The sequence below is a fragment of the Anabrus simplex genome, chromosome 3, assembly GCF_040414725.1.
Source record: "Anabrus simplex isolate iqAnaSimp1 chromosome 3, ASM4041472v1, whole genome shotgun sequence".
NCBI classification, from domain to species: domain Eukaryota; kingdom Metazoa; phylum Arthropoda; class Insecta; order Orthoptera; family Tettigoniidae; genus Anabrus; species Anabrus simplex.
In genome coordinates this window covers 10,489,612-10,561,700 of record NC_090267.1, presented here as the reverse complement: position 1 = coordinate 10,561,700, position 72,089 = coordinate 10,489,612, and the positions used below count along the sequence as shown (strand labels likewise).

General features: G+C 39.3%; 1 protein-coding gene across 1 annotated transcript; it reads right to left on the bottom strand.

Moving 5' to 3' along the window:
• Positions 1-13,672: 13,672 nt before the first annotated feature.
• LOC137496913 (gastrula zinc finger protein XlCGF57.1-like) lies at positions 13,673-70,393 on the bottom strand. The gene is made up of 5 exons (XM_068226774.1): positions 69,756-70,393; positions 68,314-68,404; positions 40,637-40,717; positions 20,713-20,795; positions 13,673-14,771 (listed from the first exon to the last, which is right to left on the bottom strand). Exons 2-5 carry the CDS (start codon positions 68,365-68,367, stop codon positions 13,673-13,675), a joined length of 1,317 nt encoding a protein of 438 aa, XP_068082875.1. The 5' UTR covers positions 68,368-68,404; positions 69,756-70,393.
• Between the last annotated feature and the right edge of the window lie 1,696 nt (positions 70,394-72,089).

The window sequence follows — 72,089 nt, the reverse complement described above, 5'->3', positions numbered from 1 at the left end:
TAATACATAATATTCATATCGTGTGAGTGCGACCGGTCTGTGTGTGGTACTCCGAGATCAAACTAATTGTGGAGAACTAGTGTATGAAAAAATGAAGGTATCGATATCGAGCTGCAGGACAAATTAACGATATAGGGCTAGGATACTTGAATCTATGAGTACCCTTAGTCATGACAACGTTATAATGCATGACATAATTAGTGCATTTATAAAAAATTAGTTCTTCCTCATTTGCATATTTGACCTCCGAGAACTTCAGGTTTGAAGAGGCCTGGTGAGCGGTCCACTGTACAGTCACTCCAACGCATCAGGGATACTCTGGAGCTCCTGGCGCCGGACGAGGATCCAACCAACATGCAGGTGAAGCGACATAGGACGTATTTGGGGGCCATCACAAATGTGGACGCCCTTATGACAGCGTGAAAACCCTTGTTGTGCCCCCTGAGGAATGCTGATTGCAGACAACTGATTGTTGAGTACATTTTAATTTTTTTCCATGATAGCTAGTCACATGTAGGGAAGTAAATCATTAGCATGTAAATACTTTGAATACTATTTGATGATAACACAAGTTTCAGAGGATTATAGTTAGTAAGATTTTTCTGTGAGATTTTCTTTGTGGCTTGAACCACTCACTTCATTAATTAGGGGATATAGTGCATGGTAGTTAATAAGGCCCTAGTAGAATTTACAGGTGACGTGACGTAAATGAAAGGGAATAAAATTTCGTAATATGATCTGATCGTCCAAGGCTAAGTTTAAATGCTATGAGTCATCACAAGAATTCCCGATTAGTTATTCTGGATGGCACGTCACAAAAATGGTAGAAATTCCTCCTGTATATATATAAGACTGGGTACTCCAAGGCGACAAAGAGCCAATTGTGGGGTGTAACTCAATGACATAGATCGCGATTAACTGTGAATTTTCTTTATCCTGAAGGTTAGAGTCCTCTCTTTAAATATGCATGTCCTCAAGATATGAGGATTGAGAAGACAGTATTTGATTGGTAGGCTGGCAAATTTGAATATACAGTGGTGATTAAATATGTAAACTCCCCTGTTGAATGTATATGTATGGCGATGTATAATGCCGCCTCGTGAGTAAAATAATTGAAGCCAAAAGTAGGCTAATATTTGATGTTACGCTGAGGCGTTAGTGTGTTGAAGAGAAAGAATGTCTTTGAGATGATATGAATATTTAAGAAACGGCAGTTAAAGGCTGGAGCTTCGCTCTGCCAGAAAAAAGGGAACGAGCGAATGTCCGTGGTCGACTCGCTTGACAGTTTTATGAGGGGGATGGGGGAAGCTAGACCCCGAACGAGGTACGTTCACCACTTTGAGAAGGGAGGCACATTTAGTTCGTTCTCGTATAACGGAGACATGCATAAATTAAGAAAATAACACCGTCGATAACTTCCAGATAGTAGAGATGAATGAAATCCTCCCATCTTTCTATTATTTGAGTATAATTAAAGTTAAAATCGTTATAGGGTTTTCAGATTATTACACCCCACATGTGGAAGTCCTGGGTTCAAGACACCAGGTTCCGACGGAGACTGTTGCCCATCTGTGGCAACTGATATGGTCCGTGCCAAGATCCTGTCTTTTTTGTCATGGAGATGCAATGCAGTGCGTTGTGTTATTTCTTCCAGTGAGTGTATCATATGTTATATGATGTAATCTATTGGTTGTCGATTGGTAGGTCTGTTATTTTAAGGACACCGTTGAATTCGAAAGGTCGTGTGTCATATTAGTGTATTAGTAATCCCTATGAAGCAGGTGTTATGAGGAGTTAACCCGTTGGGTGGGCGATGCGGCGAGATACGCGGCTACAAGTCGCTTGCTCGGTGGGGAACGCGGATATATATCCGCCGATTCAAATTATATTCTTTTCTCAGTTGCCTGCCTGCATTGGTTTATTTTCTTTTCAGCAGCGTATTCCCGATGAGTCTGCCCTCCGATGTTTATTTTTTCAACTATGTTCTCCCAATACCAATGTGTCATCCATGAGTTGCAACTTAAAGAACGCAACTGAAGTCCGGGCAAGAACGACCTACCGGGAGAGTTGGCCGTGCGCGTAGAGGAGCGCGGCTGTGAGCTTGCATCCGGAAGATAGTAGGTCCGAATCCCACTATCGGCATCCCTGAAGATGGTTTTCCGTGGTTTCCCATTTTCACACCAGGCAAATGATGGGGCTGTACCTTAATTAAGGCCACGGTCGCTTCCTTCCAACTTCTAGCCCATTCTATCCCATCGTCGCCATAAGACCTATCTGTGTCGGTGCGACGTAAAACCCCCAGCAAAAAAAAAGAACGACCTAAGGCCTAATAGCTCCGCGCTGAAGCTTTAGTTCATCGCCTAATCGTCCCTTGGACGTAATAATATTGCTGTTGAAGGGATTTCTAGTGATTATGACACTGAAAAGACCTCTCTGATGACATTTTACAACTGTGATCTCATTTATTATCCCCTTCCTTCACGACTGGAGTGTGTGTTTATCGCGAGTTGTACGACATTTTATTATCGTACGCATCCGTAATATTTTATGATTTCCGTCCAAACTGCTGAGACTAGTGTTCTATTCCATCTTTTTTCTTACATTTTCCCGCTAAAATACATATAACGAATTACCGGCCCCCACTGTTAGAGGAAGATGACTTACGGGTCTTGATAAACTAAATGTTGGAATTTAGTGGGGAGAATTTTGATATTAGTGAAGTAAGTTCTGCCGAAGGGGAATTCGTAAGTGAGAGGAAATTACCTGGATTACGTACTGCAGGCTCGAATATACAGAGTTTGGGCGTAGCTGATGCAAATGTTCAGCAGACGCAAAGGAGACAACACGTGTTCGATTCCAGTTCAAGTAGCTATCATGACAGTGACAGTTGTGACGATAATACTAATTACCATCCAACCATTGCAAGTTCTTTATCAACTTATACTGAAAATAGACTGTCGTATTCTATGAACAGGACAGGCTGAGGACTTGGGATCGAATATCAGATTGACCTTTATATAAGACACTTTCTGACACCATTAAATTCTTAGTCTAATTTATTTAAACAAACTATCAAATATACCCTTCCAATAATATTACATCACACTTGTAATTATTCTCTTCTCAATATTACTTTTAAATAACCAGTTTATAAGTATCTGACTTCCTTGGAAAATACACACACTTCTATGATTCACTTTACAACATTTATAAATTCCCTTCAGTCTTTAAAGTTTCTTAACTAGTTGATACTTTTCTCGGGTTTTGAAGCTTCTTTCTTCTTGCTTCTCTCGTGAATCCTCGTTGTGGTGCTCCTCTGAATCTTCCCTGACGGTTTCAGGACACGAACACAGAACTCTAAGGTGAAAACTAACTGAAGGAACAGTCTCCTTCGAACACTCAGTGAGTTCTCTATGCACTGTCTCTGTACTTTACCCTGTGGAACACTGCTAACCAGTTCTACTGCTTGACAGTCTTAATTGCTGCCAAATTTGAGTAACTTCTTATACTGACGGCAGGCTCAACTACTGCCTAATCTGACTAACCTCATATACTGCTATCTTCACTGACTTTATTCTACAGAGTCTCTTCTCTGCCAAGTAATCTAGTGTCCGTCCCTTCCCAAGAGAACGTTCCTTTCCAATGTTAATAGAATAACTCCCTGAATGACACCAGAATTACTACTGACAGAATGACACAGAATGACCGAATGACCAAGAATCACCGAAATCCTACAGGCTCACTTGTCACTCCCCTTTATCATTTCTCTGAGCTTCTGGAACATGTCATCCCCTACTACTATGTTCCCTCACATCCCTGATCTGTTAGTTTCCTATTGGTTACTTCAAGTGTGGTCCCACCCGCCTCATGGATGTACATGTGACTGGTGACCTTCCAGAGATTCTTTCTAGAAAGTATCATTGCACCACAGCATGCGTTCTTATTTTTACAGGGCACCTTGCTACGTGACCAACAACAGGTTTGCTTTTCCTGGTCCACCCTCTAAAAGCTTCTAACTATGACCTCGTAGTCTGTTTACTTGTTTCTCTGACCAATATTCTGATTGCACAAGTTTGCCTCATTGTCAGCTCACTGAAATGTTCCAAGTTGAGACTAACTTTAAGAAATGCTTTTAATCATAATTGCAATTCTGCACTTATTCACTGCACTGATATTCTATTACACTTACTCATTCACATCCACTGTTTCTTGCTGTATCTTCCTTTTATATATTACACTTAAATTACTCATGAGTATTAGGGATTTCTGACTGGGAGGTCACGGATCGAATCCCGTTCGATGCGCTCGGCCCATAATTTCCCACGGAAGGACGTGTTGCGAATCGGTGCTCGCGACAAGACAAGGAAATTCCCGGTTTGATCCAAATTTCCATCGTGATGAAAAGAGAGTATTTTTATGGAAAACTAAAGTGAGCGGAATATTTTAATTATTACTTTATGACGAGATATTCCAGAACATAGCTGAACAAACAAAAGATGCCGAGCAGGAAATCGCACATAAAATCCAGTTTTGTAAGACGAATAGAAAAGAATCGAGATCAAGACCGTTTCCGAACAAATAAGGACGATATAAAGCTTCTTATGGACATACTGTTGCAGCAGGGGATTGTATAGAAAGCTAAATTAGGACACTATTTCTCGCAATCGCTTGTTCACTTCGCCTATTTTCTATGAGCTGATGACACAGCAGAGATTTTTCTCGCCAGATTGAGTGGCCTGGCCAGCCTCCCGACTCCAACTTGGCAGGTTCGATTCTGGCTCAGAACGGTGGTAGTGCTCAAATACGTCGGTTTCTTGTAAGCAGATTTACTGGCATGCAAAAGAACTCCTGCGGGACTAAATTCCGGCACCTGTGTCTCCGAAAATGGTAAAAATCGGATTTGGAGCCAATAAAATTATTGTATTTTCCTCCACAGCTTTATACATATCTCTGACAATGATGTGAATAATGCACAACTTCCTCCAAAAATATACGACATAAATCCAGTATTTGACCACCTGTTAGCAAAATTTTCGGAAGCTTATAACCGTGATGGTATAATGTCAATTGATGAGAAACCTTTGCTATGGAAAGGGTGGCTAGGGTGGAAAGTTTACATAACAAGAAAACGATCGCGTTTCGGAATGGAATTATATAAATTATGCGAAGGCGAGACAGGTTATATAACATGACCTGCTTCCGTGTGTATCATAATGAACAGCTGTAAAAGACATAACACTGTGAATACTGTAAATATTACCTGTATTGTAGTGTAATGTAGTCCGTTTATGTCACTTGGTAATTGTAGGGAGGTTATATAAACTTGATCCCTCGAAAGCGCTAACCAACATAACAGAAAATTTCGTGAGTATTATAATTTATTCCATTGCACATCTTGTAAGTATATGTAAACTTTGTAAATCTACGATTTACATTTAAAGAAACATTTATTTCCAGACAGAGATTGATAGTAAACTGCCTAAAATATTCAGGTGAAAGTCACTGCATAAACAAATACCAGAGCTTTGCTGTCAGGAAGAAGCAATCTCGATATCACAGTGTTAAAGCACTTAGTACGTTTTTGCACAAAGAATTGAAGAATTAAAATAATAGAATTTGTCAAGAATTAAATACATTATATTCAAGTAAATATTTCTCTTTGGCCCTTCCATAGTTCATTTAGTCTAAGACTGTTTTTAATCAAGTAAATAAATATTTTCTTCAATCAGGGAAATCGCTCCCCACCTGAGAGCGAGCTGGTGTGTACCGAGCTCCCCGCTTAAGGGGTTAAGACTCCGTATGATAAATCAGATGCCTTTGTGGGAGATGTGTATAAAGTGTTTTAATATATGATTAGATCTTCCGTGTGCTAAGTAGTTCTGGAAGGGGACGCCCTTTCGATGTATTTTCAATTATATGAAGGTTATGAAGCAGTAAATGCTAATCTGATAAGAAACAGAAAAGGACATTCAAAGCTCAAACCTAATTTATGAATTAATGTTATTGAATATGTAAATATCCTGACATTTCTGTGTGAAGCATGTTTCCTTAGCTAATTAAAGGTGTTTGTGCAAAAATAAATGAATTCTCCCCTCGTTAATGGTATATTAGTAGTCCTCTGATGCACGAGACTCTTTCCCCCTACTTAGAATTAAATAGTTTAAGCCCCTTTCCGGACATACCACGTACTCAAGCTCTTGAGCAAGCCGAGGAAAGACTCAAGTAGGGGCGATGGACTTCGACTCCAGGGACTGGTAAACGGTCTCGTCAAATAAATCCTTACAGCCACTTCGTAAGCCAGTCAAGATAAATTGCTATGCACTGGAACCCGGGACAGGTGCAATACAGGTACCAGAAAAAGAAAGAAAAACAACCTTCGGTTACTGCCAAGATTTAGTGGCTTATGTTGTAAAGTTAGGAATTTATACTAGTTTCACCAGAGAAAGGTGAACTCTAAATATCCTCTCCGTGGCTGGGTTGCTGACCAATAGAGTGACAGGGGTTAAGAAATCAAAAAATAATACACGGCCCATGAAATCTGGGGCAAGCTTGCCCGCAGGTACGAAATTTTTAACCGTTACTTGATCTCCAACTTTTAAATTGGTGGGCCCCCGTCAACGACCATATCTTTCTATAACATTTCATGAGAAGCTTTAAGGTAACTCATTGCCTTCTTCCAGAGATATCCAATAATATCGGGATCTATTGCCTCTGGCAATATTTCATTAAGTGACCAATGATTAGAGAGCGGCGTGTTGGGAACAAACCTGAACACGAGAGATGCCGGAGTAAACTTGTGAGATTCATGAACAGCCGAATTTAAGTCAAAAGATAAGCAATCCAAGGAAGTATCCCACCTGGAATGATCTTCATTATGAAAAGCGATCAACGCCGATCGAAGATTACGACTGACCCGCTCCTCCAGAGATGGTTGAGGGTAATAAGTAGAAGCTATTTATCACATAAAAATTGGAACTAGTACAAGAAGTTGGGACGTTGATCAAAAGACGTCATTACTGAAATGGACAGGTCGAAACAGAATTTCCGGAATAAGTTAGATGTGAAAGCCTTAGCATTATCAGAAACAATACATTGACAGGGGGCAAAAGAAGCAAAGATACTATTAAGACAAGAAATAGCTGACTGAAGGGTTGCCAGCTTAGTCGGAAACAACCATGAAAAGCTAGTGAAGCCATCTACACATACATGAATGAATATATTTCCGTTCACCTTTGATTGGGGGAAAGGTCCTACGTAGTCTATACATAGACGCCACATGGGGCGAGATGCTTGATTCGATGACAATAGCCCTAGCTTAGTAGACAAGGTGGGCTTACTAAGTAAGCAAGATTTACAAGTTTTAACCATTTATCTAATTTCACCGTCCATACTTTTTTAAATAAACATCTCTCTGATCTTTTCCCGAGTTTTAAATATGCCTAAATGCCCTCCTAATGGGGCCTCGTGATAGTATTTGAATATACTGGGTACAAGCAGTGCTGTAACCACTACTTTCATTTTCTGATCGTGTCTCGAAGGGCAACATACGACGCTGTTCATCAATACATAAGGGGAAATATGTTCCCCAGAAGAGAATGGGAGCCATCACGTTGATATTTCTAAATATCCCGAAATGACATAGGGGTATCAGTCAGAATATCATTATACACAAAGGGGCGTGGGAAGAGATGAACTATCCTCCTCTTCACTGGTCTCAACCTCATTGGAAAACATGCGGCTTAGTCCAACAGCAACTACATTTTTTGATCCTCTAATGTGGCTTACATCAAATTGAAATGCAGAGATCCTGATAGCCCAACGGGCAATGCGTCCAGTACGACGAGGCCTAGCTTATACCCAATTTAAGGCTTGGTTGTCCGTCTCTAATTTAAATTTGACATGTTCGAGATAAAGGCAAACAATACTGCCATTCTCTCAAGTTCATAGATAGAATATTTGGCTTCTTGAGCAAATAAGGTCCTAGGTGTTGGGCCGCCTTCCGAGTTCGGTGTCCTGAAGGACAGTGGCAACAGCATCCGTTTGGACTATGAATTTCTTAGAGAAATCTGGCATAGCTAATATAGGGGCGTTAAAAAGAGCTAATTTCAGGTCTTCAAAAACGGCTTGCTGCGACAGCCCCATTGGAATTTGACGCCTTTCCTACGCACTATGTTCAGAGGCGACGCCCTGTTAGCGAAGTTGGGAATAAATATCCTGAAGAAATTCACCACGCCTATGAACCTGGCAATGCCTTTGATGTCCTTAGGAGGCTTGAAGTAACGAACAGCCTGAGTTCTGGAATGGTCTATGGAAACACAATCGGGCGACACAATGTGCCCTAAGAACGACATAGAAGGCTTAGCAAAAGTTACCTTAGATAGTTTAACAGTCAACCCAGCCTTCCGAAGGCGATTGAGGACTTCCTTCAGATGATCTAAATGTTCTTCAGTGGTCTCAGAAAACACGACATCATCGAGGTAGTGATAAAAATATTCGAATTTGTTATCAGAGAAGATCCTACCTAGCAGTCTGGTAAGGACAGCTGCTCCCGTGGGGAGCCCAAAACGCACGCGGTTGTAATCATACAAGTTCCAGTCCGTGCCAAAAGCCGTTAGATGTTTCGATTCTTCTGCTAGAGATATCTGGTTAATATGCCTGATTAAGATCAAGGATGGTAAAGAACTTGGCCTTTCGAAACCATGAAAAACAAGAGTGAAGATCAGGAAGGGACGCAGATTGTAACACCACCTTACGGTTTAAAATCCTGTAATCAATGACAGGCATAAAACCGCCTTGGGGGTTCGACACAAAAAAATAGGCGATGAATTCGCCGGCTTTGAAGGTCGAAACATCTGATCAATAATTTCCTTAAGAACCTCAGGTAGATGCCTAAGATCTAACAATATCTCACTCTGGTTAGGCAAAGCAGATGAACATGACACAGAATCACTTTTCAAAAGGGGAATATTACAGTAACTAGCAAACCTGAAGTCGCAAGACTTACTCTGAATGTCGAGTTCAAGACCAGTATTAGACATGAAATCGGCCCCCAATATTACAGGACAAGACAACTGTTTAGCAAAAAACAACTTCACTCTCCAAGTAAACTTTGAAATGCGAACTTTAGCCAAAATGAAACCTAAAATTTCTAATGGAGTGGAAGTAGCCGAAACACATTTAACAGAAGAGGAACAATAGTCTGGAAATTCACAAGAAGTTTAAAATTTAGAATACCACTCCTCAGAAATAATGGAACTCACACTCCTGAGTCTAGTAGAGGCGAGACTGGTTCGTTAATACAATTTTCACAAATGGCACGAATCCTGGGGTCCCAGCCACAATTCTGAGGCATTCTCACCCTTAACACAATTTTGCTTGGTTTAATGGGGGCTGAGCCTCGGAAGGTGAACATGCTGACTCAGCCGATGACACTAGTCATTTCCTATTATCAGGGTTAGCAGAGGACGCACCAGAAGTTGAACAAGATTTTGTGTAGTTGTGACTAGTGCAATTCTTGGCAATATGAGCAAATGTGCCGCATTTAAAGCAAACTTTAGATGAACCTTCTCCGTTCCTAGTCTCACTAGATTTTATCAAGGGGCATTTGTTTCAAAGATGTTCAGTTGATCCACATGCATAACACTTACGAGTGGAATATGTTCAGCGAGGTGGTGGCCGAGAACTCTTAAAAGATGGAGGGGGATCTTTGGCGACTCGTAACGTATCACCGTATCTTAATCCTTCGGCTGACACAGACTTTGTCTCTAATTCAGCGAAGGTTTGAGGTCGAGATGCGAAACATAGATACGACCTATAGGGCGGAGAGATACCTTCAACAATCGTCTGCACAATTTGGTCTTCAGGGAAATGCTAGTTGCTTTACGTCGCACCGAAGCAGATAGGTCTTATGGCGACTATGGGACAGGGAAGGGCTAGGAGTGAGAAGGAAGCGGCCGTGACCTTAATTAAGGTACAGCCCCAGCATTTGCCTGATGTGAAAATAGAAAACCACGGAAAACCATTTTCAGGGCTGCCGAAAGTGGAGTTCGAAACTACTATCTCCCGAAATACTGTATATTGGCCGCACTTAAGCGAGTGCAGCTATCGAGCTTTGTTTCAGGGACTTGAAGAGCGAGTACCCTGTTGTAAAACTTAATATCCTGAATGAAGTCTGTCAGGTTCTCATCCAACCTCTGCACACTTAAGTCGTACTTTTGGATTAACGATGACACGCCTCCAGCCGGAATGAAATTAGACAGTTGGTGGGTATGAAAGTTTTCTATAGATGATCGATAAGCTATTGCTTTAACTATTTTGTCACAGAGGACGCCTACAGAATAAGGGTAAACAATTTGAAGTATTTGGGAGTGAGACAGAGCAAAAGCTAGCACATCTTCTTGAAATTCTGCTAAGAACCTTAGGAAGGAAATGACTTCATTAGTTGAATTTACTGAAAACTTGGAAATGCCCTTAAGCAACATAGCCAATGTGCGAGGCAAACTACTAAAACCGGGTGACATAATAGGTGTCTGCATAGGCAGTTGCGTAGGCTCAAATACTACATTAGTCAAAAAGAAAGGTAGAAGTTGTCTTGGATGACCAGACTCAGTACCCAAAGGGGCAGATTTTTGTTGCATAGCAACAGATTTCTTACTCTCAATAGATTTACTAGGATCCTCTTCCGTAGATAAATTTACCATAGGAACTAGATCGGCTTTCTGAGTAGCGGCCCCGGCCAACAATTGACTAACTCTATTCGACATATCAGGGAGGTGTTTCAATAGGTCACTGGCTTCCTTAGCATGATCCTCCTCCAATTTTAGAGACAAAAGGTCCCTAGCCCTTTTGTAGAAATGAAACAGCCTAGCCTGCACAACCTTTAAGTTGGCTGGCAGTTGGAACACTCACTTCAAAGAAACTAACTATACAAGCAAGCTCAGTGGTATTGTCTGTGATAATGGATAGAGCCTCATCAATTTATTTCTCCCGAAATACCATGATACAAATAGGAAATTCTAACGACTCCTAAAGTTTGGCAATATCTGAAATAACACTGCCCCCAGATTGGACCTTTCTAATTAGCTCATAAATCAATTCCCCCTTGCCCAAGTGCCTGGGAGCGAGGACTTCGCACGGCCCACAAATACCGACAACAAAATGGAACAAATTTCCAGCAGCCAGGAAAATGTTAAGAGTTTGGAGCAAATTCTATGTTTAGCTATCAAAAGGGGGCATTATCTAGACCCATTCAACCACGCTCTGCTACCACTTGTTCCGGGGTATTCTGTGGAACGCAGGGCTGAAAGGTGTGGGTTTGAATGGGTCTATCTAAGATAGTCAAGGATTAATTTAAAATAAAGGTTATATTATTTTTCAGATATTACATTTTTACAAACAACAAGATTTCAGGTACAGAGGTAGCTTGTACAAAATAGAAAATCAGAAAAACCAGAATAGCTAAGTTACAATTTGAGCTTCAAGCTCATAATTTAGAAAGGTCCCAACATCACTAATGTTGCGTTTAGTTAGATAGGCAAGGAGACGAATCTCCCAATTTGTTTCACAGGAAATACTAAATCACAATACTGAAGAGCACGTTGCTCCAGCGGTTGTAAGATACGGCCTTCAAAATGCATCACGCATTATTACACAAATATCCATTACATTACAAGAACGGAGCCTCAATGCTCCACAATTCTACGCAGGAGACTATGCTCCCAAACCCTTACAGCCTGCTCAAGGCAATCATTAACTTTTACAAGTGAGATAAGAGCATCATTACTCAATAACTTTTACACTTTCTGGCCTCTCTAGGTACAACCCACAATTTAAAAGTCCATATCAGTGACCTTTTGAGTTTATACAGAAGTATCTAGTCCCCATTTTTTGGGCCTTGATAGAAATCAAAAAGTTCAATCACTGGCCCCAAAAACAAAATGTATGGACACATGCGCTCCTTGAAATTAGGACATTAAAACACTAGCTGGGCTTGTGGTCTGACAATGCAGAGGCTAATCCCACACTATTGAGGTGACTAGATGGACAAGTGAAGTTACAATTTACAAGCGAAAACAGTTACATAGTCACCTCTAGCTTAATTGAAGGGGAATTCGAGAGGTAACGCAATCTCTATCTCCGGTTTTCAGTTTAAATACTTATGACTTGAACTTTTACATGAAAAGGAAGAAAAGTTTACATTTTACAAAATTCACTGTTACATAGTTAATGATTGCAAACCTTCACCCCAAGTCAGCTTTTGGAGCTAACCACCGAGTTAAGAACCGGTGGCCATTACCATTTCCAATGTTCTGTCTGCCGATGAATGAGGCCCGCGCCTCCTCTCTTAATACACACAGTCTGAAACGCTACGATTAATACAAGTTAGCTCGAAAAGGCGTCAGCCTTTATTCCCGAGAGAAAGGTTCAAGATGGCTTTGGACGAAAAGCAGACATATCCTCTCAATTTATTGGCAGATATACCAGGTACGAGAAGCGTTTGAATGGCTGAAAAATAAATAAACAAAATTTCTAATTTGTCAGACTCCAGAACTGGCAGGATAAGTAAGAAGTGTTGCAAACCTTGAGGTATCAGAAAGAAAGAAAGAAAAAAAGTTAATTCAGTTCAGAAAACCAATAAACCCAAAATTTCTAGTTGATCCACCTTGCACCAGAGTGCCTGACCTCAGTTCTTTAATAGAGACATCTTTGGAGAAAAGTAGAAAAATTCTTGAAGTAGTTGTTGCAAACTGTTATACACACACAAAAAAAGAAATTCAGTCAGTTTATGAAACCTTAAAATAACACATTACCCTATAACTTTAGTAGTGACATCTATTGACCAACGTCCATCTTCTTGTACTAGTTGTTTTAATTTTTATGTGATAGATAGCGTTCTTGAAGGTGCTTAATTTACTGTATGTGCAAGGGGTTGAGGTGTACCTCCCGGTTTTATTATTATTATTATTATTATTATTATTATTATTATTATAGGTGTGTTGTCAGCACACGCGTGTGCATAAGTCTCTAAATATTTGCTTCTCTGTGGTGGCTTCATGTTTCCTAATTACCTGGCATATGATTGGGTTAATGAATGCCCTTCAATGTTTAGCTGACTGATTAATATTGTATTAGCTAGTTAATGCGGTGTAAATATTAGTAATAATGTGTGTCTGGATGTCGTTGCATAAAGATCCGCCTGCAATTTATTCTAGAAAATATTATCACCAATGTAGAAAAACCTAATTCCTTATATGATGTTCAGGACAATTCATTGCATGATCATATACGTCTATGTGTTCAACTATCAAGGAAAAACTAGCAGGAAGGTAACAATAAACAAATCAAACATTCCATAATGATCAGGAGAAAATATACCATTTTAAAATATCTCAGTGGAGCAATGAAATTAAAAACACACGACTATTTTCAAGCCTGAAATACTTAGTCCCATCCATAAATGAAAGGTGCCCAGACATTACAAGCCAACAACGAGGACAGTTTCATTACACAGCTAACAAGGGTATTTTTTACAACGAACCAAAGTAGAAATCAAATTAAATATTACCCGATAACGACATTCCGTATTGCTTGCACCATGTTCATAACAACAGCGGCATTGCTGGTTGAGTGAGGAGGGAGTCACCATTATTGTAAGCACGCCACTTTTTTCACATTAATGTGGACGTTCCCTGGCGTGTATCCGCAGGTGGTGTTGCTGCAGATAAGATTTCCGAGAAAATGTTCCACCACATTCACTACAACAGTAAGGGCGTTCACCGCTATGAATGGCCATATGACTAGTAAGGGTGCCCTTTACACTAAAGCATTTACCACAAATAAAACAGCAATGCGGGCGTAATCCAGTGTGCGTTCGCAGGTGACTGCGAAGACACTTCTTATCGCTGTACCTCTTGCCACATACATCACAACCATACGGGCGTTCTGCAGCAGTAGCTTTCAGATGACAGGAATGAGAAAGAACGTGCATTTTAAGACTATCTTTCAGAGAAAAAACTTTGCCACATTCCTTACACGAGTGCACTCGTACTTTGGTGTGCGTAACCATATGCCTCCTGAGATTGCCGGTATCTATAAACCCTTTACCACATTCAGTACACCTATGAGGGTACTCCGCTGTATGTGTGAAAAGGTGTTTTTTAAGGCTAGACGTCTGAGAAAAGGAAGCACCACATTCGGTACATTGGAAAGGGCGTTTTCCAGTGTGAATATTTTTGTGTATAATAAGATGACTTCTCCGAAGGAAGCTTCTACCGCATTCAGTACATTTGTATGGACGTTTATCAGTATGATTCAACAGATGTATATTTAGAGCAGATTTATATGAAAATTGCCTACCACACTCCTCACACAAGTATGGACGTTCCCCTGTGTGAGAGAGAATGTGTTGATCAAGGAGAAACTTCTTATTGTAACTTTTACTACATGTACTACATTGGTTTTTCGAAACATCTGAGTGACTTTGCACTTCTGAATGAAGAGACATGGACAGTGTAGCTTTACCACTTGCAGTACGATGTTGGGGCCTTTCCCTGCAGGTTGATACTTGTCTCTCGACGGAAGATTTAAGAAAAACCACATTACTGCATTCTAAAGGATGGATTGGCCTTTCTCCAGAGTGAGACAACACTTGTTGGTGGCATACAATATGAGGTGGCATATTGCATATGAGATCACTTGCTGTTTCCAATATCTTGCTGTTATTATCACATGTATCCATTGGACTTCTGAAGAATACTACAACATTCTCTACACTAGAATACAGAAAACAAAAGTATGTTATTACTGTTTACGAGTAACAGAACAAAATGAAACCTAGAATCCACAAGCAAACGCAACGTACGTAGCTACCAAAATGGTTCTTATTTTTTAACAACATAACTGATCCAAACAACATTACATCATGGACATGAAAAAAACATAATCTTGCATACTAAACAAGGCTATGGTATACCTGCACAGTGAGAGTAGATAATAACAAAACCTAATGGAGAAACTATCACTGCACACATAAATACAATCTGTGAAAATTACAAATGCTTGTAAATAAATGTTCAAGTTCAATTACAACAGAGAACAAGGGTGCAGATGTCAGTACAGAGCATCATATCTCCCATAACCTTTGATGGTGTATTCAAGCCTTCAAATTCTGGGGAGCCACAAGTCATTGTGCACAGACAGTCGGAGATAAGGAACGCCATAAGCACATTATTTAATCCAAAAATCATCACAAACGTTTGGACAGTTAAGAACGATAAGATGCAAAATTTCGATTAAGCAGTTCGAGAAATTAGATTAACTAAGTGACTTTTGTCTGGTTATGAAACATTTAATGGGGAAGCAGTGTCCATGAACAAACATGAATCAAGAATTCTGGAATGGCCGTGATTCAAACGAAAGTCCCTCAGTGCTACCCAGTTGTGAAAACAACAGCTGCTAAACCATGAATAGACATACCATGAATAATAACAGTAGAAGAACACTGTAAAACCCCCAATCTTGTGGTAGAAGCTCGAAGATGGGAACCAATCGCTCAACTGCGAAGTCTGGGGAAAGGCAACCAACAAAAGATTCATCAGAGATCCACGTACCTATGAACTACCAATTATGTAGCAGGTCATTACCGCCCTCAAGAAGCACAAAGCGCCCTGAAAGGATTGCATCATTGTGAGAGCTGTGAAAGCTGGTGGAGATGAAAACATCGAGATTTTAACCGGATCCTAGTCGACTACCGGAAGTTCGGCACGATGCCTGATGACTTGAAAACTTCTCTTATACATTCATTATGCAAGAAAGGCGATCGAAGTGATTGTAACACCTACACAGTTATATCAGTGCTGCCAGCAGCCTGTTAAGTACCCTCTAGCATTCTACCAATGTAGAGAGCCAATTCTACCAGATGATTGGTGAGTATCGGGGATGATGCACCTCTGGTGGCGGCTGTGATAAATAACACAGGACGGTGCGGTGATTGCAGCACGAAACTTATGCATGAAGCTGAAGCACGGTTTGCGAAAATGATAAAAAATAATAAAGGCCCTAAACAGCGTAAGGGTAACGCGAAATATTTCGTTGTTAGATGAAAGAGGAACGGCAGAAACCATGGACTTAAGCAATGCACAGTTAAACGTAAGTAAATTATGTAACAATAATGTTAATATTTCACGTACTACTAACTAAATTTGAAGGCCTCCGGAAACGCCGAGATGCCGTAATTTTGTTCCGCATGTGTTCCTTTCCATGTGACGCGTGTCTGACGTATTTAACCACCTTGAAGTATCATGATTTCCGGGTGTCAAAGCTGGAAACGGGCGAAAGATTCTGGGAGCTCGAAGAACGGCAAAGCGAGGTAGTTTGGGTATGGCAAGATGTATGAGAAAGATACGAAGCCAGGGAAAAGGGCAGAACAACTCGCATGCTGTCTGGGGATTCACAGATACCACACTTACACTACCGGTCAAAAGTATTCAATCACCTATGCAGAAAACGAGATACCTTATTTCAATGTACAAACACATCGTAAAAACTAAATAGACCAAAAAAATATATATCTTCTCTCTCTATCATTAAGTAGAATACAATATGGTTTATATTTTAGCCTCTTCAAAGTATCCACCCTTTGCCCTCCGAACAGCCGCACAAACTCTTGGCATTCTGGAATTGTCATGTTTGTGTAGGTACTGCAGTCCAACAGCTCTGTAAATTATTCCATAGCTCTTCAACATTAGTTGATCTCAGTTTTTGGACCCTCCTGTCAAGTTCATCCCATAACAGTTCAATGGGATTTAAGTATGGTGACTGACTTGGCTAAATCATATTTTTCAGTTTCCCACATTTCTCTTTTCTATTTACATACCCTGTACACAATTTAGCAGAATGTTTAGGGTCATTGTCCTGCTGCAGAACAAACCGATAAGCCCCTAGCCAGATGGAACTACATTGTTGATCAGTATCCTGTGATATCCATCTTTAATATTCCATTAATTCGCACTAGATAACTGACTTTATCACCCGCGAAACATCCCCACACCATAACCGACCCTCCACCATACTTCACCGTAGGTGTCACACACTGTCTCTTCATACGTTCTCCACGAAGTCGACGAACAAACATTCGACGATGGCTCCCAAATACTTCAAACTTTGATTCATTCGTGAATAACACCTTGGACCATTGCTGCACGCTCCAGTTCTTATGTTGCTGCTTCCATTGCATTCTTTTCACCTGATTTTGTGTCTGTAACAAAGGTTTCTTGGCCGCTATGCACCCCTTTAAACCTCATTCACGAAGACCGTGTTGCACTGTTGAGGCAGAGATTGGAGCAGCTTGCATATTATTGACTTTCTCGCGAATTTCAGTTGCCGTACTGTTCACGACCTCGTCATATGTATGTAGACACATCCTGTACAGAGCATATCCCGTTTTCCGCGCGGTTCTGCGTTAAATAGCCGCTAAATGAGGATAATCTTGACGGTTCCAGGATGCGAGCCGCCCCCCGTAGAGTCGAGCGCCACTCCTCTCATTGTGCGCAATTGGGAAAACAGGGAGTACAAGCGCCCATAAGTGGAGTTCGTTCTCACACTGAGCAAGAGGCCTGGAGCAAGCAAGATGTCACATGACTGAGAAGTGAGGTCACGAAACAGCCTCAAAGAAGTCGTCAACATACGAGACGTTATCACCCCATGTATTCCCCTAAATATCTAGTGGCACCAATGTGTAGCTGTCAACTGTTTCGAGGGTATTAACATTAATAACTCGGAAATACTTGATAGATAATTTCGAGTTATAGCTTCGATGAATGAGGAGATTTTATGCGGATTTATCATGCAGAAAACCATTCTACATAATAATAATAATAATAATAATAATAATAATAATAATAATAATAATAATAATGGGAAGTGCGCAGGTAGTTGATGTCTTGAAGTGATTAAAACCAGATGTCCGGCTCTGACAGGACCAGGAAAACTAAAAAATCCCTGGGGTCAGGCTCAACCAACTGGGAATTTATACTGACGCTTTGATGATTACAGACAAACCCGCGAAGGATTCGAAACGAAAATTGATCAGGGGAAAGTGGGATGTACAGGCTTTAATTTGATATTAAATTCAAAGTGTAAATATACCTCCCAGCGGAGCGATGTTTGACAAGGGGGCGTGGACTGAATCCCCCTCCAGAAAATAAGGCTTTCCACTATATAGGCGAGAGGCAAGAAGCCAGTGTATTCCAGTATATCCAGTGCATTTGGTCTAATCAGCAGATCTATTCGTTAATGAACAGTCAGTTTCATATTCAGTGTCATGCACTGGAACCCTGGACAGGTGCAGTACGAGTAATCTGACGTTTACACTGTACACATATGAACTTACCTTTCCTGTATGATGTTACACGGGGTCTTCCAGATCGCAAAACACTTGCATTGGCACCGGTTTGCTTGAAACGCTGCAATGTATACACCACTGTAGATTGGGCTATGCAAACTTTAGTTACTATTGTCCTACAAGAATACCCTTCGTGATGCAGAGCTAATATTACAGCACGTTTTTCAGTTCCAATCTTCTGCTTCCATCCCATTTCGAGGTGACATGGTATGCACCTGATCAGAAACTCAAACACTGCTAGCTGCACACAGTGTACTGAAAACTAATGTGAACTGCTTCCTACACAGACAGCTGAATGAATGAGACCTATTCGTAGAACCGGTCAAATACACGGCAGATTCATTCCGTCTTTACATGTTTATGCTTGTTTTATTATCAGAACAGGGCTATGATAGATTATTTAAAACTAAATCTATGTTTTAACCACAAATCCATAGTTGTGGTAGGTGATCGAAAACGTTTGACCGGTACTGTTAAACAAAAAAATGCGGGATGAAACAGGCCTGGCAGGGTAACATGATAATTACTCGTGAGCGCAAATTTCTGCAAGGGTAAAATAACCAAAAATTGTGAAGTAATTTAATGAGTGTCTTGAGCTGACCGCTATATTTAGTGTAATTGCCTTTCTTAATGTGATATGCAAGAGATAATAGTGGGAAATTAGCTTCAGTTTTCACAATGAAGACGTGTTGTATCTTGGCTTTCCCGAGAGCGGTGTCTCTTTTGAGAACTTGCACGAGGGCACAGAGAGAAGACGTGAGGTAGACTGCAAGAGTGACGGTGAGATAGAGTGCGTCATGAGCTTATAGTAATTAGACAAATCCTGTGTTATAATAGACAGATCTGGTCAGTTTTCATCATCCGTAGTTTGTGAACAATAGTTGTTACAAGGAGCTAGGGAGAATATTTGAATTAATTTTGACTGAGGAATTAGTCCGCATACTTGGGTAGCAGTTTGTAATAAATAACTTCTTCATGTGAGGGTAACTTACCCGTAATTAGTAGCTGTACAGGACGGACTATAATCCCGGATAGAGGAAATACTCAACAGATTTCTGAGTCCTAAAACGCGAGATGTTAAATTAGGAGCAACAGGAGTGTGAGAACACTCATATAATTTGTTCGCGTAGACCGCAGTTACTGGCGGTACAGGAATTTAATGACAAGAGCTGATTAGGTACGGGACCTTCAAACAACCACCAGTATGGGCAGGCGATCAGCTTTACAAACGAGACTTTCCTACAACCACCAGTACGGGTAGGCGATCAGGTTTACAAACTAGACCTTCCCACAACCACCAGTATGGACAGGCAATCAGCTTTACAAACGAGACCTGCCCACAACCACCAGTACGGACAGGAAATCAGCTTTACAAACGAGACCTGCCCACAACCACCAGTACGGACAGGCAATCAGGTTTACAAACGAGACCTTCCCACAACCACCAGTACGGGAAGGCAATCAGCTTTGCAAACGAGACCTGCCCACAACCACCAGTATGGACAGGCAATCAGCTTTACAAACGAGACCTGCCCACAACCACCAGTACGGACAGGCAATCAGCTTTACAAACGAGACCTTCCCACAACCACCAGTATGGACAGAAGTAAGGCGGACATAAAATGCAGATTATTACAAGCACGGAAGAGCTTTCTTAAGAAAAGAAATTTGCTGACTTCAAACATTGATATTGGAATTAGAAAGATGTTTTTGAAGACTTTCGTGTGGAGCGTGGCATTGTATGGAAGTGAAACATGGACGATAACTATCTCAGAAAGGAAGAGAATAGAAGCTTTTGAAATGTGGTGTTACAGAAGAATGCTGAAGGTGAAATGGATAGATCGAATCACGAATGAAGAGATACTGAATCGAGTTGGTGAGAGGAGATCGATTTGGCTAAATTTGATAAGAAGAAGAGATAGAATGATTGGACACATCTTAAGCCACCCAGGACTTGTTCAGTTGGTTTTTGAAGGAAGTGTAGGTGGTAAGAATGGTAGGGGTAGACCAAGGTATGAATATGACAAGCAGATTAGAGCAGATTTAAGATGCAATAGTTACATAGAAATGAAAAGGTTAGCACAGGATAGGGTGGCATGGAGAGCTGCATCAAACCAGTCTACGGACTGATGACTCAAACAATAACATCATCGTAACACAAGAAGTATCTATTGGACTTTTTATCCACTTTCTGAAAATCCTACAATTTCTGCTGGGTTTAAATCCAAGATCTTGGGATAAAGCGGCTGACACTTTACTACAAGTCCACAGAGGGAGCTAGTGTGAGGGATGTATAACTAGACCGTACTTACCTGTCTTCTTCCTTGATATGTGGGTCCAGTTGATCCGTTGTATGTTCTTCTATAGTTATTTCCTCCTTAATGTCTGTAGCATTCTATAAATAAGGGAAGTAAATTAGGAAATCTAGACTAAGCAACAAAATGAAAATATGTAAATAAACAAGAAAGAGCTGGCAAAATGAATTCTTAATTGCATCATATAACTATAATTAATGTATGTTCCAATGTCAAAATATAAGTAATGGAAAGGAAGCAGCAATTAATAATTACAAAGAGAGACAGCAACATTAAGAGACATATTCAGTATAGCCTAAGCAAGCAACGGGAACAGACGTGCCGTGTTGAGTGTGTGGCTGAGTAAAGTGGAGTAAAAGGGGGGAGTGGACGGGACAAATGGAGTGTGACGAGGAAGATGATCGGTACAGAGCAATATCAGGTTGCTATAGGAAGATTGCAGGGAAGAATGAAGAAGGGAACAAACAAAAGGAAGGAAGGTAAAGTGGAAATTGGACTGAAGGGTGAGACGCTGTTGGTGGCAGCGGTGGTCACTGCGCTGCTGGTTATTGGGGGAATGGAAGTAAATCCAGGCCTGCAGAGCAATGGCAACATGAGCTGGGAGGACATAGAAGTCATAAGGAAGGTCATAAAGGAGGTAATGGAGGAGCTCTGCCCGTTTGAATTGTTAACAAAGATGATAAGGAGCAAGTTACGGAGCATGAAAAGACAAGGCAGTGGATTCAGGAAAACACGAAAGAATGTAAGGCAAAAATGGAAAACAGTGAGGGAGAAATTATGTCACTAAGGGAGAAAAATTAAAAAAATATGGAAGAGGAGGTGTTGAATCTGAAGAAAGAAATAGAAGCCAACAGCCAAGAACGGAGGAAATCCATATTTATTTACGGTGTGCAGGAATAAAAGGCAGAAGCTAAAGTGGACATTAATTATAAAGTGGTAGATGTCATTTAAAATAAAATGAAAATTAATTTCATTGAATTCAATATAGATGATGCTGAATAGAGTAGCACAGACCTATAAAAGTGACACTGCTATCCACACTGATGGCGGACATAGTGACAAGAAACGCTGGCAATCTGCAGAGTGAAAAGATTTTGATTAAGAGGGATATGGGATGAGAGGGGATTAACAATTCCAAGATTTTAAAGAAACATCCAGTGAGAGCAAGAATGCAAGGGTTGAGGGCGCATATTAGGGGCCAGAAACAGGTGGTGACCAATGGGAAATGGACTCAAAGTGGACTGTGACAAAACTTCAAGCATTGAAAGAGAGTCTTAAGCAGGAAGAAATGAGTACAACCGGAGAGGATGTGCATAACAGAAATAGGAGAACACAGAGTAACAGTGAGATCACAGAAGCGGTTTTAGGAGGAATCAAGGAAGCGGGAAAAGAAATGAGGCTGGAGGCCAGTGCGGGAAAGGAAATGTGGATACAGGAAGAGCCAGAGGAGGGAAAAACACAAGAAATGGGGAGTGAACATATGCATAATGAAAATAATGGTTTGAAGGAAGAAGCTGAAGAGGAACTATAATTAAAGGGAGAAGCTTGAGTTTAAAGGAACTGTGGGGTAAGAAAGCTAAAAGTGATGAAGGCATAATAACAAGAAGTAAAAAGCCAAGGTATTAGTAAGTAAGCTAGGCAATTGTGTTAATGTATAATTACAGATTGGAAGGTTTAGTGTGATTAAATTTAAGTATATTTGAATGGTGAGTTCAGATGAAGAGGGATGCCGTTATATGTGGAGTGTGATTAAGCTAATAAGGGAGTGGTCATGATGAAAGGTGGGTTGGTTTGTTAATATTCAGAGTGGAAGATGTTAAGAAGTTAAATTCGGTAGATGGTAAAGTGTGTACGTTAATTGTATTTGAAATGAATAGTGAATTTAATGAGGAGTTTGATAGTTGAGTATATTTAAGTGGGAAGGTGAGTAGAGTATGGTCGGTAGTGGAGTCTGGTTTACAGTTTAAATGAGATTGAGTATTTTAATGAGTTGGTGGTATGAGATTGATGAACAGAGTGGTGGTGATGGCTAAGTGTGATTCTGCCAAAAGTGGCTTAGTTATTTAATGTGAGTATGGCCTGAAATTTAAAAGAGATTGGAGTGGTAGTGGCCAAGAATAATTAAATAATAAAAAGAGTGATTGAAAGAGTGATGAAAAGGGAGGTAGTGAAGTATGGTTGGTAAACTCTGGTATGGCAAGACATGATGGTATAATTTAATGTGGAGTCTGGCTTAAAATTTAAATGAGATTACCGTATTTACTTATGTATTAGATCTCCTCGCATATTAGACACCCCCTAGCTTTCTGAAATGAAGAAAATGAAAAAAATAAATCTCGCCTATAAGAACCCCCAACGTAATTCGTCAGAGAACGATGACAATTCCGCTTCGAAGCGGGTACAAGTCTTATTGCAGCTCTGATGACATTGCACACATTAGTGAATAGTTTCGTCCGTACGACCTACGCAATGAAAAAACACGTCTAATCCATACAGTACATCCGTGTTTCACAGTTAGGGAATGTCCGCCTCTGTAGAGTAGGTCTACTGCAGCTCTGATGACGTGGCACAAATAGATGAATAGGCCCAGCTTCGTGTCCAACCCGCACGTTGCAAGCATGCATCAGTCATGCTATATGCCTGTGTTTTGTAGTTAATAATGTCCGCCAGCGTAATGGCTTGCACAATTAGTTGCTGTTTTCGGGGGTCTGACTTCGATTCTCGGTACCGTACTACCAGAGATTTACGAGTGGCAGGAAGGCCGATATGCGGTAGAAGCGGTACCTGCAACTTCCCTCCATTGCGCATGTGTCTAAAAAGGCCTGTGCCAGTATCCAGTATTCGGGAGATAGTAGATTCGAACCCCACTGTCGGCAGCCCTGAAAATGGTTATCCGTGGTTTCCCATTTTCACACCAGGCAAATGCTGGGGCTGTACCTTAATTAAGGCCATGGCCGCTTCCTTCCCACTACTAGCCCTTTCCCGTCCCATCGTCGCCATAAGACCTATCTGTGTCGGTGCGACGTAAAGCAAATAGCAAAAAAAAAAAAAAAAAGGGCTGTATCACCTCAGGATGAGGAAACGAGTTTACTTTAGTTGAGAAATATTCGCGGTTATTGCTATTTATACAGCAGGCGAGATCATTAAAAAAGTGGTCGTTTAATATCTCGTAACTTGGGCCATTATAGGTATGTATTTGGAGAGAAGTAAGTTTAAAACGTGACAAAAGCTATCCAATTAAAACGACTGTTTTACACGCCGACATACCTAACAAAAATAATTTTATGTCCAGACATACCTTAAACAACTTTTGGAGACACCAAACAAAACGTACTAGGGTACCGGTATGTGTTAATAAAAAAAGAGACAACGAACGTACAAATTAAACATTATGATAATAAAACTCATTACTGCCACACCTGTAGATTTCCATAAATGCAGTATATTTTCCTGTTATTTATTTTTATTTTTTCCATTGAATGTTTGGCACTATCAGGGCGATAATATACCTAACCTAAACAATGTGGTCTGTCTTATCACATGGACAAATGTTTACGCAAATCCTGATGTGACAAATGTATAGAACAAGCATGAAATACACTCAAAAATAAGGGTCTGTGTTTCAACAGCCGCAGTTATCAAAAGAATGTTACCAGTTACTATGTATTACATTCGGAAGTACAACTCGCAACATATGCTAGTTATCAGCTGATGGTTAGGCATGCCTTCTACAGTACGGCTTTATTTGGATGGACTGGCTTCTGCTACATATACACCAACTGGGAATATCAGAGATCAACTGGGAATAGATCTACATTGTTTAGACTCTATAGTTGGGAACAAAAGTATTTTCAAAAGTTTCAAAAAGACGGAACCTCGTATGCTCTTGCTTGCAGTGCATGGCTCAAAGAGAATGAAGCATGGCTGATGCGACTGAAGAGAGATAGCAGTGAAGATGACGTCACATAGAATGCCAACACGTCGGCCGGAAATTGGCGGAGCAACGCGATAATGAACTTTGAAATAAGAATAATAGTTAACACCACCTTTCCAATATTTAACTTTCTTTATATTTAGGAAATAAACATTACAACAGGCATTGTAAGATGGGACATGTTTCGCTTAACTGTCGTCAGCATCATCAGCCGAAAATAAATCTTAGCCTAAAGTTAGGTCAGGGCCCCAAACCTAGTGTCATTAAAATATATGGTACCCTAAGAAACAACATTTACATTTAGAAAATCAAATAGGCTAAAAACTAGTGTGAAAAAAACAAAATATTACAACATGGCTAAGAGAAAAAAACACAATCATGTTGAAACAGAGGATAAAAACAGAAAGTACAATACAGAGCTGGTAGTGAAATAATTAAAATCATTAGGGTATCAATGCTACCAGTCAGACAATCAGAATGTTCAAACATAAAACTAAAGTGAAAATATATAAGTGTTCATCATGGCTAACTTAGAAAAAAGAAAACAACAAATAATCGTGTTGCCAGAGGTTAAAAACATTAGGTACAACACAGAGCTGGCAGTGTAATAATCAAACTCATAGCTGCCAGTCAGTTAATAAGAATGTCATCATGACAAACAATGATGATTATATTCTTTTGAATGAAGAAATAATTAAATCACACTCTTGTATAGAATACGTGAGACGGGCAAGAGAAATCACATATTGTAGCAGACATGGAGTAGTGACACTTCAAACAGGAATTGATCACGCCTGAAGCCGCTTCATTTTTACAGGGAGTCCAAGATCGAAACAGAAAAAAATAAGATGCCAAGTGTGTGAACTGAAATCTGAAAAATGGAAAAAGATTTATTCGGGCCTTGAAAATAGGGTGTTCAAAATGTGAGTCTAAGATCGCTTACCTCTTATGTTGGATCAGCGTTGACTGGAGACATTAGCCGTTCAAGGGGGTCTGTTAAACGTATGCCCGCTGCTGCGTGTGTTGTATCTGTGAGCTTGCTTAGGCAGAGAGTAAGTTGGGACGGGAGGGATAGGCGCAACAATGAGAGTGCTGGAAGCTGGCGGCGGAGTTGTATTATGGGGAGGGGGTAATGTGGAATCTGTTATGATGACCGGAGGGGTATTTAAATGTTTATAATTGAAGATTTTTGTGAAAATGTAATAATTTATATTAAAATTAGGGAGTAATTTGGGGACTTGTTCAATTAATGGGCTGTTGTTCTCTGGGACATCATTCAAATTATTATTATTATTATTATTATTATTATTATTATTATTATTATAAAAATGTTGATCCAAGAAAATGTGTGTATTTTCCAATCCAGTCATTAAGCTGCTTTTATTTACATATTTTATAATGTGGAGATCCTGATCAATTGTAGAATAATTGTGGCTGGAATCCCTCATGTATACTGTATCCTCTCCACACTATAAGCTTTCCGGCACACTGCAACAAGGTTTTACGTCCCAATTGAACCGAGGAACTATAGTCCTACACAATATAATAGGACCCACATGTACATTTTAATACCAACAGCAAAACTTCAAATTAAGAAGACTATACAACCAGCAGTGACCACACTATTTCTCAATACAGTATCACGAACAAGATTTTAACGTGTTCGCAAGGGTTTTTATCATATCAAAGTATAAATTCCACAGTAAACACTCCAGATAATGTATAAGAGTAATACACCGTCAACGTGTAGATATCTGTGGACATTTTTTTTGAACTATTTTAAACGTGACAATTTTACAAATTTTATTTAACCTGTATATTTTGTTGCTATATGCAAACCTATTTACTTGCTTAGTTTTACCTATGGCTGATGATGACACTGTATACATGTCAAAACCGGTACCATTTTAACTAATATGTTGTAACATAACCTATAGTGCAACAATTGTGTATTGAAAAGGTGGAATCTGTTATATTAAATTAATATTGTAACATGGCCAAGGTTGTATTACGTCAGACAGAATGTTCCATTCTTTTCCATCGTTAATTTCTTCCAGATGGATTAATGATATGAAGAAATAAACCACATCACTGTGTAGTCTAATTTTTTATTGTCAAAATCCCCAAGTTTCATGGAGATCTGTTAAAATTTGCAAAAGATATTAGCAATTACAGTTCCCAGGGGATAGTGAATAAATAGGCAGGCATTTCGCTTGTCAAGCCAGTCTACCTTGTGCCACAGTCGAGGCCGGTTGGACGGCTGTTGGTCATGCTGTTGCCGTGATGTTAGTCGCCAGTTCGACTCTCCGATGGAAGTTTAAGTTCACGTACTATTGAACTCTGATTCTACAACGCATCTACAAGACTTAGAAGTATTACAGCATCGTTTGCGTGTGGTAATAAAGTTCAAAAATCAAATCAAAATCTCTTTATTTGCAAATGAGGTGTCTACCTCGGTGGCAAATGGTACACTAAAATACATTATTGTCAAGCACGAAATATTAATTTAACAAGAGAAGAAAATTTTCCTATAATACAATATTATACAATTTACGCTAACAATGTTTTCTATTAAACACACGGCCCATCCTTAATTAATTTACATTGTTTACAAAATTCTACTTATGATATCTCCTGTACTACTTACAAATATAATCAACTGATATACAGTATGTGGAATTACTTCAAATGATACTATACAACTGGTGTAAGATTAATATTTACATTACATTTATTTATTTACTTTTTTTTTTTTACCCGCTCTGGATCCTTAGTAGCATAACGACCTGCTGTGTCTTAACCAGAGCCCCTTTTGCCACCACTTTTCAGAGTTCCTGAAGGGCCTTCACAGCTACCGTAGCGGTCCCAGGGCCCTCGAAGTCCCCACTGTACTTCACCCCTACAGGCAGTCCCCTACTTTGGCTGTCCAAACTCCTTAGACCAGGGGATGGAATTAATTTATTCACACACATTTTAATTTTTACAATAACCTGCACTGGTCGAATGCCCTCTAACACTTCATTTATTTTCTCTGTTGCTGTTTAATCTCTTCTTGAATATCTGTACAGATTTTGGAAAAAGATCAAACACTACCCCTGGTAAACTGTTCCACTCCTTCACACCCTTCCCAATGAATGAAAATTTACCCCAATCGCTTCTGCAAAAATTCCTTCTAATTTTATATTTGTGGTCAGTCCTGCCGATATAATTATTTTCTCTCACGGATATCTCCCCATGCTTCTTCTCCTGCATAGGCTCTATATAATCCTATAAGTCTAGTTTTCTCCCTTCTCTTACTTAAAGTTTCCCAACCAAGTTCCTTTAACATTTCTGATACACTACTCTTTCTCCTGAAATCACCTGTTACAAATCTTGCTGCTTTCCTCTGCACGCTATCTATTTCTTTTATTAGGTATTCTTGGTGAGGATCCCAAACACTGTTTGCATATTCCAATAATGGACAAACCATACTCAAGTAACTTTTTTCTTTTAATTCTTTGTTGCATCCTTTAAGTAGCCTCATTATGACATGTAACGATCTGTATGCTTTCCCAACAATGTCATCAATATGACCCTTCCAGTGCAAATTACTTTCAAATCTCACACCTAAGTATTTGCACTTGCCATCTTTTGGGATAACTACCTCATCCAAAGTATATTCAAATTCAGTTTTCAAGCTCCTGTTTGTAAAAGTTGTAACAGTTGATTTGCCTCCATTAACCTTCATATTATTTTCTTCAATCCATTGTTGGATACTTTCAAGGTCGCTTTGTAATTCTGAACAATCCTCAATGTTGTTTATTTCCCTATAAACAATTATGTTATCTGCATACAATCTTATTTTTGATGTTATATTGTTCCCTAAATCATTTGCGTATATTAAGAAAAGTAACGGACCGATTATACTGCCCTGTGCAATTCCCTTCCAAACTTTCTCTTCCTGAGATACATTATTTCCTACTTTGACTTTATGAACCCTTGAATTTAGAAATGTTTTTATCCAACGTGTAACCCTTACGTACAATCCTATTCCCTCCAATTTCTTTAATAATATTCCATGTTCCACTCTATCAAAGGCTTTGGAAAGATCTATGGCTATGCAATCTAACTGGCCTCCTGAATCCAACTGATCTGATACGTCCTGCTGAAATCCCGCCAGTTGTGCCTCACAAGAAAATTTCTTTCTAAATCCATACTGGCTCCTCATGATCCAATTTTTATCATCACATATCACTCTGATGTACTTCGATATTAAACTCTCCAGTATTTTACAATCTATACTGGTCAGGCTGATTGGTCTGTAGTTCTCTGGTTTCCTTTTATCACCCTTTCCTTTATAAATTGGTATTATTATAGATTCCTTCCATTCCTTTGGTATTACACTATTATTTATGACATAGTCAAAGAGAAATTTTAAATAAGGCACTATGTACCACCCCATTGCCTTTAATACCTCCCCAGTAATTTGATCACTTCCTGCTGCTTTTCCTTGCTGAAGCAGTTGGATTTCTCTGAAAATATTTTCGTCTCTGTCTCTCTCCCTCTCTATCTTCTGTTTCGGTTTCCAACTCTTGACAATCGTCTACAGAATCTCTAAATTCCCTACTAAATAGGTTTGCTTTCTCAGTATCTGTTAAATAGTGTTCACCCCCTTCTCCCACCATTGTAGGAATTTGGATTCCTTTTCCTTTTTGATTCCTGATATATGAATACAGCTTTTTCCATTTTCCTTTGTGGTCATTACCCTCTTGAAGTATGCCATTCATATAATTCTCTTTTGCTTCCTTTTTGAATCTATTCAGTTCCCTCATTAGCTGTTTTCTAGTTTCTCTACTCTCCCTACCCTCTTTGATTTTCCTGTTTACTATTCTATATTTTCTTTTTAATTTTCTTATTTCCCCTGTATAATAAACAGGGTTTGAGGTCATTTTACCCTTCTTAACAGGTACAAATCTCTTCTCTCCTTCCCAAATGATTCCTTTAAATTTAGCCCAAAGTGTATCCACGTTACTCCCTTCACTTATCCAACAACTGAATTGTGATTTAAGGTAAGTCCCAAATTCATCAACTTTAGTTTTTCTGTACAATTTCTTATCTTGTGTAACCCTCTTATTAAGCCTTTTTGGTACGAGTCCTACATCCATTATTACAGCCTCATGGTCTCCTATTCCTTCAATTACCTCAGTTTTATCAACAATTTCCCATGGTTTAAGCAAGAATACATCTAGTCAGTTATTGAGACGAGTCGGTTCTTGTACTACTTGTGTAAATCCTCCCTCCCAAATTAACTTATTTGCCAGTTTCTGTTCATGGGCTTCACTTGCAGCTCCATTCCATTCTACTTCAGGCAAATTTAGATCTCCCTCAATTATTACCATATCATTATTATTGTTTTTACGAGTATAATCTATTATTTTCTCAAAGACTTCCATGTCTCTTTCCTCTCTTCCAGGCCTGTATGTTCCTATAATTCCCACCTCCTTCATATTATCACAAACTAATTTTATCCCTAATATTTCATCCCTTTCATCGGTAAACCATTTATGTGAACAGTAAGTTTCCTTCACCAGAATAAACACCCCCCTCCCTTTTTATCTCCTCGGTCTCTACGATAGACTGTGTACCCTTCTGGAAATACTTCTCTATTACCCACCCCTTCTTTCAACCACGATTCCACTCCTATCACCACATCAGTCTCATAAGATTCCATCAATGTACCGAATTTTAATTGTTTATTTACTACACTTTGACAGTTTACCAAGAGCAATCTCAGACCCTCTTCCTCCCTAAAACTTGACTGTTGCAATTGGGTAACTTGAAATTCCTTACTATCCTGAGTTTCTTTTTCTAGTTGACTGAGCCAGCTTGAAGTACAGCTGGCTCTTCCTACTAGTTTTCCTGGTCAGTATTATAACTCAAGGGAGTTGCCTGTTTTACAGTACATATCTTAAGATTAATAACATCTAGAACAATATTTGCTATCTTTCGTTTACCTGAATTGTTTAGATGGAGGCCATGTTTTGTATAACAGTATCTCTCAAAACTGTTGCATTCAATAACCTGAGTATTACGAAAATTTTTACAAATTTTTAACAATATCTGTATTGACCTTGTCCACTTCAATGTTCACACACGAGTTTCTACTGAAATCATGCCTGTGGGGCACATTCACTACAAAAACGTTAGTGTGGGTCAGCTTCCCTAGTGTATGTTTAAGTTGTGATCTTACATTCTTGGCGTCGTCGTGAGCTACGTCGTTCGTCCCACCGATGATAAGCACTGCATCGCCGCTCCCGAATATCCTAGTTGCTGCATCTACGTTTTCCACAACACTGCTGATAGAAGCTCCTGGATATATTTCTCCGGTTGCTGCTATATTCTCGTCGTTAATCACTCCCACAATTCCCCTTCCTTGGCTATCACCAAACACAGCTACCTTTGCTGATTTAGGCCTAACTGGGTCTTGAATCCGAATTCTAGGCCTAAATTCTAAACTCAGCACGGCAACGGCAGTGGATCGCGATGATTTGGTTTCACGAGCGCGATCACTTTCTTCCAGAATTAAATTATTTAGGGCAGAAAACCAATTTCTGATGTTTATTTCTGGAAATTCAGTTGTAGATTTCTTCTTAGCCGGCCATCCACGAACTACTTGACACCACGTGCTCGAGTTTGTTACTTGTACCGGTATATCACTCGAAGAATGGTCAGTCCCAAATTCTAGCGATCGCAGTCTTTCTTTTAATTCTTGATTTTCAACTTTAAGAGTCTCATTGTCTTTGTTTAGAATGTTTATAATTTCTAATGCACTTTTATATTCCTCATCGACTGCTTTCGGTGCTTCGTCAACGCCGTCCCCAACAACAACATTCCGTACACACTGCTCACAAATCCAGTCAATATTTTCATTAGTTTTTACGTCTCTAGGGCAATTTCCGCACTTATAATGCCACCATCGATCACATGAATCACACAACATTCCATTTTTCACTAATCTTTGACATTTTCCGCACTTTTCGTCACATTTTACGGTTAATTTACTTGGAGAATAAAACACTACGTCATCATTACCGGGCCCCAAGTTCAAATCAAATCAAAATCTCTTTATTTGCAAATGAGGTGTCTACCTCGGTGGCAAATGGTACACTAAAATACATTATTGTCAAGCACTAAATATTAAATTAACAAGAGAAGAAAATTTTTCCTATAATACAATATTATACAATTTACGCTAACAATGTTTTCTATTAACACACAGCTCATCCTTAATAAATTTATATTGTTTACAAAATTCTAATTATAATATCTCCTGTACTACTTACAAATATAGTCAACTGATATACAGTATGTGGAATTGCTTCAAATGATACTATAAAACTGGTATAACATTAATAATAACATTGCATTTATTTATTTACTATTTTTTTTTTTTTTTTTTTTTTTACCGTTCTGGATCCTAAGTAGCATAACGACCTGCTGCGTCTTAACCAGAGCCCCTTTTGCCACCACTTTTCAGAGTTCCTGAAGGGCCTTCACAGCTACCGTAGCGGTCCCAGGGCCCTCGAAGTCCCCACTGTACTTCACCCCTACAGGCAGTCTCCTACTTTGGCTGTCCAAACTCCTTAGACCAGGGGATGGAATTAATTTATTCACACACATTTTTTTTATTTACAATAACCTGCACCGGTCGAATGCCCTCTAACACTTCATTTATTTTCTCTGTTGCTGTTTATTCTCTTCTTGAATATCTGTACAGATTTTGGAAAAGGATCAAACACTACCCCTGGTAAACTGTTCCACTCCTTCACACCCTTCCCAATGAATGAAAATTTACCCCAATCGCTTCTGCTAAAATTCCTTCTAATTTTATATTTGTGGTTAGTCCTGCCGATATAATTATTTTCCAACTGAAGCCTCTCACGGATATCTCCCCATGCTTCTTCTCCTGTATAGGCTCTATATAATCCTGTAAGTCTAGTTTTCTCCCTTCTCTTACTTAAAGTTTCCCAACCAAGTTCCTTTAACATTTCTGATACACTACTCTTTCTCCTGAAATCCCCTGTTACAAATCTTGCTGCTTTCCTCTGCACACTATCTATTTCTTTTATTAGGTATTCTTGGTGAGGATCCCAAACACTGTTTGCATATTCCAATAATGGACGAACCATACTCAAGTAACTTTTTTCTTTTAATTCTTTGTTGCATCCTTTAAGTAGCCTCATTATGACATGTAATGATCTGTATGCTTTCCCAACAATGTCATCAATATGACCCTTCCAGTGCAAATTACTTTCAAATCTCACACCTAAGTATTTGCACTTGCCTTCTTTTGGGATAACTACCTCATCCAAAGTATATTCAAATTCAGTTTTAAAGCTCCTGTTTGTAAAAGTTGTAACAGTTGATTTGCCTCCATTAACCTTCATATTATTTTCTTCAACCCATTGTTGGATACTTTCAAGGTCCCTTTGTAATTCTGAACAATCCTCAATGTTGTTTATTTCTCTATAAACAATTATGTCATCTGCATACAATTTTATTTTTGATGTTATATTGTTCCCTAAATCATTTGCGTATATTAAGAAAAGTAACGGACCGATTATACTACCCTGTGCAATTCCCTTCCAAACTTTCTCTTCCTGCGATACATTATTTCCTACTTTGACTTTCTGAACCCTTGAACTTAGAAATGCTTTTATCCAACGTGTAACCCTCACGTCCAATCCTATTCCCTCCAATTTCTTTAATAATATTCCATGTTCCACTCTATCAAAGGCTTTGGAAAGATCTATGGCTATGCAATCTAACTGACCTCCTGAATCCAACTGATCTGATATGTCCTGCTGAAATCCCACCAGTTGTGCCTCACAAGAAAATTTCTTTCTAAATCCATACTGGCTCCTCATGAACCAATTTTTATCATCACATATCCCTCTGATGTACTTCGATATTAAACTCTCCAGAATTTTACAAACTATACTGGTCAGGCTGATTGGTCTGTAGTTCTCTGGTTTCCTTTTATCACCCTTTCCTTTATAAATTGGTATTATTATAATTTCCTTCCATTCCTTAGGTATTACACTATTATTTATGACATAGTCAAAGAGAAATTTTAAATAAGGCACTATGTACCACCCCATTGTCTTTAATACCTCCCCAGTAATTTGATCACTTCCTGCAGCTTTTCCTTGCTGAAGCAGTTGGATTTCTCTGAAAATATCTTCGTTTGTGAATGAGAAGCTTCTTGTTTCCCTCTGTCTCTCTCCCTCTCTATCTTCTGTTTCGGTTTCCAACTCTTGACAATCATCTACTGAATCTCTAAATTCCCTACTAAATAGGTTTGCTTTCTCAGTATCTGTTAAATAGTGTTCACCCCCTTCTCCCACCATTGTAGGAATTTGGACTCCTTTTCCTTTTTGATTCCTGATATATGAATACAGCTTTTTCCATTTCCCTTTGTGGTCATTACCCTCTTGAAGAATGCCATTCATATAATTCTCTTTTGCTTCCTTTTTCACTCTATTCAGTTCCCTCATTAGCTGTTTTCTAGTTTCTCTACTCTCCCTACCCTCTTTGATTTTCCTGTTTACTATTCTACATTTTCTTTTTAATTTTCTTATTTCCCTTGTATAATAAACAGGGTCTGAGGTCATTTTACCCTTCTTAACAGGTACAAATCTCTTCTCTCCTTCCCAAATAATTCCTTTAAATTTAGCCCAAAGTGTATCCACGTTACTCCCTTCACTTATCCAACAACTGAATTGTGATTTAAGGTAAGTCCCAAATTCATCAACTTTAGTTTCTCTGTACAATTTCTTGTCTTGTGTAACCCTCTTATTAAGCCTTTTTGGTACGAGTCCTACATCCATTATTACAGCCTTATGGTCTCCTATTCCTTCAATTACCTCAGTTTTATCAACAATTTCCCATGGTTTAACCAAGAATACATCTAGTAAGTTATTGAGACGAGTCGGTTCTTGTACTACTTGTGTAAATCCAGCCTCCCAAATTAACTTATTTGCCAGTTTCTGTTCATGGGCTTCACTTGCAGCTCCTTTCCATTCAACTTCAGGCAAATTTAGATCTCCCCCAAATATTACCATATCATTATTATTGTTTTTATGAGTATAATCTATTATTTTTTCAAAAATTTCCATGTCTCTTTCCTCTCTTCCAGGCCTGTATGTTCCTATAATTCCCACCTCCTTCATATTATCACAAACTAATTTTATCCCTAATATTTCATCCCTTTCATCGGTAAACCATTCATGTGAACAGTAAGTTTCCTTCACCAGAATAAACACCCCCCCTCCCTTTTTATCTCCTCGGTCTCTACGATAGACTGTGTACCCTTCTAGAAATACTTCTCTATTACCCACCCCTTCTTTCAACCACGATTCCACTCCTATCACCACATCAGTCAAGTTGTGTACGAGTTGAGACGTGAACAGTTAAGGTGTTTAACTATTTACAGGAACAGTGTGATTCGAACTAGTACGATACTACACTACCCAGTACTTCAATGTAATTTGATGTTTAAATTACACGAGATGATCAGATTTGAATGACAGTGTTTAAACTTCACAAAGTGATTTAACATTGAATGCTAAAAGTGAGAAAACGTCGTTCGTGACACTTCAAAACTGTACATAATTTTGTATTTAATCCTAACAAGTGATAAACCTGTGCTAATCGCGAGACATAATTCAGTATTTCAAACTGTACTGGCGATTGAATTTTGTGACAGTGTTACTCTACGAAGGTGTTAGAACATTTCCACAAACTATGCGCTTATGTTACAAGCTACTGACACAAGTAGTTGAATTTAACAGTGCTATTGAACTTAAAATTTATTTTCCAGTGACCATATTCACGATAGAACATAGCCTTAGAACTGTGGTTAAATAAACTGGTACAGTTAATATTTCTTGTGTTGAACCCAGGACGGTTCCTAAAAGGACAGTGTTTTCTTTATTTAATTGCGAACGGGACCATATTCATCCCAGAACAAATTCTTTGGTTTCATTTATTTCTAGAATTAACTCGAACTTGAATTGTGTAAAATTAGGAAGTGGAATATTTTATTTTCTACGTCACTATTCAGCCGAAGTTCTCATATTTAACTTTGATAAAGTGACTTATTTATTTTCTGTGGCTGATACGTCACAGATGTAATTTTGAGTTCAATTCAAGCGCTCAGCAATAACTGTGTTCATTAGTGAATCCCACTGTGAAATCGACTGACTGCAGCCCACTACTAACTATTATTTCATTTGTGCAGACCAGTTACTTACGATCTATTTCATGCCCAGTGCCACGGTTGCTCCTAGACCATCCAGACCTCCGAGATATTCGAGACCTTCCAGATATTGAAGACTGGCTCGGAAGATGGTGGCACCATAAGCAGACATTGTGACCCGCAATGTATCACGGCCAATTCCGCCCGAAAGCAGAAGTACTCATTATAACTGCTGTGTTGAGGTGATGTTGAAATCTGACTTTATTTCATGAATAAACTTTATGATATCCCAGAGAACAACAGCCCATTAATTGAACAAGTCCCCAAGTTACTCACTAATTTTAATATATACCGAGCTCGATAGCTGCAGTCGCTTAAGTTCAGCCAGTATCCAGTATTCAGGAGATAGTAGGTTCGAACCCCACTGTCGGCAGCCCTGAAAATGGTTTTCCGTGGTGTCCCATTTTTGCACCAGGCAAATGCTGGGGCTGTACCTTAATTAAGGCTATGGCCGCTTCCTTCCCACTCCTAGTCCTTCCCTGTCCCATCGTCGCCATAAGACCTATCTGTGTCGGTGTGACGTAAAGCAACTAGCAAAAAAAAATTTTAATATAAATCATTACAATTTCACAAAATTCTTCAATTATAAACCTTTCAATACCCCTCCGGTCATCATAACAGATTCCACCTTACCCCCTCCCCATAATACAACTCCGCCGCCAGTTTCCAGCACTCTCATTGTTGCGACTATCCCTCCCGTCCCAACTTACTCTCTGCCTAAGCAAGCTCACAGATACAACACACGCAGCAGCGGGCATACGTTTAACAGACCCCCTTGAACGGCTAATGTCTCCGGTCAACGCTGATCCAACATAAGAGGTAAGCGATCTTAGACTCACATTTTGAACACCCTATTTTCAAGGCCCGAGTACATCTTTATCCTTTTTCCATTTTTCAGGTATCAGTTCACGCACTTGGCATCTTATTTTTTACCGTTTCGATATTGGACTCCCAGTAAAACTGAAGCGGCTTCAGGCGTGAATAATTCCTGTTTGAAGAGTTACTACTCCGTGTCTGCTACAATATGTGATTTCTCTTGCCCGTCTCACGTATCTGTACAAGAGTGTGATTTAATTATTTCTTCATTCAAAAGAATATAATCATCATCATTTGTCATGATGAACATTCTTATTAACTGACTGGTAGCTATGAGTTTGATTATTACACTGCCAGCTCTGTGTTGTACCTAATGTTTTTAACCTCTGGCAACACGATTATGTGTTTTTTCCTAATTTAGCTATGATGAACACTTATATATATTCACTCTTGTTTTATGTTTGAACATTCTGATTGTCTGACTGGTAGCAATGATACCCTAATGATTTTAATTATTTCACTACCAGCTCTGTATTGTACTTTCTGTTTTTATCCTCTGTTTCAACACGATTGTGTGTTTTTCTCTTAGCCAATTGTAATGTTTTATAATTTTTTCACACTAGTTTTTAGCCTATTTGATTTCCTAAATGTAAATGTTGTTTCTTAGGGTACCATATATTTTAATGACACAAGGTTAGGGGCCCTGACCTAACTTTACGTTATGATTTATTTTCGGCTGATGATGCTTACGACACTTAAGCGAAACATGTCCCATCTCACACGCCTGTTGCAATGTTTATTTCCTAAATACAAGGAAAGTTAAGTATGGAAAGGTGGTGTTAACTATTTTTCTTATTTTAAAGTTCATAATCTGACATCCAATACGGTCTACAATGCGGTTTATACTTGCAAGGCGATAATTCAAATGAAAGCAGTGATCAGGTTTACTGTGTCGTAGGCCTACTGCTGAACTGACAGAGACAAATGACTGGCCATTAAGTTCCTTTGTATCAGTATTGAAATATATAACACGATACCCTTATCCCTTTCTTTTACAGGATTGAGTATGAAGTGAGACGAATCTTCTTAGCGAGTTTTTACGGCCGTATGCCCATCCTGATGTCAACCTAACCAGAGGAATTAATGAGATGTAACGAATGACGTGATATGAATAACTAAAACTGACTTTTATATGTACCATAGGCCTAAAAGCCGTGTTCACCATTTTTTTCTTTTTACATTTAGAGACACTGCCTTACGACAAAAATAGCCAGTATAACTTACATACATTCTAACTTTGTTAAATAATAGTATAGAATGTTTAAACGTACAATTTATAGCTCTTTAAAATCTAGAAGTCATGTGTTCGTTGCACAAAATTATGTGGTTATTGCATATTGGACCCCCTTTATTATTTTTGGCTGTAAAAGTCGGAGAAAAAGAGGTCTAATAGGCGAGTAAATACGGTAAGTGTGGCAAAGGATCTGCAGCAGAGGTCGACACCACGAACAAATATCATTTTAAAACAAATCTATTTGAAAGATAAGAGATAGGTGAAGTGGTATCAGGGCAGTAGTCCGAGTAGTGAGCAGAATGAGGCACACAAATGTTCAGTCTGGATCAGCAAGCCTTTGTAGGTCAACGGGGAGAATGGTATGAGGAGTAGAATGTGCAAAGGTTTGCGTGTCCAGTCAGGAGAGATAGAAAAGTTTTTAACCTTCATATGCCGTTTGCCGATGATTGCCGCTTTATTTTATTTCACATTATATTATGACATCTTAATGTTTTCTTCTTGCCGTTGCTTAAATTTTGTTTTATAGTGATGTAATACCATGGCGGGCAGATCTCAAATAGGAGCTGGCCAGGGGCCATTCTGCCGTGGTGAAGATTAATTATTCAAATTTCCTCAATTTTGTTTGTTTGATTGCCTATTTTATCTAATTTAACTTCATTTAATTTAAATTTTGTTCATGTAACTATTGTGTTTTGTTGGTTTGTTTGGTATCTGTGCGGTAAGTGGACATGAGCCGATTATTTTATGGTAAATTATTTTGGTTTGTTTGTTTGTTCAGTTAGTGCTATTTGATTGTGTAAGCATATAGTTTGGTATTTAGGTAGAATTTAAGTTGAAAGAGCTTGTCTAGGTTGGGCGTTGTCATTTTTCTCCATTAACAGATCAAAGGTAGCAAATACTGTAGATCTGGAGGAAAATAAAGAAATAAAGAAAGTTAAACATAATGACAGGAGGAGAGAGCAAGAGAAAAGGGGGACTTGAAATGATAATGACAAACTCCACACCTTGTCTTCCCTTTCTGTTCTTCTGTTTTCCTACACTGCCTTGTCACGTTATTTACGAGTTCCTATGATTATAGATATGACCTGACATATTACTTGTTTGCTCCTTCCCACTGCTCAGTTCCCAGAGAGGTTTCTGTTACACTGGTTCTCATCCAAACAAAACTCTCCATACAATGACATGCATAACATATATAAATTCAGTCAACAAACAGTCATTTCTTTGATTGTTGTTTAACTATAAAGGATATGGAATTTGAAAAGATTCTGTTCAGGTACCGTACTTTAAAACTACCATAAGACAACCACAGAAATGCATACAGACGTTTACTTTTTCATTCAACACACAATGCTTTCACAGAAGGGCTCTAATAAAGGTGAAAGGCCTGAATGTAGTTAACTGAAATTAAGCATTTCATCGATAGAACAATGGTCAGCTGAATTCACCAACTGAACCTTACTAAGGAAAGATAAAGGATGATACCCGAGGATATGTGTCTAACACTTGTCCTGTTTCTTTACACAGTTAGGAACGAAGAGAGAGAAATCTTCATAGTGAGTTTTTATGTCCAGATGCCCTTTCTAACATCAACCTCATCAGAGGAGTCAATGAGTAAAAATTATGTAAGACACCAGGTAGGGAGGGCCAATATACAGTCTACTTCTGTCAAATAGCACTACAGAATCAGCTCAAGGCTTATCTCATAAACTGTAATTGGTTACCAGGATATTTTAAATTAATGCTGTGGTTAAATGTAAGAGAGGACCAAGAGTACTAACTTCGCAAACAAACAAAGCAAATAAGTAAATAAATAAATAAAGATCTCCATGCGATGGATGCAGATTAGGAATTAGAAATTATACACCACCTCTTCTCTTGCTGTGACAGATAACATTATAATAGTGATTGACATTATTAACAAACACGACTCAAACCAGCTAACCATGGTGTCAGACCATACAGATTTGACATGTCAAAAATCATTGTCACCAGCTGGGTAACACAACTGATGTTGAATACTTTAAACTGAATATTTAGCAAAAGGTAAGGAAATACTAGTGGATTGTATAGCAAATATTGCTTAAGTAAATCAAAGTTTTATGGTACCCGGGGAAAAATGCTGCAGTTTTTGTTGCTCACACTGCCTGTGCTCAGTGCTCTCAGATGAGATTGGCCATACCCAAAAAGGACTACCAGTGCACTGACTTTTATACAGGGATGTGACAGCCAACACCACTTCCAGCAACAGCTTATAATAACTTTGAGCTAACACACCGTGTTTGAAGCTGGCAACTCTCCTGATACACTCCTAGTAACAACAAAACCAGGTGGCACACATCACATAGTGGAGAGCCTTACAACTATACCATACACACCATGCTGGACTTAAGGGAAGTGCTCGAAAAATTATAAAAACTGGGTAAGAAAATGGGCAAATTAGTATTTTTAAGAGAATCTTCAAATTGATGTGTTAAAATGAGGGGTCACTTTCTTATATCTGTTCACCAGTTTTCTCACAATTTCCATTATCATGCAGCAGCTTATCAGTTTGATCAATTAATTCAAATGTGTTTACCTGTGATGGTCCTGGCTCTGTCAACTCTGGTTTGGTTTCTACCTTAAAACGTGCCACTGCTGACTCAGGTTCAAAATGTTCCTGCAGGAAAGTAAATATATTATGCACACTCTTCAGAGTCATGTGGTGGTCTATCTTAAAAATTGATCGTGTTCAATCTGGACAAGATGCCTTGAGAAAGTTCTCTCATGCAGATGACATTTTATAGTCTTACCTCTACAAGCAGCCATCAGTACACAATAAAGATAGATATGACAAAACCATGACAAGTTTTACAACCAGGAAAATCTTGTTTATGAAAAGAACTGACAGGATTTCCTGCTACACAGACAGTAATTACAGTATAAGTAATGACGGCCAAACCTGTCATGTTTTTATCTTACAAATACTGAACTACTAGCTGATGTACCCGTACTTCGCAACGTGATTCTCAGAAAGACTGACTTTGTGCTTTTCCTATCTGAAGTCAACATAGGTCATTACAAAAACATCAGTAGGAAAGTAACGATTAAAAGCAATGTTATCACATAAAATACTCGATCAAATGAAAAGCCACACATTTTCTCACTTTTAAAAAACAGTACTACAGTGCGGATCTAACAGTGTAAAGTTTCAGAGCTGGAATGACTAGGCTGCAGACAGCGTGAACACTCCTCTGCCATTATTCCGTTAAGTATGCACACTGCTCATTCCAATCAGTGCCTCAGAGTAGAAATTGAATAGCTCGAATGCTATGATGAACCAGTGTGTTAGGTATCAGAAGTATCAGAAAATGTATAAACCAGAGGAATGGCATGCTAAAGAAGAAACTTATCTAACTCCCCAGCTATTTCCTGCCAATATTTAGGCAGGCTGTTACACTCGATACGAACGGGCAAGTTGGCCGTGTGGTTAGGGGCGCGCAGATGTGAGCTTGCATCTGGGAGATAGTGGATTTGAAGCCCACTGTCATCAGTCCTGAAGATTACAAGTAACTAACCTCAAGTTTTAGTCCATACTGAAAGTCGGTTTAATACAATAAATAATGTTTTATTTTAAACCACCTATTCAATACATTAAAATGTTATTACATTCAGTGTTTCACCACTAATATAAATATATAAGCGGGACATGTCTCGCATCATCAGCCAATCTAAACTCTCAAAGGTTGGTTTATGTTTACATTTGTACATTTCACAATCTTAAACTTACTTTACTAATATCACAGAAGGCAGAATCATTGGTAGCATGCCTTATTAACTAGAACTTAATATTGGAAAGGACGATAATTATACATTCATTTATAATTATGGTAGAATAAGTTTGCTCTCAAATATTTACAAACATTTATGTCTAAAGTCTTGAAGAATGACTTGTGATTCAAACTTAAGAACTTGTGATAAGGTCATACACATTTAAAGTTTAAATCATGAGATCGGGCTAAAAGTTTGTTATCCTTTGAGGATGAGTCAACGAAATTCTAAGATTTTGTCATCTTGTTGATTTTAACATGTGACAGGTTGAACTTTAGTCTTTAAGAAGTTTGACCTTTTGTAGTGATTTGACACCGGTAATGTTGTTGATTGAGTATGTATTTGTTGACATCAATGACCAAAGCTTTGAAGCAATGAATTGAAATGGAGCGTAGTTAAAAGGGACGTGATTCGACGAACAATGTAGCTACAAGTTGTTAAATAGACTATCACTTGTTGGCATGTCTGTAACAAGACAAAAGATTTGTGTGTGTCGAATGTTGTGTTTCTAGTTGAGTGTGCACTTAAGGAAACTTCACTTACCCCTCTTATTACTGCTTGTCTGTCTAGTGTTGTCTACTAAAGTTGTGTAGTAACTGCCTGTTCTTCTGCGTCTCCTCCTTGTGTTGTACGACTGAGATGGTAGGGGCTGGGTGGGAGGGAGTAGGGGTGGTCGGAGTAATGTTAGTAGGTGTGGCTTTGGGAGGGGAGAGTGTAGAGGAGGTACAGAGAGGGGTTGTGTTCATTAATGTTACTTGAATACTGGTTGTTTTGGGGATAAAAACTTTAGCAAAATCACTTTTCTCTAGATTAAGTGTTTGTAAAATTTCCGTCAATTTTTTTTTTTTTTTTTGCTACTTGCTTTATGTCGCACCAACCCAGATAGGTCTTATGGTGACAATGGGACAGGAAAGGCCTGGGAGTTGGAAGGAAGCGGCCGTGGCCTTAATTAAGGTAGATGTGAAAATGGGAAACCACGGGAAAACCATCTTCAGGGCTGCCGTCAGTGGGATTCGAACCCACTATCTCCCGGATGCAGGCTCACAGCCGCGTGCCTCTAACCGCACGACTTACTTGCCCGGTTAGGCAATTGTTCATGTAAAAGAGTTTTTAAATTTTATTTCAATTTTGTAATTTAAATTTTTTCCTAATGAAAATGGTGGTCTAGTTGAATACAAATATTTTCTATTTTTGTCAGTAATGTTCCCTTTTCTATTTATTTTTTTGATCATTTTTTAAGTCTTTCTCTGTAGTTGTAAAGTGGTGGCCTGATTCTCTCATGTGAACACTCGTAGCAGAATGTTTATTGACTTTTGCAGCATTGACATGTTCAAGGTATCTAGTAAGAAAGCTACGTCTTTAAGATGTTTGGTTCTTGAAAGAAGGTTTAAAATCTAAGTTAGTACCTACATTTTTAATATCTATAGAAAGAAATAACATATACAATCCAAACGTAGCTGATACTCAGAACAAAATAAATGAGATCTGGCTGAAAAGTGAAATTAAGTTACTCTACAGGAAGAAATCATTTCTAAACTTGCAATTATATGTGCACACTTGGAATTTTCTCAACTATTATCTCCTCTATAATGGATATCTATCCAAAACTGTATAACAGAAAAGCTTGTTGACGTTTTGGACATGAAACAGAAAACCCTGGATAACAAACGCTTCCACTTAAAGGAAAACAAATTAAATTCAAACAAACTTAACAATAGCGCAAATTATCCTAATTCTGATCTAAAAAAACATTCCCACCACAACCAATCTATCAGATACGAACTTCATGGATAATCAGATGAACCTACTCAATAAAGGTTCAAAATTTGATTGGCCTAATTCACAAAAAATAGAAGATGAGATCACCATAGTAGCAGAAGTCGAATCTAACTTAAATAAATAGACGGCCGATTTACAAAATTATAACAGGTTTGGAGTCAAAAAGAAATACCCAACTTTCATAACAGAAATGAAAGGATGACCTAATCCTACTCTCAAAAAACTAATCATTACACTAAAATCTAACTTAAACAATAACAACATAATCGTTGATACAGATGTTAACTCCCATAGGGAACCCGAAATATTTGTCCCGAATGAATAAATTTATAATAGCAACAGAAATGGTACGTTATTGGACATTATAAATTTTCCAGCTAACTAATTCCTGGTTGCCAGCGTTTCACCCCGTGTGCTACATTGTGCTCATCAGTTGGTACTTAGCACACCCACCCAGACGCATGGCTAGTGCATACAACAAAGGATACTGCGTAGGCTACTTGGAGCCACCGGCAGTGCCAATGCATTATGAGAGATTTTGACTAATTACCAAAAATTGATGCCTGCTTGGCCATCAGATGACATAGATGTTCATTCCCATAGGGAACCTGAAATATTTGCCCCGAATTAGTAATTTTATAATACCAACAGAACTGGTCTGGTATTGGGCATTATAAATTTTCCAGCTAACTCATCCCTGGCTGACAGCGTTTCACCCCTGTGTGCTAAGTTGGGCTCATCAGTTGGAACATAGCACACCCACAACAGTCAACAAATAAAAAAACATGTGTCATAGATAGGAATCACCAGATAAGAATTTTGCCTAACAATACCAAAAAGGAAAGATCAGAAAACGAGCAAATTATGCCACATTTCCAATATCCAAAGGTTTAAGGAACATCAAGAAAAGAATTATGAACGGTGAAAACCAGAGGCAATAAGAGTATAGTTAATAACGAAAGAACTCCAATCAAAGATTGCAGGGTAAGGATGAAGAAAAATACAAAAAGGGAAAGGAAATAAGGATCGAAACTGTAGGAAAGATTCACTTCGCCAGGCAGTGTTTATAAAAGAAGTCTCACAAGTGTGGAATTAGTAATAGATGTCGCAAACAGGACATGTAAGTATTTAGATAACAGTTCTCATTGTCCTAAGCAAAGTCTGTATTTAAAAAAAAGGGAAGAAAGGAGTCTGCAAGCATAAGTTTAAATGCCGGTAAGCTGCAAGAGCAAAAGTGGGTAGAGGCCAGACAGCCTAATGAAAAATTTAAAGTCCAAATAACAAGTTCATAGTTCTTGCTCACCAAGCAGTCTACAGGTATTGGCACAGAAGTTCAGTACTTCACCACTTTGATACGAAGACAGACTCATTTTTGAGGGATGGAGCCCGAGAATATAAAGCATAATGGAAAAATCTAGAAGTATACGGAAAAAGAAAGACAGCATGTTCCAGAATGACGACGGCACAATCACTTGTCCATACATGTTGGACAGGCATGCTCGGCATAGAAGGTGAAGATGGTAGCGTCTTGAGGGAGATGACATCACAGTCACATGTTCAGCAGAGTAGATGACAGCGGGCGAGCACAGCAGTAGAGAGTGAAAGGTCGCAGCAGAGCAGTCGATGAAAATGCGGCAGCGGAAGGTAGAAATAATAAAGAATATGTAGTGGAGAAATCGTAATATATTCCCACGTGCTGACGAAAAGAGAAGCGACAATGAAGGTGTTGAGACGATGCCGTGTTGATCTTCACAAGGGGCGCCAACTTGGAAGAGCGATGATTGAGACTAGAAGAAGAAAGCAGACAGACGAGAGATGATGTACCCAAACGAAGAGGGAAAGATTAGGATAAAGGAGGGGGAAAATGTAAAGAGAGAAAGAGAAAAAGGGGAGGGGAGAATGAGGAGAATGGACCGGTCCAAAAAACAGGGAAAAAATGCAACATGAAAGGGAGGAGTTCAAAAGGCAGAGAGGTGATACATACATTAAAAAATACAATATAATATTATACAATATAGAAAAAAGACATATGTGGCATACATTATATAAGTAAAGGATTATGGAACGATGTCCTATATAAAAAATAAATTTCATGAGGTGAAAGTAAATAAGAAAGAGAAAACAAAAGGCCTATGCACTCATGGGGAGTCTGCGTTTGAACGGGGAGGTGGAGAGCAGCATTTTATGAGCAGGAAAATGTTTAAAAAGGACAGTTTAAAAAAGTCCATAGAAAAAGAAAAAATACAGAAACAACTCAAGGACAAAGAGAACCAACGGGAATAACTACCCCCGGAAGAAATTTTTTCCCTAGAATCACAAACAAAACGAAGGAAGCACGGGAAGGAGAAAAAAAAAAGAAAAGAAAAAAAGGAAACAGGTTAATTAATTTCTGAAGTTGAGAGAGATGGACACGTTTAACATCAAGAGAATAAGAAGGGGATTGCACAAGAGCATTAGCAGGGTTAGGCAAGGAAATAATATGAAATGGGCCTATCTTTTTTTTTTTTTCGTTATTTGATTTACGTTGCACCGACACAGATAGGTCTTATGGTGACGATGGGACAGGAAAGGCCTAGGAATGGGAAGGAAGCGGCCGTGGCCTTAATTAAAGTACAACCCCGGCATTTGTCTGGTGTGAAAATGGGAAGCCATGGAAAACCATCTTCAGGGCTGCTGACAGTGGGATTCGAAACCACTATCTCCCGGATGCGAGCTTACAGCTGCGCGCCCCTAAGTACAAGGTAATGGGCCTATCCACACAGCAGCTAACTTAGCACAGAACTGACAACTGGAGGAGCTTTGGGGGGGGGGTCATTACGGGGGAAAACCGAAAACCATATCGCCAAGTTTAAAAGTAGATGATACATGACGAGAGTCGTGTTTCCTTAGAGATAAGTTGAGCAGTACGAAGATTAGAAAGGGCTTCGGTCCAAAGAGATTCAGTAGATTTAAAACATTGGATTCTAAAAGGGTGTGAAGATCCCAATTAAGAGATAAGGGAGTGTGAAGATCTGGCCCAAAAATGTTAAGCAGGTGTTTGGGGGGTGGCACAATTTATACTAGAATTGAAAGCAAGGGCTAGGGCAGAGAGATTTATATCCCAATCCTCATGGTGGGAATTGTGGAAGATTGAAAGAGCAATTTTAAGATTATGATGATAATGTTCGACATTGTTAGCCTGGGGATAATATGGAGAGGAGTTAATTCTCTTACTTCTTAATTGCATAGACATATAAAAAACTTCAGAAGTGAAAATGGAGGCATAATCATACACCAAATTAGAGGGTAGGCCAATAAGAAGAAATACAGAGTTAGAGAGAAGATTAATAATAATGTGGGAAGAAATTTTGCATAAAGTGTCACGAACCAAATATTTAGAAAACCCATTTAATAAGGTGAAAATATAGGTGTTACCACCCGATAAGCAAACAAGAGGTCCAACCAGAACAACAAGAAAGGTTTGAGCTGGTTAAGTAGGAGGAAAAACAGAATGTAAGCCCGTAGATTTAGTATTTAGAGGCTTCGCCAACTGACAAGGTTCGCAAGTGGAAACATATTGACGAATGCATTTGCGCATTTGTGGCCAACAATAAAGAGAGGCAATACGAGCGTAAGTCCTGGCAAAACCAAAATGACCTCCCATGGAAGAAGAGTGAAAATAAGAAAGTATCCCAGGTTGAAGAAGAGAGGGAACGAATCTAGCAGAAGATTTAGGGATGAGCCTAAAAATAAGAAGACCTCTGGATAACAAAAAAGGACCTTGATATGAGGGATCAGAAAGCAAGGTTTTTGTTTGAATCCAAAAATCATCGTAAGTTGATGAGAGTGGCAAGACTGAAAAGATAAAGTGAAGTCAATTAATGAACAAATTAAATGATCCAATGAGGGTGCATCAAGGATGGTAATTGACTGCAAATCAGGAGGGGAAAAAGAAATGTCAGAACAAGATCAAGCATCAGCAACAGAATTCTGTATACTGGAAATGAATTTAAGAGAAAATTTAAACCTTGAAAGACGCAATAAACATCAGCCAGTTTTGCTGATCTTGGGAGAATTTTGGTGAAGCCATGAGAGGGAATGATTATCAGTTTTTAAGATAAATTCTCTGTGATCAAGGTAATCAGAAAATTGTTTGAGTGTAATTACCAAGGCTACGGCTTCACGTTCGTAGATAGAATAATTGCGCTCAGTAAAAGAAAGAAGTCTACTGAAATAGGGAATGGGCAAAAGGGTGCCAACAACCACCTGATTAAGAACACCAGAAATTGCATGATTAGAAGTGTTGGTGTGCACTTCAAAAGGTAAAGAAAAGTCTGGAAACTGCAGGATAGGAGCTTTAATAAGAAGAGATTTAATGGTAGGAAAAGCATGTTGTTGAGTATGTGTCCAAAGAAATTTAACGTTTTTACACTTAAGGTAGTACAGGAGTTCAGCAATATGAGAAAAGTTGGGAATAAAATGGTTATAAAAAAGAAACCATTATTAAAAATGTGCACAATTGCTTAATATTTTTAGGGGTAGAAAGTTCAGTAATAGCAGCAGTACGGTCAGGATCAACAGATACATCCTGTGAGGAAATAATATGCCCTAAAAATTTTACAGAAGTTTGAGAAAGGGAAATTTTAGAAGGGTTGATGGTAAGACCCGCAGTACAAAGACGAGAAAGCACTTCCGTAAGATGAGTAACATGAGAATCAAAATTGGGAGAAAAATCAATAGATCATCCACGTACAGATAGAGATATTTGTATTTAATATTGAAAAAGAGTGAATAGACAAGATGTTGAATAACCTGGGATCTTACATTTAAGCCAAAAGGAAGTTTGGTAAATTGATAAAGACCATTAGGCATAATAAAAGCAGTACGCTTAGAGCTGGCAGAATCTAAAGGAATGTGATGAAAAGCAGAATTACAATCAAATATGGAAAAATATTTAGCATTGGCAAAAGAAATTGAAAAGCATTTTGCATCTTGGGAAGAAGATAGGCATCATATTTAATCTCATTATTGAGACGAAGTTAATCTACAACAAAACGCGTAGAACGATTAGGCTTATTAACAAGAAAAGCCGGTGAGGCATAATTAGATGTAGAAGAGATAGTACCATCAGAAAGCATTTTAGAAACATGTTGCTGTAAAAGTTTCATACGAGGTGGACTTGAATGGTAAGGGGGTGATCTGCCGGGGGAAATATAAACGAGATCAATATGAGTTTCATAATTATGAGCAGTACCAAGATGTTCCATAACATCCAAAAATTGAGCAAGTAAAGAATTTAAGACGAACTGCTGCGAAGTAGTAGCATAAATATGTGAGGTAGCAAGAAGTTGCACAGTAGGGTAATCAGAAGGATTGATCAAAGAAATCTGAGTCGCAGAATCTAAATGAAAAGAAATAGAAGATTTCTGAGTATAAAGAGTTAAACTGGTGTGTGAGAAAAAAATCATACCCTAATATAAGAGGTATACGAACATCTTGTGCGACGCAAAAAGGAAAAGACCACGAGAACTTAAAAATCTTTATAGTAAGAGTAACTTTACCAAGAATATGTAAAGGGTGGCGAGATAATGAAGTACATAATAAGTCAGAAAAACGTAATTGAAGGTGTGAATGCAACTGAAGTAATTGCTGAAAAAAAAGAGAAACTAAGGAGTGAGATAGAAGCTCCCGAGTCCAATAAGGCAAGGGAAGTTCTGTAGTAAGCCTATAGAAAAACAAAAGCAGTTCTAATATGCAACATAGGGAGAGACAGATGGCAGATCCCAACAGCCTACATACGGCGGAAGAGAGCGTTTCCCACAGGAGGAGTAGAACAATTACGGGCGATGTGGCCATGACCTTGACAGCAAAAACAAGAAAGAGTGGTAGTAGGTGGATTGAGGGAAGGTGTGAGAGGAGTGGAAGGGAGAGGGAAATAACAAATGTAGAAGGATAATAAGAGGCATTACAGTAAGAGTTAAAAGTATCCATTTCAGCTATGTGATAAAGGTGTGAAATAGAGGTGGGAGGAGAGAAAGGATTAATTAACTGGCAAAAGGGAGGAGCAGCAGCATAAAAGCGAACAAGTGAAATAAGTTCCTAAGGGTGTTCAGGTATGGCCAGAATGTCAGCAAATCCAGTAAGAGAATCTAAAAAATCATAAGTTGATTCCTCTGGACATTGATGACGACACACAAAAAAAAGAAATTAATTGCTTGCGAATTTCATATCGAAGAAAGTAATTATGTAAACGAAACGAAATTTCATCCAATCGTGAAAATCAGACATATTCTTAAAAGGAAGTTACTGAAATGACCAGAAGTTTTAGAGTACAAAACAGAGAGTAAATGAGAAAATGAGGCTAAATTTGTTTTTAAAAATTTACAAGCGGCAAATAGGCAGTGTTATTTCCTTCGGATGCATTGAACTAAGTTGGGGAATGGAATCTACACATTACATGATAAGATGAATTGCTTGTGAATGGGAAGAAGTAGGAGATGGGGTAGGAGATTCATACAAAAATTGTGGAGAAGAGGTGGATGGTGGTGTGGGATCAGGTTGAGAGGTGGGTATGAAAAGGTTGAGAGGAGAATGAGGTGACTGACATAAATTTGGTTTGGTATTAGGAAATAAGAACCGGCCTCGTGGTGTAGGAGTAGCATGCCTGTCTCATACCCGGAGGCCCCGGGTTCGATTTCCGGCCAGGTCAGGGATTTTTACCTGGACCTGAGGGCTGCTTCGAGGTCCACTCAGCCTACGTGATTAGAATTGAGGAGCTATCTGACAGTGAGATAGCGGCCCCAGTCTAGAAAGCCAGGAATAACAGCCGAGAGGATTCGTCGTGCTGACCACACCACACCTCATAATCTGCAGTTCTTCGGGCTGAGCAGTGGTCGCTTGGTAGGCCAAGGCACTTCAAGGAATGTAGTGCCATGGGGTTTGGTTTGGTATTAGGAAAGAAGGCTGTGTAATCAATAGACGGTTCAATTTTCAGAGAAGAGGTAACATAAGAGGGCAGATCAGAAGACAAAGTAGAATCTGGAGTGAGAGAAGAATTATGGGACAATAAGTCATAATCATAACATGGATTTGGAGCAGACAAATTAAAAGCAATAGAAGAGGATGTAGATGAAGTATCAGAGTGATATGGAGAAAGGTTATCTGAAAAGTAGGTCATGGTATACGGCCAAATAAAGACAAAAGAAATGAAAAAGATGACAAATCCACCAAAAATAATAATAGAATTGTATGCACTGCTACCAACTTGCAATGTATGATGGGCAGTAATGGACGCTTTGCTAGGAGACTAGCAGTAAGTAACATTAGGGTAAGTAAATATTAACAGTGATAAAGTAGAAAAGCAGCGTACGAGTGATATATGTAGTAGCCAAATGTGCAGTGAGAAGGTCAAGAGCCCCCAGAGGACATGAAAAGGGAAAAGAGAAAGGCAAATATAAACAACGTAAATAAATATATCTAACAATCAACAAATAAAATAAATAAACATCATAGATAGGAAACACCAGATAAGAATTTTGCCTAAAAATACATAAAAGGAAAGCTCGGAAAGTGAGCAAATTATGCCTTATTTACAATATCCAAATGTTTAAGGAACATCAAGAAAAGAATTATGAACGGTGAAAACCAGAGGCAATAAGAGTATAGTTAATTATGAAAGAATTCCAATCAAAGGATGCAGGATAAGGATGAAGAAAAATACAAAAAGGGAAAGGAAATAAGGATCGAAACTATAGGAAAGATTTACTTTGCCGGGCAGTGTTTATAGAAGAAGTCTCACAAGTGCGGAATTAGTAATAGATTACACGTAATAAATCTCATTGTAGACCGTATTGGACATCAGAATATGAACATTAAAATAAGAATGATAGTTAACACCACCTTTCCAATTCTTATCTTTCCTTATATTTAGGAAGTAAACATTACAACAGGCATTTACTTCCTAAATATAAGGAAAGATAAGTATTGGAAAGGTGGTGTTAACTAATAATAATAATAATAATAATAATAATAATAATAATAATAATAATAATAATAATAATGTTATTTGCTTTACATCCCACTAACTACTTTTTAAGGTCTTCAGAGACGCCGAGGTGCCGGAATTTAGTCCCGCATTTCTTTAACGTGCCAGTAAATCTACCGACACAGGGCTGTCGTATTTGAGCACTTTCAAATACCACCAGACTGAGCCACGATCAAACCTGCCAAGTGGTGTTAACTATCATTCTTCTCTTAATGTTCATATTAGTAATAGATGTCGCAAACAGGCCATGTAAGTATTTAGATAACAGTTCTCATTATCCAAAGCAAAGTCTGTATTTTAAAAAAAGGGAAGAAAGGAGTCTGCAAGCATAAGTTTAAACGCCGGTAAGCTGCAAGAGCAAAAGTGGGTAGAGGCCAGACAGCCTAATGAAAAATTTAAAGTCCAAATAACAAGTTCATAGTTCTTGCTCACCAAGCAGTCTACAGGTATTAGCACAGAAGTTCAGTACTTCACCACTTTGATATGAAGACAGAGTCATTTGTGAGGGATGGAGCCCGAGAATATAAAGCACAATGGAAAAGTCTAGATGTATACGGAAAAAGAAAGACAGCATGTTGCAGAATGACGACAGCACAATCACGTGTCCATAGGTGTTGAACAGGCATGCTCGGCATAGAAGGCGAAGATCGCAGCATCTTGAGGGAGATGACATCACAGTCACATGTTCAGCAGAGTAGGTGACAGCGGGCGAGCACAGCAGTAGAGAGTGAAAGGCCGCAGCAGAGAGGTCAAAGAAAATGCGGCAGCAGAAGGTAGAAATAATACAGAATATGTAGTGGAGAGATCATAACAGGTGGGATGTTAGGTGCAAAAGATAAGATGGATGCATACTGCAATGGTGGATGTTATCAAACAAGAACAAACCAGTCACCAGCAGTCATCTATCAGTAGTTTTACCAAATGAAGAACATGAATAGCCCTCAACTCACTGGGATTCAATCTGGGGTCCTGTGGGTAAGATGAAGGCACTGTACCTATAGAATAGGGAGGTTCAGTTATTTTGACACTGAATATAGTATTAAATAACCAAACTTTGGACTAGTCCTGGGATCAACTGATGTCAACAACTACCCACCATTTCCAATAACAATAGAATGATAGGATGCATTTGGATAAAGACTTCAAGGTGAACAACTGCAGAAACATCTACAGAAGCACTGAATGGAATCTCAGTCACTATAACCCACCCAGCCTCCACTTCAGAGGACCAGGGGCCTATTCCACGAATGAACCTTGCAACTTTTCATTTCAGTTTTTGTTCCACCATCACTTTTCAGATTTAGCTTGCAAAGTGAAAAGTGAAAAGTTAGGAATCTTTTCACTTTTCAAGCCTGTTATGTTTCTCCATTGGTACAGAAATGCGAAGTGCAAAGTAATTACCGGTAAGTGAAAAGTTTTCAGAAATTTTGCAAAGAGATGATTCACTTTTCAGTTGTTAATTAACAAGTATGTACACTAGTTTCATTGCCTAGAATTTGGTTTAGTGATATAAACATGTTACGACGAGAGCTTTTGTCATCATCAAGTGAGGACAGTGATGAAGAATCCAACAAGAGAACCTCACTTCGACAGAATTTTGCGAGTGTTTTCATGTTACCCCATTACAGGCTGACTATATTCTTGAAATGATTGGTCATTTATTGAAACCTGCAACAAAAAGAAGTAAATCCCTTTCCGAAAAGGAACAAATTCTGATATGCTTCCATTGGTTAGGAAATAGTGCCCAGCTGCACGGTGTGGCAGCAATGCATGGGACATCAAAATCAACTGTTTGCAGAACTGTTACTAAAGTCGTAGATGCAATAGTACATGTAATATTTCCTAACATAGTACGTTGGCCTGATAATCCACATAATATAGCGACGGAATTTCTAATGACGGGTGGTGTGTGGTACTCTCGTTAATATTGATGCTCCTACTGAGCACGAGGAGACATGGGCATCATTCTCTTAGTGGCGAAGACTTGACCTTCTACAGTGCTAATGCTAGTTGGCCGGGTAGCAAGCACGATTCCAGGGTCTTAAGAAACACTGCCGTATGTAGACGTTTTGACTCAGGTTGGAGGTCGTTCCCAGGAGCAGTTATATTACGTGACAGTGCCTATGGACTAAAAGAGTGGCTAATACCCCCTCTTAACAGAAATCCTGACGATGCTGTTGAGCAACGATTTAACAAGGCACATAAATCGACACGGCGTATTGTTGAGAACAGTATCGGAATTTTAAAGGAACGTTTTCCCTGCTTAAACCACTTACGATTATGTCCAACAAAAGCGGGAAAGGTGGTCTTAGCGTGTATTGCATTGCATAATATTGCACGTAAGGTTGGAAGAGAAAATGAAGAAGACTTACTTACCTTGATGGATGAAAATGAAGACCCCAATCCTGGAAATGATGAGACACCCGATTTAGACGCCGTTGCTAAACTCAATTCGTTATTGAAATATTTCACTAACTGAACTGAACAATAATATCTGTTTCTATATTAATAACATTAATTTTTATTTACAATACTATATTTCTACTAATCTACATATAATAAACATGTTAGCATGAAATTTAAGTTCAAATCAATCACTCAGTACTTTCAATGGCTATGTATTCTATGTATTCGCCTGTATTATAGACAAAATTCTGCGAAGCAGAAGTCGCAATGTCACTAGTAAATTCTGATGGTGGTATCTCCAATTCCCTTTCCAACTTCAGGGTTAGCAATTTCCTGTGGTAAATTTCCACACGGAGAAGTTCCTGCCTCAGTTTTTTTGTCACCGTATCTTCTTCAATGTTAGCAATAGGACGCGGGGAATTCGACAGCTTCCTTTTCTTTCTCCTCGGTGTATTTTGTAGGTTTTCGCCACTGAGAAGTTCAGCAGGATTCGGTATTGGCTCCACGGTCGCTTGATCTTCCATGTAGCTTTCAGGAAGATTCAGCCCATCTAAAAGGGCCGAATCTTTCTGCAGGATGTCAAAGATAGCAGCACCCACCTCATCCAAATGTTTATCCTTCCCTCCTTCACTTCCAGTTTTCTTGGCATTATCTCTTTTTGCCTAAAAGCAAGAATTATATGCTTCAGACGTAATATATATATAGGTAAGAGGAAATCATTACATATATTCTTCAATCACTTCTACATTACAATTTTATGTAACATGCTGCATCGACATATGTGAGGTTATAATACCAATATAAATGGTCCGTCATTGGACATTATAAATTTTCCAGCTAACTCATTCCTGGTTGCCAGCGTTTCGCCCTCGTGTGCTAGGCTGGGTTCATCAGTTGGTACCTAGCACACCTACCAAGACGCTGGCTAGTGCATACCGGGGAGGCCACTGCGTAAGCTAATTGTAGCCACCGGCAGTGCCAATGCACTATGAGACACTTTGTCTCATTATCAAAAATTGATACCTGCTTGGCCATCAGATGATTAGATGTTGATTCCCAGTGGCCTACGCAGTGACCTCCCCGGTATGCACTAGCCAGTGTCTTGGTTGGTGTGCTAGGTACCAACTGATGAGCCCAGCCTAGCACACGAGGGCAAAACGCTGGCAACCAGGAATGAGTTAGCTGGAAAATTGATAATGTCCAATAATGGACCATTTATATTGGTATTATAAATTTACTCATTCGGAACAAATATTTCAGATTCCCTATGGGAATCAACATCTAATCATCTGATGGCCAAGCAGGCATCAATTTTTGATAATGAGACAAGTGTCTCATAGTGCATTGGCACTGCCAGTGGCTACAATTAGCCTACGCAGTGGCCTCCCCGGTATGCACCAGCCAGCGTCTTGGTAGGTGTGCTAGGTACCAACTGATGAGCCCAGCCTAGCACACGAGGGCGAAACGCTGGCAACCAGGAATGAGTTAGCTGGAAAATTTATAATGTCCAATAATGGACCATTTATATTGGTATTATAAATTTACTCATTCGAAACAAATATTCCAGATTCCCTATGGGAATCAACATCTAATCATATGTGCGGTTATACGAATTGATTTAAGCCATATATTCTCGATATAATGAAAACGTAAATATTTACTTACTCGTGCACGACATTTACATAATCCAAATAGATTATCCCTCGCGTACGTCCAAGATTTTTCGGCTCCAGCTAACTGCAAAGACTGAGCTTTCTTTAGAACTTCAGTCCAAGCGGATCGCTTGTCTTCATGTAATAGATTATTTTTGAAGTTGCCAAAAAGAATGTCCCGTTTCTCCTTGACAACTTCTAAAACTGCTAGCTTCTTGTAATTTTGTTTTTTCCCATGATCAAAACTTTAAAACTGCCGGTACCACAATTACCGTCAAATTCACCGCGAAAAATAAAGTATTAAAATCATGGAGTATTATACAGTTTGACCATGGAATAAACATGATCGGTTCACTCATACGCAAAGACTTTTCACTTTGCAAAGAAATTGAAAAGTAATACCTAGATCATGGTGGAACAGAAAGACTTTGCACTTTGCAAGATTTGAAAAGTGAAAAGTTGCAAAGTGCATTCGTGGAACAGGCCCCAGCCTGAACTATGCTGAAGTAGCTGCACAATGGAAGTAGGCTGACAATCAATGTCACTACTTATCTGCATTTAGGGCAATCGCCCACGTGGACCGTTCCCTATCTGTTGTTTTCCTAGCCTTTTCTTAAATGATTGCATAGAAATTGGAAATTTATTGAACATCTCCCTCGGTAAGTTATTCCAATCCCTAACTCCCCTTCCTATAAACAAATATTTGCCCCAATTTTTCCTCTTGTATTCCAGCTTTATCTTCATATTATGATCTTTCCTATTTATAAAGACACCACTCAAACTTATTTGTCTGCTGATGTCATTCCATGCCATCTCTCCACTGACAGCTCGGAACATACCACTTAGACTCTCAACAATTTGGCAGAGATCCACGACAACATCTCGGAGATTGAGACATTAACACTAGGATTACCAAACATTCTTCCTACCTACTTTTACCGAAGCGGTCATTTTGACCAATAGTAGCACGTATTCATTTCTTGAAGGTATTGGTGCCAGAAAAATGTTCGAATTGAGTATAAAAACATCATAGACCATAATTTAATTATTATCATGCATGACTTGTGAACACTATTATGAATAAATAAATAAACAAGTACACTAGTGTTCTTCTTACACACTTTAGTTTACATTATATACTGTGCATATCTGCATCAATGTCACTTTCTGCTTTTCAACTTATTTGTCGCACTGTGCACGCACACTTTGCTTGGTCACCTTTGAAGTGAACTTAACCACAGACCAGTTGTATACAGATTGCACACCTTTCAATTGTCCTGTTCCCTTTGCACACTTCTTCCCTGATTCATGAAAAACTCAACAAGACGCAATACTACGTGTTCACTTGGGGTCTGATCGGTGGATTGCGTTTCATCTTTTTCAAGATAGGGAAAACCGTTTACAACATACTTGGCTTCCACATAAACAGCCAAACAATATTTTATACCAAACTTTTCTGGTTTATTGGCCATATACTGCATAAAGGGGCATTTAACTTCCGATGGAAAGAGCTGTTCATCCACGGTAATGTTCTCACTTGGTCTGAAGCAAATAGTAAAATTAGATATAAATTTGTCCCGCACAATGGATACAAGCGCCAATTTATCAATTTTCAGGTGATCCCTGCTGGTAGATTTTTCATAAAATCGAAGAAACCTCATGATATCCAGGAAACGGTTTTGTGTCACAGTTTGGGAGAAAATACCACGACCCCACTTCTGTGACGACAGATCAAGAATGTTCGTGTCCGCTCCATAAGTTCCGCGTGCATATAAAATACCAATGACAGTGTCCAATTCTTCCAAAGAAAGTCTCCGTTCAGGATTCTTCAGAACTTTGCGGGCTCCAACCTCAGTATATCATTCGATGTGACGCAGCTTGGATTCGTAAAAAAAAAAACGACAAGCTGTAGCGGCACAAGTTCTTTCAATGTGGCGTTTTTCATGTCCTGTGGAACCTCGGACTTCCCTCAGTATAGTTTATTGTCCTCGACGGCCTGGAAGGCTTTGTAGATCAACAAGAGTCTGCACTGTTCCAACCAAAGCGACTTCTTCATCACCGACCATCATGTGCTGACCACGCCGATATGTTGACTCACCACAGCGTATGCTCGGCCTTCTGTAGTTGATATCGTGCTCCTTGCTAGTAATTTCATTATCTTCCTTAGTGTGTCCTTCACCTGCAAAATATAATACCAAACTTACTTACACTGTGCACTGAATAACGTAAATAAATAATGACTAACTTCAAATAGGCTTACCTTTGTCATCAGCTGCTTTGCAAGTGCGTGCGCGTTGCAGTTTTGTGGGTAGTTCCCTAACCCTTGAGGTCGAAGGCTGCTGTGTGATTTCATGTTCACATGGAAATTCTACAGGCTCGAAAGAACTAGAATCACTATCCGAACTATTTCCGTTTGTCAAGTTATACACGTCTTCGCAATTATCCAGTTCTAAATCCATCCCAGCTTCTTCGCATGATTGTGATGGGGAAATTATATGCTTATGCTTCAGAATTTCGGCATTCATTTGCAGACTACGCGGGAACTTGTTTCTTCAGGGTAATTACAAACAATCAGGAAATCTAGTTTGAATGTTTGTAATGATTGAACACAATTGCCTACTCATTACAATTGCACACCTTTCATTACTGAACAAATACTGACTATATTTTCCTGTCAGTGTACTTGTATCATTGTTTGAAAAGAGCCAACAGCTGTCCCATTGCAGCACAACAACAAGTTATATTCAATACTATGGTAATAAAGTACACTATAACAGCTTGTTAGAATCATACCCCGTTCTAAATGACTGCCACAAAAAGTCTGATGGGGTAGCTACTGCAATACCGGTCAAAATGACCGCCCGGTAAAAGTAGGTATATGACCTCATAGCGCTAACTAGAAAGGAGTTACGGATTTTTGAAGCTATATGCCGAAAAGTATACTTAATATCAATAAAAGCCACCAAAGGGTTTGTATGTTCTAAACGTATAACGAGAGTGATAGCAAAAATAAAAATTGGAAATGGTCATTTTGACCGCTGCGGTAAACCTAGTGTTAACTATAGTAGAGACTGGACTTTTGTTTTGATTCATCCATTGCACAAGAAGGAAACGTGACCAACATGAACACTTATCAAGGAAACTCACTGGTACCTGTCACAAGATTTTCTCCAACTACGACAATACCACGGGGGATTCAGAAAAGGGTGCTCTTGTACTGAACAGATACTCAATCTGAAGTCAGTGCCCTCTCAAGTAAAAACGGCTGGTAAGATATACACCACAGTCTTTGTCGACACTAAGAAGGCATATAACTCAGTCGAGAGACCTACTTTCATGAAAATCCGGCAGCAATTAGCACTGGACCACAAGACTCGTGGATTTCAAATAACACCAAATCACGAGTGAACGCTCTCAGAAAGTTTTGAAACCAAGGCAGGTGTAAGACAAGGAGACAGCCTCTCCTCTTTCCTCTTTAAAAGTGCACTGGAAAAGGTAGTAAGAGAGTGGCAAAAGGAGTTAACTAGACTGGGGATACCATGTATTATTTCTATGTGACACAAGTGGAATGGACTGAATGTTGATTTTCTGGCATTCACTGATGACCTGGATCTTCTAATTCAACAGAATCAATAGTGAAATAACTCAAACAACAAACAGCAAAAGTAGGAATACTCATTTCATTTGAGACAAAACAATACATCAAGAACATCAGTGAATCTCCTTGTACACTGAATCTGCAGCAAGGAACGATCAACACATCCAACAGGTTAAGTACCTGGGAGAATAGCTGAAACCCAGTCTCTTTGAAAGAGTACGGAACGCGGTTAGTGCTGTGTGTGTGTGCTCCCAGTTTTCGATCATTAGCAGGTGTAGTAAAAGCATAATTTGTTACGAAAAAAAGTGAATTTCAACTTTAAAAGTGCATGTTGTTTACTTCACGACATCACTCAGTGCTGTGCAGTGGATATTTTAAATATAAACAAAATGTAATTATGGGAAGAGACAAGAGGAATGCGGCCAGCCAGGGAACCAGGACCGAGATGGGGCCTGCAGATGGAACGGTAGTGAAGCTACCCTAGCGGACAGCATTGTCCAGCAGGTAAGGAAACCTCTACAGTCCAAAGACATTATCTCGGCTATCGTTAAGGCAATAACTGAAAGTAACACAAAGGCCATGGCTGAACAACTCAAGGCCACCCTGGACTTCAACACTGAGATTATCAATGAACTTAAATTTGATATTAAAAATAGGGAAATTGAACTGAAAGCAGTGCAGGATGAACTCAAAAAGAGTACTGATGCTCTAGAGCAATATCAACATAGAGGAAGTGTGCGTGTTAGGAATTCAATACTCACTGAATGAGAATTCAGACAAACTTTCAGACAGGTTGTTTAAAGATAAACTTGGACTTGACATTGCCGTGCAGGAAATTGATAGGTCTCGCCAAGTTGGCAGGCCGGGGCTGGAAGTGAAATGGCCTATAATAGTGAAATTTATAAGCTATAGGAAAAGAGAGGAAGTCTTTCGTAAGAAGCGCAGGTTAGCAGGCACCGGAATCACTATCAGGGAGGACCTGACTGTGGCTCGGACTCTAATATTAAAGGCACCTGTGAGTGAGAAATGTCTGGACAATACGAAGTGTGTTCAAAAAAAGACCGAACTTTGTAAATTGCGCGCAAACCGCAACATTGAGCAAGTTGTGACTGTGGCGACGCCTAGCGGCAACTTCTGACAACAGACCGCTGCTTTCCGCATTCCATTGCCTGCATTATCAGTTGAGTTAGAGCCTCTGAAGTGATTGTGTGTGTCACATGTTCGTCGAATTCTATAATGAAACAGCTTGAGGAACAACGCGTGTGCGTGAAGTTCTGCTCCAAAGATGGGAAAACGTTTGTGGAAACATTTGAAATGTTGAAGCTAGCATACGGGGAGGAATGCATGTGTCGTACACAGTGCTACGAGTGGTTTAAACATTTCAAAGACGGTAGAACGTCTGTCACTGAAGACCCTAGGCCTGGGCGACCTTCCACATCAACAGACGACCGCCATGTCGAGAGAGTTCGTGAAGTGATTCGTGGAAATCGTCGTTTGACAGTCCGAGAGGTTGCTGATCAGGTGTGCATCAGCGTAGGATCATGTCGTGCAATTTTAACCGAAAAACTTCAGATGCGCGTCAGTGCTAAATTTGTCCCTCGTTTGCTGACTGACGATCAAAAAGAGAACCGAGTCAGCATCAGTCAGGAAATGCTTGCTAACGCAGATGCTGGTGACAACTTCCTGAAGAACATCATCACTGGAGATGAGACGTGGGTGTACGGTTACGATGTCGAAACCAAAAGGCAATCATCACAGTGGTTGGGGAAATGTTCTCCTCGACCGAAAAAAGCACGAATGAGTCGTTCAAACATCAAGGTGATGCTGATTGTGTTTTTTGATTGGAAAGGCATTGTCCATCACGAGTTTGTACCCCGAGGCCAGACAGTGAACAAAGAACTGTACCAGAATGTTTTAACGCATTTGAGAGATGCTGTGCGCAAGAAGAGGCCTGAACTGTGAAAAACAAATCCTGGACGTTGCACCATGACAATGCGCCAGCACATGCCTCTCTCTCGGTCCGCAGTTATCTAGCAAAACACCAAATTCCTGTTGTGCCCCATCCGCCCTATTCTCCCGACTTGGCTCCAGCAGACTTTTTCTTATTCCCCAAATTGAAAACCACCTTGAAAGGACATTGTTTCCAAGACATTGAAGAGATCAAGGAGAATGCGACAAGGCAACTTCGCGCCATCAAAGAAAGTGCATTCCAGGAAGCATTCCAAAAGTGGAAGAAACATTGGCAACATGCTGTTGATAGTGCAGGGGACTATTTTGAAGGGGACAGTCTGTGAAATGATGTAAGCTACATCATAAAGTTTTTCTAGCCACAGTTCGGTCTTTTTTTGAACACACCTCGTAGAGGGAATCCTTGTAAAAAGAGGGGAAACCAGACGTAACATAACAATGGATGAACTGAACTCTCTCAAATAAATGAACAATACCATAGTGTAGTATCTCACCCTGTGTCTGTAGATTCTACTGTGAAATAGCTTTCTAGTTCCTTAACTGTTTCTTTCAATGTGATTTCTTTATTTGTAACAAATTCGTAAAACAGTCGTGTAGCATTCACAAGTTCCACCCACAACTACAAACTCTCTCTCTTCTACTTATTTCTGAAATGCTCGCCGGCAGGTGCACTTAAAGCCTGGGAGTACAGCATGTTAGCAAAACCCTATTCTAGACTAACTCTTCAACTGTATATTAGTGTAATTTTATTAATCGCCTTATTTTATTATTATTATTATTATTATTATTAATATTTTTTTTTGCTAGGGGCTTTACGTCGCGCCGACACAGATAGGCCTTATGGCGACGATGGGATAGGAAAGGCCTAGGAGTTGGAAGGAATCGGCCGTGGCCTTAATTAAGGTACAGCCCCAGCATTTGCCTGGTGTGAAAATGGGAAACAACGGAAAACCATTTTCAGGGCTGCCGATAGTGGGATTCGAACCTACTATCTCCCGGATGCAATATTATTATTTATTTGTCTTTATTGAAATGTTCAAACATATGCTAGGGGCTTTACGTCGCATCGACATAGATAGGTCTTATGGCGACCAAACATATGCTATGTGTATATAATTATTTGTGCGTGTGCGCGTGTGTGTGTGTGTGTCAGTGTGCGTGTGTGTGTTATCAGTGTCTGTTCCAGTAATGTGTCATCTACCCTTTAATCATGTCAGCAGCCGGTGTCTTTGAAACTACTGTTACTGCTGACAAGGCATTCCTGAATGTCATTGACCAGAGTGTATTCCTAGACGACAATAACCCTCGTATACCTTCACCAACTGCTTCTAGCCCTCAGCCTACTGAACTGCTATTGAAACAATCACTGTCTCCGTTCTTGGGAACTCTATAGTGTTGCCATATCAATTCCATCTCACTCCTTAGTCACACAGATGAAGTTAATTCGAAAATAACAACCTGTAATATGCATATTATGTTTATTACTGAAGCCTGGTTGTCCCATAAAATTAGCTCTACCCTTGTAAAACTAGAAGGATATACTCTCTATCGGCATGATCGCACTGCCAGGAGCGGTGGTGGTGGTGTAGCAGTGTACTGTAGAGATGATATTAAAATAGAATAATTATTAAATCATCATCTGGCATCACTCCACATACGGAATATATGTTTGCTGAGACCATAATTAACCGTCAAAAAGTATTGATAGGAATTGTCTATAAACTACCGAATGTTACCAACATCTCGGACCTTGAACCTGACCTTCTCAAACTAGTACCAACCTACGAACATATACTACTTCTTGGTGACTAACTCAAAGATCTTGGCCCTGATTGGCAAACCAGACCGAATCAGCAAACTATTTACCTCCATCAACATGACGATCTTACCACTAGATGCAACTAATCATGTTCATACACTTAGATATACAAGCCATATGTGAATTGACCTCCTGATTACAAATAACCTGCATAAAGTTCTTACGTACAGTCAATTTCCTGTACCTGGCATCTCAACTCATGACTTAATTTACCTGTGCTAATCCCTACGTGTACAAAAATACAAAGCTGAATGCATTAGTTATAGGGATAAAAAAAATATCGATCTACAACTAAAAAATGATGCGTACAGTTTACCTTTGGAAGATATAAAGCAGTTGCAACACACAGACATGAAAGTAACAAAATTTAAATCTCTACTCATAGGACTATATGACAAGCATGCTAAAGTTAGGCAAGCTAGAGTCACTTTCTCGCCTGCACCTTGTTTAACAAGTGATATAAAAGCAACACTAGATCGCCATGACACAATGTTCCGTCGATACAAGGAAACAAATAATGAAATAGATTTTGAAGACTATCATCTTTTATGTAACAGAACAAAGAAATTAATTTGCAACAGCAAATTTAATCACATTAAAAATGCAACAAAGAACTTAAATGCACGTGAAACCTGGAACAAACATCGAGCTGTGGGAGATGGAAAATGCAAAGAGCCAACTTTATCTCTCGGTACACTTAACTCTCACTTCGTTACTAACCCAATAAAGGAATCTCCACCTCAAAATCAAATCAATCTAAATGAAAGAATCAGTGGCCCTACAGAAAATGAACATAATTTCTCTTTTCACCCTGTCAGTATAAATGATGTAAAGCGTATTTTGAATTCAGTTAAGTCATAAGCTAAAGGAGCAGGCTTCATAAAAAACATTTTTGGCACGGTCCTACCAAATATTACCCACATTGTAAACCACTGTCTCACCACAGGGACGTTTCCAACTGCATGGAAGGATGCTCTAGTAACCCCAATATTAAAACATAAAAGTACCACAGCAAATGCGCCATCTGATTACCAGCCTATTTCGATTCTAACCCCTCTCTCAAAAGTTCTTGAACGAGTTGTACACGAGCAGCTAATAGAATTCTTAACCGGACATTCTCTCTTTGACCCATTGCAATCTGGCTTCAGAAAGGGACACAGTACTACGACTGCACATCTTCGGGTACCAGATGACATAAGACTAGCAATGGGCAAACGGCATGTGACGATACTAACACTCCTTGACTTTAGTAGTGTGTTCGACACGTTAAATATAGACATACACTGAAGAAAAAAGAAATTGCAACACCCAGAAGGCGTGGTGCTACATTGCTGCAAATGAACATACAGGACGAGTGTTCGGTTGTGATTCGATGATTACACTTCCAAGTCCCTCTGACTGCAAGTTTGGACAACAATCAATACAGGATGTGCCCACCACAAGATGCAATACATTGATGATACATGGACTTAACAAGGCCCTGGATCTCTTCCTGACGAATTGTGGCCCATGCTTGCTGCACTGCACGGGTCAGTTGTTCCAGAGTTGTGGGTGGCTGAGGATGGTCGGCCAGTTGTCGACCCATCACGTCCCACACATGCTCAATAGGACTAAGGTCCAGGGATCTGGCGGGCCATTCTAAGGTTCTGATGTCGTGGAGAGCTTCTCTGGAGATGCGTGCAGTGTGAGCCTGGGCACTGTCCTGCTGAAACATCCCATTAACAATGTTCGCCATCATAGGGACAACCACTGGATTGAGCACCCTATCAACATACTGTCGAGCAGTCATAGTCCCCTCAACAAGCACCAATTGAGATTTCACATGAAAGCCAATAGCTCCCCAGATCATAACGCTTGGTGTTGGCCATGTGTGCCTCTCGACAATAAGATCTGGGCAGCCCCTCTCACCGGTACATTGGCACACACGATTCCGGCGATCACTGCGGGCAAGACAGAAGCGTGATTCATCACTAAAGACGACCCTATGCCATTCGTCGACCCATGTCAATATTTCTCGACACCAGGTCAGTCTTACACGTCGCTGTTGTGGGGTCAATGGAATACCTTCTGCAGGGACACGGGCTCGTAAGCCAGCTGCACGAAGGCGATTACCAACCGTCTGTTGTATAACGTGGAGTGCCACAGCTGCTCAAATTTGCGCTGCTGTTGCATGGGATTCCATCCGGGCCATCCGAATGATGCGGCGATCCTCTCTCACAGGTGTCAGTCGCGCTGGGCCTATGCCAGGTCTACGAGTGTGGGTACCTTCATTTGACAACTGCTGCCATACACATTGTACCGTAGATGCCGGTCGGCCAACACGTGCAGCGACAGTCCTTAGCGATAATCCAGCCTCACACAACCCAATTATCCGAGCCCTCTCAAACGGCGACAGTTGTTGACAGTGTGCTCTTCTCTGTCATCGAGGCATGTTTGACGGGGAACACTTCACTGCACAGACTGCAAATCAACTACGCTACACCAGAGTCCGTATACTGGAGTTGATTCCTCCGCGACCATTCACGTGGGGAGACCTGTAGCAACAATCCAATGGGTCCGAAACTTTGATTGTTTATATACCTACATGGCATCGTTCCATATCTTGAAAATCACCACAAAGGACCAATGCCTTGATGGTGTTGCAATTTCCATTTTATTAAGTGTACTATTATCGAAGCTGCGCTTTCTGCATGTCGGCCTGATAGCCCTAAATTTTTTTTAGTCATACCTTACAAATCGTCGCCAGTGAGTAGCAGTAAACAATCAAAGATCCCAGTGGGCTGTGAAATCATTCGGTGTCCCTCAACGGTCTGTTCTAGAGTCCTTACTGTTCATCTTGCATAGTAATGACATAATTTCCACACTTCAGTATTGCAACTACCACTTATATGTGGATGATCTGCAGATATACAAACACACCACTACAAACAATTTACATGAAACAATTCAGCATATTAATTCAGATATTGAAAGGCTTACCGCCTATGCTAAAAACAACCACTTAATCCTAAATCCTCATAAAGCACAAAGTAATATCATAGGAAACTAAATTATTACATGTAATAAGCAATATCAATCCTTCTCAAATCATAATCAATGACATACCTTAAAAATGTAACTAATCTTGGAATCTTCATCAATGAGAATCTGACCTGGAATGAACACCTAGCAAATGTATGTAGAAATGTTCATGCAACTCTTTATCCCCTGAATCGTAACAAAAAAATTTTTCTTCAAAAACTTAAATTAAAATTAATCCAAGCACTACTATTCCCAATTTTAGACTACTGTGATACGGTACTAGTCAATCTAAATGCTGAACAAGCTTTGAGACTTCAGCGAGCACAAAACTCATGCATACGATATGCCTTCCAACTGCGACATGACGCTCATGTTACACCATATTTCAATACATCGGGATTGCTTCGCATAAATGAGTGAAGGAATTTTCACCTAATGACACTTGTTTACCAAGTACTCTCGATGAACACTCCTACTTACCTCTCTTGTAATTTTAGTTTTCTTTCCTCATTCCATGAAATTAGTACCAGCTCTGGTTCTCTAGTTGAAATTCCACTAATACGAACGAATTTCTACAATGGACATTTGGCACTTTACTTCCTCTCATAAATTCAATTCTGCCTGCTGAAAGTTTCCTGGGAACATAAAACTGAGTTGTGTGAGTCATTGTGTGTATGTTGTGTGAATGGGTTTTCTTCATTTTTTATTATTATTATTATTATTATTATTAGTAGTATTGTCACACAAATTGCGGTACTGATATGTAGGCCCAACTTAGGATTATCTGTCCATAGTATTATTTCCTTTCAGAATTTGTATGTCTAACTTCTATGCTTACATTTATAAATTTTATTGTTTATAGTGGTTAAGTGTAAGGGAGGGCTGTGAGCTCTAACTTCGCCACAAACGTAAATCAGAAATAGATAAATAAATAAATAAATAAATAAATAAATAAATTATCAACTCGAGTTAATAAGTTACAACTGTCCAAGAACGCCTATGACAAAAATTGTCTCTCCCACAACACTAAAATGAAGCACTACAAGTCAGCCATTCACCCGAATCCTTATATCCTTAGGATGTCTAATATTCAACAGGGAGGGACACACAGACAAGCTCAAAACTCAGGAGAGAAAAAATTGAGGTAGATATTAGGACCAGTCAAGGAAGGGAATGAATACAAAGTGGATCCAACAAAGAGCTCTATAAATAACATGAAAAAATCATGCATGTAGCCAGGAAGAGACACCTAGCATTTTATGGACATGTATACAGGATGCATCCTGCCAGATTGACCAACCAGCTGCTTGTTTACTGGCAAAAGAGGAAGACCCAATCATCATGGTTGATGGAAGTAAACAAAGATCTGCAGGAACTGGGAGGAACAGAAAGGGATATACAAGACTGGACATCTCTCAGGAGGATGCTTAAACAAAACAAGTTCCAGGACAAAGCAACAAGAAGGAAAACAGGTACTCTCTGGACAAAGGAGAGAAAGGAACACAGCAAGAGAAAGGGCAAACATCAAAACCCACCGCAAATGTAATAGTTGAATATCGTGGTCCTCATTCGGTCTATACGAAACAAGAAGAAGAATAATGATAAGACACATCTGAAGACAACCAGGACTTGTTCAGTTACTTTTCAAGTGAAGTGTAGGTGATATGAATGGTAGGGATATACCAAGATAAGAATATGACAAGCAGATTAGAGCAGACGTAGGATACAGTAGTTACGTAGAAATGAAAGAATTACCACAGGATAGGGCAGTATGGAAGGCTGCATCAATCTATGGACTGCTGACTCAAGAAACTACATCAACCACCGCTCAACTGATGGCCATTGACAGGGACATGCTACATTGTACAGGAATGAAACTAGGCTGCCATCTAGATGTGTCATGCAATGAAAGGAGGCACAATTAAACACCCACTAAAGTACTCTTCAAAAGATGACAAGTTTATGTTTCTTGTTATGTACCGAACTTTATTGAAAATGAAAATTAATTCTAGATTTTAGAATGCAATAAATCATTTGGAATAACCCTGTATAATCACAACCTAAAAGAGTAGTACACTATGAGATTTCATTTCCAATACTAGGACTAATTCCTTTAATACAAATTTTTGAACATGAACTGAATTCCAGTCACTACAAAGTAACCTGGAATTATACTTACGAAATGTCCTTCACGCCAGACTGGTTCCTTCTTAATCTCAATTTTCTGGTCCATTTCAAACAGCAGCAGAAGTATTTACATGAATTGTCTACTGAAACAAGAAAAAGAAAATATATATATTATTATTTTTGGAGTCAAAGTGTACAGACCAACGATGTACGACTGCATGGAATTCAAATCACAGGCATATGGATTTTATTTCAAACACCTCACATGCACTGGCTGGGACTGAACCATGGGCAACTTGGTGAGAAGCCAGTGGCCACTCAATGTCTGTAGACTGGTTTGATACAGATCTCCATATCCCCATATCGTGAGCTATCCTCCAGGTACATAGACTGGTTTCATACAGATCTTCACGCCACAGTATCCTGTGCTTACCCAATCTTTTCTATGTAACTATTACATCCCCCATCTGTTCTAATATGTACCAATGCCCAACCAAATTCCTACCCCATACACTTCCCTTTGAAATCAGCTGATTGATTTCTGGGTTTTGCAACATGCATCCTATTAATCCTTTCTTTCTTTCTAAATGTCAACTTGTACCAAATTTTTCTCCTCTTATCAACCATATTCGCTATCACTTTATTTCTGACCTGAATGATCCATTTGACTTTTGACACATTTCAGTAACATTATACTTTCTAGCAACAACATTTAATATATGCTAGATAACAGATCCAACTGAAACTATGGCGGTGAGTTTGTCTGGAGCATTACCAGTTGACATACTGTGTATTTGCTGAGCAATGTGACAAAAAGACTTGCCTGGCCATGGCAAAACCACAGACAATCCTGAGTTTATCTACCTCTTACAGAGGACTGCACACGGCCAAAGAAAAGAATTAAGCAAATTTGATGCGTATCATACAAGTTTGAAAATGGACAGTTTACACAACGGATATTAAGAACCTATATAATCATATGATGTGGTGTAACAGAAGACTGCTGAAGGTGAGATGGGTACATTGAATAACAAATAATGAGATAATGAATCGAATTGATGAAAGGAAATTAATTTGGTTACATTTAATGAGAAGAAGAGAGAGAATGAGAGGACACTCAGGAATTTTTCAGTTAGGTTTTGAGGGAAGTGTAGATAGTAAGAATAGCAGGGGTAGAGCATGGCATGAATATGACAAAACGATTAGAGTTGGTGTAGTAGTTACTTAGAATGGAAAAGGTTAGCAGGGGATAGGGTGGCAAGGTGTGCTGCATCAAACCAGTCAAAGGACTACTGATGCACACAACAATTAATACCTTTCAGATTAACATCCTTTAAACACAATTAATGTTACAACCCCACAGATTCTGTTTTGAATAGTATTTAATACATCTGAAATAGACATTCAGGTTATTGGGTTGTGTGGAGTACATCTAGTAGAGGCTATATCACTATAAAAAGTCAAAAACACACCTGTGGGAATTTAACGCATTACCTCATGTCATATGATGTCGACTTGTAGAAGAAACTGGCGTTCAAGCGACCGAAATACAGTTAAATTGAAATTTCTGCATATGGCAGCTTAGACGGTTTGGCACATTGGTGTTTTTATTTGCAGAGAAAAGTGAAAAAAACCACAATTCTTTAATGAAACGAGCCGTACAGAAACAACATAATTACGGGGATAAAACTGCCCTACAAGTTAGTCATAACTGAGTTAGTAACCAAAAAGCAGTAGTAAAAACAGAACGCCACTTCGAAACCGAAACGCTTACAGGTAATTGCCGTATTTGGACAATTATAACTATTACGGCCCTCTTTGTCCAGACGAATATACCCTCGGTACTAATCGCTTACTTAATAATTATACCCAGGATGAAGTTGGGTTATGGCACAGAAAACGACCAGTCATATGCCGCACATCTGAGTACCTAACGCAAAGCATCAACTGCATCAAAAGTTGAAACAACCAGTTAAGCAATGGAAACAAATATTCTACACAATGATACAAACACCCAAGTAAGTCATGCAGGTTTTCACTCGAGATTGAACAACTGTACCGCTAATTTGGCTGGAAACGCACTGAATTTTTAACGGCAATGAAGCAACGTAACCATCGCACTGCAAACTGCTCTATAATTATCGCAGCTTGCTTATTGACAAGTGTGAAGAAATCTTTTTCTTCTTGATATTTGATTGGGCTCGGTATTTAACTAACACCCAGTTCCAATACTGTATGAATGAAACGAGTGTGAAGAGATACTACCCTACCAATGTCTTCTAGGTTACTCCTTCTTCTTCTTCTTCTTCTTCTTCTTCTTCTGCTTCTACTTCTTCTACTTCTGCTTTTCTTCTTCTTCTTCTTCTTCATCTTCTTCTTCTTCTTCAGCTTCTTGTCCTTGTTCTTGGTTAGTTGTTGGACATCGTCGTAAGACGCAACGTCCAGTCACTAGTTTGCGGGTTAATTAATGTCTGGGAGAGGTGCCAACGTTAGAAGAAATTAGTACACTACCTACGAAAGAGTAGGGTTAGCTATGTAATGAAGCTAATTACAGCAGGTGATGATGAAACTTAGGAAAATACCTATTTTATTTAGGCTAAGCTATCAGGGCATAACACAAAAACACTGGGATACAGGGTTCTAATTCTTCACGTCTGTGTGGTCTGTCACGACGTCTTACTACAAACAAACAAGACCGGACCACAAATAGGGGTTGGGATGTGAAAGTCCGTACCTAGAGGAAAGGAAAAGGTTACAACTGGATGTTACAGATAACTAAAAAATTGAGTATTAAGTCTACAACGCGAAAAGCCGTTTGGAACACTAAACACGAAACATTTAACGGCAGGTGGTGACCCGCGTTAAGAAGCTTAGCTATGAATTCACGACGTTGATGTTCATATGTCTGACACTGAAAAAAGATGTGATTTACATAGTGCGACTGTCAAGGAACTCAAATCTCTCCCCTACCGCGCGGTAATCTTTCTTGCTACCATCTTCACAGCCTGTCTTTCTTTGGGCTACTTCCCTTCGGCCTGGAAGACTGCCAAGATGGTGGTCATTCCTAAGCCGAGGAAGGACAGGTTGTTCCCGCAGAACTATCGACCTATCAGCCTTCTTTCTCACCTTTCCAAAATTTTTGAGAGACTTATTCTCCATCGTCTCAGGGGTTACCTTTCTACCAGTAATATACTGCGACCGGAGCAGTTTGGTTTCCGGTCCAAACGATCTGCTCCCCTAGCGGTTTTACGCTTAGTCCAGTATATTACGGGATCATTCAATATACGGCGTAGTGTGCCAGCGGTCTTCTTCGATGTCCAAAAAGCTTTTGATACCGTCTGGCACGACAACCTCATCGTCAAAATCGCGGAACAATTTCAGGTTCCCACGTTTTTGGTCAAAATTATTCAATCTTACCTCAGGAATTGGCGATTTTTTGCCACTTGTGAAGGTGCCAAATCCACCCTTCGGCAACTCCTTGCGGGCGTGCCACAGGGTGGAGCCCTATCACCTATCATCTAGGCCCTATACGTGAACGATCTCCCGAAGGTTCCTGGTGTGGAAGTTCAACAGTTTGCGGATGACATCGCAGTTTATACCGCTCAGCGACGATATTGCGATGCCACCACCAAACTTCAAGCTTGGATCGACAAATGTTTATACTGTTGTACCAAGAACAGGGTAAAAGTAAATCCGGAAAACACCCAAGCCATTCTGTTTTCGTACAGACGGCTGAGATTTCGTCATCTCCACATCCGTCGTCGTGAGTTGCCATGGCTGAGCAAGGTGAGGTACCTTGGCTTGATCATCGATAGGGGCCTCACCTGG

What these genes read in the sequence shown, in the direction of transcription:
- LOC137496913 (XM_068226774.1), bottom strand. Translation starts at nt 68,367, where the DNA reads ATGGACCAGAAAATTGAGATTAAGAAGGAACCAGTCTGGCGTGAAGGA. An exon ending in CAGAGCCAGGACCATCACAG is followed by an intron (nt 20,796 to 40,636) that starts GTAAACACATTT and finishes CCTTATTTATAG; the next exon opens with AATGCTACAGACATTAAGGA. An exon ending in CATATCAAGGAAGAAGACAG is followed by an intron (nt 14,772 to 20,712) that starts GTAAGTACGGTC and finishes TCTGTATTCTAG; the next exon opens with TGTAGAGAATGTTGTAGTAT.